Source organism: Myxocyprinus asiaticus, chromosome 34 (assembly GCF_019703515.2).
Source record: "Myxocyprinus asiaticus isolate MX2 ecotype Aquarium Trade chromosome 34, UBuf_Myxa_2, whole genome shotgun sequence".
Taxonomy (NCBI): domain Eukaryota; kingdom Metazoa; phylum Chordata; class Actinopteri; order Cypriniformes; family Catostomidae; genus Myxocyprinus; species Myxocyprinus asiaticus.
The window spans coordinates 31,131,998-31,203,092 of record NC_059377.1 but is presented as its reverse complement, the minus strand read 5'-3'; the positions used below and the strand labels follow the sequence as shown (position 1 = coordinate 31,203,092).

At 39.2% G+C, this 71,095-nt stretch overlaps 4 protein-coding genes across 12 annotated transcripts in view; 2 read left to right on the top strand and 2 right to left on the bottom strand.

The window, feature by feature from the left end:
- Positions 1–4,873, bottom strand: part of LOC127424912 (KAT8 regulatory NSL complex subunit 1-like) — a 23,330-nt gene extending 18,457 nt beyond the window's left edge. For 2 of the 3 annotated variants that reach the window (XM_051670455.1, XM_051670457.1), the window contains exons 1-5: positions 3,079–4,873; positions 1,086–1,227; positions 927–1,000; positions 678–843; positions 313–466 (exon numbers count right to left, since the gene is read on the bottom strand). In XM_051670455.1, coding sequence (XP_051526415.1) covers positions 313–466; positions 678–843; positions 927–1,000; positions 1,086–1,227; positions 3,079–4,721 — 2,179 coding nt within the window. In that variant the 5' untranslated portion in view covers positions 4,722–4,873. The remainder of the gene's footprint in view (positions 1–312; positions 467–677; positions 844–926; positions 1,001–1,085; positions 1,228–3,078) is intronic. The other variant, XM_051670456.1, reaches the window with a different exon arrangement.
- A 1,533-nt stretch (positions 4,874–6,406) lies between these two features.
- On the top strand, positions 6,407–22,339 carry LOC127424913 (SWI/SNF complex subunit SMARCC1-like). Of its 3 annotated transcripts, XM_051670460.1 has the most exons (29): positions 6,470–6,602; positions 7,108–7,158; positions 7,255–7,374; positions 7,611–7,696; positions 7,870–7,951; positions 8,055–8,147; positions 8,836–8,905; positions 9,072–9,141; positions 9,239–9,314; positions 9,499–9,621; positions 9,741–9,820; positions 10,007–10,128; positions 10,222–10,281; positions 10,387–10,421; positions 10,502–10,614; positions 11,657–11,728; positions 11,824–11,937; positions 12,451–12,604; positions 12,919–13,029; positions 15,321–15,380; positions 15,483–15,741; positions 15,845–15,997; positions 16,273–16,322; positions 17,215–17,308; positions 19,046–19,179; positions 19,678–19,812; positions 21,419–21,575; positions 21,802–21,873; positions 22,005–22,338. In XM_051670460.1, the coding sequence occupies exons 5-29, from the start codon at positions 7,919–7,921 to the stop codon at positions 22,049–22,051; spliced, it is 2,487 nt and encodes an 828-aa protein (XP_051526420.1). In that variant the 5' UTR covers positions 6,470–6,602; positions 7,108–7,158; positions 7,255–7,374; positions 7,611–7,696; positions 7,870–7,918; the 3' UTR covers positions 22,052–22,338. The 3 variants fall into 3 exon arrangements, with proteins under 3 accessions (XP_051526419.1, XP_051526418.1, XP_051526420.1); XM_051670459.1 differs by lacking the exon at positions 7,108–7,158 and having other exon boundaries at positions 6,407–6,602; positions 9,747–9,820; positions 22,005–22,339; XM_051670458.1 differs by lacking the exon at positions 7,108–7,158 and having other exon boundaries at positions 6,407–6,602; positions 22,005–22,339.
- A 2,050-nt stretch (positions 22,340–24,389) lies between these two features.
- LOC127425482 (chondroitin sulfate proteoglycan 5-like) lies at positions 24,390–55,256 on the top strand. Of its 4 annotated transcripts, XM_051671538.1 has the most exons (7): positions 24,390–24,943; positions 37,097–37,976; positions 40,813–41,001; positions 44,474–44,549; positions 45,633–45,689; positions 49,576–49,701; positions 54,127–55,256. In XM_051671538.1, exons 1-7 carry the CDS (start codon positions 24,832–24,834, stop codon positions 54,415–54,417), a joined length of 1,731 nt encoding a protein of 576 aa, XP_051527498.1. In that variant the 5' UTR covers positions 24,390–24,831; the 3' UTR covers positions 54,418–55,256. The 4 variants fall into 4 exon arrangements, with proteins under 4 accessions (XP_051527498.1, XP_051527497.1, XP_051527499.1 ...); XM_051671537.1 differs by lacking the exon at positions 45,633–45,689 and having other exon boundaries at positions 24,396–24,943; positions 44,474–44,627; XM_051671539.1 differs by lacking the exon at positions 45,633–45,689 and having other exon boundaries at positions 24,398–24,943.
- Positions 55,257–58,131: 2,875 nt separating this feature from the next.
- On the bottom strand, positions 58,132–70,869 carry LOC127425315 (tyrosine-protein phosphatase non-receptor type 23-like). Of its 2 annotated transcripts, XM_051671156.1 has the most exons (21): positions 70,849–70,865; positions 70,645–70,755; positions 69,896–69,970; positions 69,651–69,778; positions 69,479–69,555; positions 69,235–69,284; positions 68,965–69,096; positions 68,288–68,368; positions 68,058–68,183; positions 67,919–67,966; positions 67,317–67,373; positions 67,171–67,229; positions 66,818–66,897; positions 66,611–66,725; positions 66,164–66,229; positions 65,913–66,052; positions 61,983–62,288; positions 61,655–61,809; positions 61,059–61,210; positions 60,782–60,961; positions 58,132–60,434 (listed from the first exon to the last, which is right to left on the bottom strand). In XM_051671156.1, the coding sequence occupies exons 2-21, from the start codon at positions 70,726–70,728 to the stop codon at positions 58,628–58,630; spliced, it is 3,918 nt and encodes a 1,305-aa protein (XP_051527116.1). In that variant the 5' UTR covers positions 70,729–70,755; positions 70,849–70,865; the 3' UTR covers positions 58,132–58,627. The 2 variants fall into 2 exon arrangements, with proteins under 2 accessions (XP_051527116.1, XP_051527115.1); XM_051671155.1 differs by having other exon boundaries at positions 70,645–70,869.
- Positions 70,870–71,095: the final 226 nt, after the last annotated feature.

Sequence of the window (71,095 nt, the reverse complement as noted above, 5' to 3'; positions counted from 1 at the left end):
CACATACAAATAGTCTTATTGCTATACAACATGAATTTCTAGTACCAACCTGAATCAATATACTAAAATTCTGTGCAGCAGAAAGAGAAACAATTAATAAAGCTAGATTTGAAGTGCTTGCCCATGAAAACTCATGGCCACTATGTGGGCGGTTGCCAGGGCGTTCGTTTATTGCTATACAATTGCTAGGGTTTTCTGGGTGGTTGATATTCTGGTCCATAGATATGGCTTGGGTTTCCTCTTCAATCCAAGTCTATAGGATCTTTTCACCCATTTTATCATTCACCAGGTGAATAAATGTATAGAGCTCACCTGATGGCATAGAGAGGACAGGGTGAACAGACATATCGAGCCAGCCCTGACGTGTCCAGAGATCCTTCTCCTTGTCTGAGGTGGAGCGAGGAGGAGCACCACCACATAACACACACAAAGTTGGGGGTTCACACCAGCACTGTAATGAGACCGCCTGAGAGAAGGACACACAAAATGTGAGAGAAAGAGATTCAAGGTCAGCCTGTTCTCTTGAGTATTCAAGATGCAACTTTTATTTTATTTTCCATCCCCTCTTCAATGCACTATAACAAAGACTGACGCACGAGGGAGCAGCAATTTAATATCAGAGTTACTTAACATTACAGAAAAGGTAACATCAAAGCCAACTGCGAGATTCTATTCACCTTTGAGCCCAGCGCAGCACAATCCTCAAGGCGAATAAGTCTGTGACGCCGTTGCCAGAGTAACGGTCGAACCCGTGCAGCAGAAGACGGTGGACTGGGCACAGTTTGTGGTGTGGGGGTTTCTTCTGTCTGCCACTTCCTGTTTGGATCACCAACAGAGGACAACCTAGGAGTGAGCAATGGTACATTAAATGTCAAATGAGAACAAAAATGGAGTGTGTGTATGTGTGTGTTTAATCGGCTACTGACTTGCAGTTGTGTGATATGGGGGAGGGATTTGACGTTCTGAGGGGTGTGTCAAGCACAGAGTAAGCAGTCCGCACCTGCACATAAAATAAATACAAATCACTTATGAAAAAACACAAACATCATAGTTAACAAAACTAGACAAATGGAAACGTAGTCTACCTTTTCCTGTCTGAGGTGTGTGTAAAGTTCTGTCAGTGCTCGGATTCGGTACTCCAGTTCTGATACGTGAGTCTGCAGCCACACCCATCTGCTCCCAAGCCACGCCCTATTCTCCAACCACTGCCATTCTTTGCCAGTGACACTTAAAATAGAGAGAGAATGATTAGAAACAGAGCCTATGAGAGAGAGAGAGAGTGTGTGTGTGTGTGTGTGTGTGTGTGTGTGTGTGTGTATAGCCAGGTGACAATTTACGGTTTTTCAAACATTCTGGGACTGTTAGTTTAAAAAGAACATTCCTATAATGTTATGAATAACAGGTCCCATTTACTAACATTAGGTAAGAATGGAATGGTGTGAAAGTGTCAAGGATAGAGTAATTACCATTCAAACACTGGGGGCCCAAGATTATAATTCATTGAGATACTGTAGTAAATGAAGCATGTTCTGACCCAGTTTACTCCTGACAGCCCAGTGAGAAATGGTTTTGTATACTCTGAATGTGGTGGCCATGAATTAACTGCCAGTACAGGGATGTATTGTACATTGTATAGTACAGCAGTGATTCAAAAGGCAACACCAACATAAAATGACTCAGTTGTAGCCTTTGTACATGTGTAGGTGTTCATGCATGTTTATACAGGCAGGCTGAACTGAACATCTGGGCTTTTCACACTTGAAATCGTTCAACATAATCCTGGGTTATATTGTTCCATGTTTTACACTGTATACATGTGGCACTACTATTCAGGGTAAATCAGTTTCATAATGGTAAATGGTGGCCAGACCTTTGAAGGGTCAAAAAGGACATGAAGGCAGCATAAAAGTAATCCATACAACTCCAGTGGTTTAATCCAGATTTTCAGAAGCGATTTGATAGTTGTGGGTGAGAAACAGATCAATATTTAAAGGAATATTACAGGTTCAATACAAGTTAAGCTCAATCGAAATCATTTGTGGCATAATGTTGATTACCACAAAAATGTATTTCGACTCGTTCCTCCTTTTCTTTGAAGAAAAAGCAAAAATCGAGGTTCCAGTGAGGCACTTACAATGGAAGTGAATGGGGGCCAATCTGTAAACATTAAAATACTAATTTTTTCAAAAGTATAGCCACACGACACAAAGGATATGTGTGCAAACATGATTTTTGTGTGATAAAATCACTTTTAAACCTTTTCTGTGTAAAGTTATAGCCAATTTTACAACTTCATTACCATGATGATGTAATGTCAACAAACCCTAAAACGACTGTAAAAATCACCATTTAAACAATTTTACAGCTCAAATAATACACAAGTTAACAGAAGAATTAATGCACGTGCTTTTATAAAATTAAACGCTTCACATTTCTGTGTTTAAACCTACAAAAATTGGCCACGTTCACTTTCATTGTCCCCATTCACTTCCATTGTAAGCGTCTCACTGAAACTCAGATTTTTGCTTTTTTTTTTTCAAGAAAAGGAGGAACGAGTCAAAATGTATTTTTGTGGTAAACAACATTATGCCACAAATTCTGTCAATTTAGCTTAACTTGTATTGAACCCAGAACATTCCTTTAAGTCCTTTTTTTAACCATAAATTATCCTGCCCAGTAGGTGGCGATATGCACAAAGAATGCAAATCGCCAAAAACAAAAGAAAAAGAATGTGAAAGTGGAGATTTATAGTAAAAAAGGACTTAAATATTGATCTAATTCTCACCAACACATATCATATCACTTCTGAAGATATGGATTTAACCACTGAAATAATTTGGATTACTTTTTTCTGCCTTTATGTCATTTTTGGACCTTTAAAGTTCTGGTACCCATTCACTTGCATTGAGAGGACCTACAGAGCTGAGACATGTCTCTAAAAATATTCGTTTGTGTTCAGCAGAAGAAAGAAAGTCATACACATCTGGGATGGCATGAGGGTGAGTAAATGAGAGAATTTTCATTTTTGGGTGGACTATATCTTTAAGCTAGTGTGAAAAGCCAAACAGTGATGCTTACATATATTTTGTTGGGAGGGGTCGTAGGCGTCGACCTCCTTCCAATCCCTCATCTTCCTCACTGTCACTGTCACCTCCTGAGCTGCTGGCCGTGTGGTCTGAGTCCAGGGCAGTCTCTGCAGTCCGGAGAATCTCGCTGCAGCTGCGTGCCAACCTGCTCAGCTCTGCTGAGTTACGAGATAAGACACCGGGCCTCCTGGTGCAGCTCAAACCTGGGCTCCTGTATAGGCCACGAAGCTGCTGTGAAACATGTCTCTCCACTTGCTTCACCTGAACGGCCTGCAAGCGCCTCCAAAGGTAATCTGTGCGACCCTCCAACTCCACCTGCCGCAGTTCAGCTTCCCCCCTGACTGTGTCCATCTGCTCATTGCTGGGGCCCTCCAACTCTGAAGGGCCCTCACCTGTACTGTCACACCTGGCTGGGTTATTATTCTGTATAATTGGGCTTCCTTCACCGTGTTCTGTCCCATTAAGAGGCCCACTCCCTGACTGAGTGCTTTCAGTGTGAGAAGAGTTAATTGCAAGGGCGCACAGAGGCTTTTTTACGCGTCCATGTAGTCGTGACTGTTGCGGCGGCTGTTCTTGGTCACGCTCAGGGTCGGGGGCTTGGTCAGACAACGGGAGGGAGGGTTGCGACGAGGAGCTATTGTTAATACCTACGTGTGGGGCTCCGTTTCCGCTGACCCCGTTGTTATGGTTGGCAGAGCTGGCAAGAAATGAACGCACCCTGTACATTCGAACGCGCCCCTTCGCCGTTCTGCATGTGGGCAGCTCGGTATTTTCCATGCCGTTGCCACCCTCTGCGAAATTAATTTTTCGAACCTTGGTATTCTCGGATTGGACGCGCCTGTTTTTGGGGGTGTCCACCTGACGTCCGGATTTGAAAGTCTCCGTGCTGCCCACGGAGCCCTTCACTTGAGCTTCCCCGTTGGAACGGCCGCGGCCCACAGCATCCGATCTACCGCAGTATGTCACCGAGCTTATCCCGGAGAAACACACCTTCTTGGAGGCTCGCGTGAAACTGCATCCCCGCCGCTTGATGACTGCGGGCTCTGGATTCCCGTGACCACACCTTGCAGCGGCTGTGATCATCGAGCCCTCGGTCTCGGTGCGTGCCGTCTGCCCTCGTAGGGTTCTCCCGGTGCGCAGCGGCTGCAGTCTCGCGGTCGCTCTGCGCTCGTCCCTTCGCGTCAGAGCGCTCATAACACACCGACGATCACCCACTTCGAGATCAATTTTAATCCTGTTATCCTCACCCGCTCCTGTGCTTTGTCTACAAAAACGCCCGCGTCCGTATTTCCCCGAATCCGCACATTCGTCTCTGTCCCGTGTGATATCGACAGTACCGTTCGCAAAAAATCCCTCCTTGTTCATTTTCTGGGCCCGATACTCATCGATGGAGGTTTTGGTGTCATCGTCCCATTCGCAGAACGCCTGGGCCTCGGCTACGCTGGGGCTCTGCGCTGGGGCAGCGCTGGTGGCTGTAGCCGCAGCGGCCGAGCTTCCGTCGCCACTAACGGGCTCACCGCAGCCTCCTCCCCCGCAGCAGCGGCTAGCGCTATGCGGACACCCGGCCCCGCAACTCTCCACTCCGGGCCCGGCTGCACTGGCGCTCATTTTATTCCAATTGCAGTAATAATACATCGCTGTGTCGTTGGCATGGCCGTGTGTGAACCGAGGACATACAACGAAGCTCCGTTATCGTATTTTTGTATTTTCGAAAGCAAGACGGTTTCTCTTTCTACCCGTATTGCCGTTCCTTGCACTGTTGGCTGTCTCCAACACTCCCTATTCGCACTGAGCATGCGCCATTCACTGGCCCAACCTTCAGTAAAGAAATAGGGGCATTTCAAAAACCAGTTCACACACTCCATTTGTTACAAATGCATGTTTCATTCTCATTGCGTGAAAGTATGGAAAATGTATTGAAAAACAATAAACAATTTAATGTCTTTTTATTATACTTCTGTTAAATGTGCCATTTATTGTCTCACAAAAAAGGACAAAGCCTGCCTGTGTATATTGAGGGGCTGGGCTGACAAAGCAACGTTCAAGGGCAGCTGCATTTTGACATTAATATCAATGAGGCAGGCTAGATAGCATTTTATATGGTTTATAATGTTATGTTCAGAGCTTGACCAAACACAGACAGGCCCAAATCTAAATCTGTTTTATTTAATAAAATATCACAATATTTCACATGTGTTTGTGTTGTTATCTGCAATTTCTAGTGTTATATAACTATACAAGAATTAGATCATTTTAGATGGTCGAGTAGATGATTTTGGTCTTTTTTCAACCACTCAGAAATTGTATTAATTCTAATGATGACGCCCTTAAAGGGATAGTCCACCCAAAAATGAAAATCCTCTCATCATTTACTCACCCTCATGCCATCCCATATGTGTATGACTTTCTTTATTCTGCTGAACACAAACAAATATTTTTAGAAGAATATCACAGCTCTTTAGGTCCGTACAATACAAGTGAATGGTGGCCAGAACTTTGAAGGTCCAAAAAGCATATAAAGGCAGCATAAAAGTAATCCATATGACTCAAATGTGGTCAAATTCACATCTTCAGAAACAATATGATAGATGTGGGTGAGAAACAGATTGATGTTTAAGTCCTTTTTTACCATACATTTTCCTCCCTGCTCTGTAGGTGGCGATATGCACAAATAATGCAAATCACCAAAAACAACAGAAGAATGTAAAAGTGAAAGTGAAAGTTGATATTTAGAGTAAAAAAGGACTTCAATATTGATCTGTTTCTCACCCATGACTATCATATTTCTTCAGAAGACATGGATTAAACCACTGGAGTCTTATGGAATTATTTTGTGTTGCCTTTATATGCTTTTTGGAAGTTTTAGTCAGCATTCTCTTGCATTGTATGTACCTACTAAACTGAGATATTTTTCTAAAAATCTTTGTGTTCAGGAGAAGAAAGTGTGGACGCAGCTTACATTTAAATTATATATATATATATATATATATATATATATATATATATATATATATATATATATATATATATATATATATATATATATATATATATATATATATATATATATATATATATATATATATATATATATATATATATATATATATATAATATACTGTATATATATATACATATTAATAATATATTTTTGAACTGTGAATTAGTTTGGGCTGAAAAACTAGCTGTATACAAGATTTTAAACCATCTATAAAAACTAGAAGGCAGTGGGCAGTACGTCAGTACTCAAGTCGTTTGGCGCCTTCGTCAGTTTGGCCGCTAGAGGCGCTGTGGAGTCTTCAGTCATTCTGGGTAGCGGAGGCTAATTAGCATGTAACAATGGCCACACAACCTCTAGGATCTGCTTCTGCGGGACCTACTACAAGTCAAGCCGGTTGTAGCTCCTCATTCAGCCGAAGAATGGACGGTGGACCGTGCTGTAAACTCTGGGAGAGCTCAGAAATAATCTCTCAGATGGAGACGGTCCGCAGCTGGATCGGAAAGCATTATAAAAAGGTTAGCCAGCCGAATAGCGGGACAACCCATATGATGTGGTTACCTAAAGCTTTCTTTGATTTCTTCACATACAGTTCTGGTTGTCCTTTTGTTCTTTTATAGTTTTCTGATTCACATTAATGTTTAAAAATGCTCGGCTTTTTATTTGGATGTATCTTATCTTTTTGGGGTGAAATACAGAAGTCAACTGCTAGCTTGACAGAATACTGTCTAAACGTAGTATTTGACAGATCACAAATGACAGCCTTCACCGTGTGCTCATGTTTGCAGTAAAGTTTGGTGTAGTTCAGACTCCACAACAGCACCTTTTACTAAAGTGTAAAATGAAATGCTGATTTTTAGTTTCCACATGGCGTAATGTGAGTAAATGTTCATTTTAGCATGCTAGCACCTTTAAGTTTGCGGAAACAGACGCTTGTAGTAAAGAAAAGGTTTGTTTACATAACCTGAGTGACACACCCACTCTCAGTGCCCATACCATCACTGATCACCCTCCACTGTGTAGGTATTGTACTGATGTCTACAACTAAATCGGTATTACAGTGCTACAAGTACGGTGAGTGGAAACTATAAATCCAAAAGAAAGTTAAAACTTCAGGTCTCTCTTTCAATCTCACTAATCTGTAATCTGTTTTTTTTTTTTTATGTCAAGTATGTGCAGACTGATGCTCCCTCCAGCAAGTCTCTGTCTGGGCTGGTCACCCAGCTGCTGCAGTTTCATGAAGACTCTTTTGGCTGCCGAGCAAATAATCCAGGCTTTACAAAACTCCAGGTGAGTCACTGCTTTTTCCACACTTTTATGAGCATTCTCTTTCACTTATCTTAATGTACAGCCGACATGCAGCGCACTCCTTTTATTTTTACAGTTTAATGTAGTTCACTTTCAGTTTCTAACCTGATTGACTGATTCAAGGAAGTAGCCATCGTCACACCCAGATCATTCATGACATAGGACCTGGTTTTTCAGAGTTGTGAGCCATCAATGTGAATTTGTTTCTTTGTCCTCAGGCAAAGTGTTTTCTAGATCTGCGGCCCGCCGGTGCTCTCTGCCATATTCTGGGATCAGTGTACAAGTTTAAGACAGAACAGGGCTGGTTAGTATTAACAGCTAATGTAAGCTCTCTTGTATGTTGTTGCCAAATGTACGACGTGAGATGGATATCAAATCAGGTGATCTTGTCCCTTGGCTGATAATATTGTGTGCGATAAAAATGCTGTCAGACGTAACCCATCCAGTGTGAATTGTTTATTTATTTTTTCATCCAAGGAGACGCTTTGATCTGCAGAACCCATCTAGAGTGGATCGCAATATAGAAATGTTTGTCTGTGTGGAGAAAACACTGATACAGGTATTTGTGCTTGGATCTTAGCAAAGACATTATTTTTTTTTTAAGGTACAATATCTGACCTGTGTGTGTGTGTGTTTTTTTTTTTTTTTTTTTTATATACTAGAATAATCTGTTAAGCAGACCTGTAGTGTACCTGTCCCCTGACTTGGAACAGAAGCAGGCTCTCAAACTCAAAGACATAGTCATGCGACACCAGGTGAGAGAAAATGGCAAAAGAAACAGAGAAATGTAACCTGTACACCAGGGTTTCCGTTAGCTGGTAATTACCGTTGTTGACTGTTGTAATGTCCAACAAATTCAAACATTCTTGGACACAGTGTCCAGTGGACACCAGGCTTATGTGATTTTCAAGTTGGAATGAAAAACTGGGCACATTTGACTTCACTTTGGCAGCAAAACGCATTTGTGCTATGAAAAATTGGAGGAAAATAGTCATAAAAATAAAGAGTCAATGAAATTAAACAAGCTGAGGAATTAGATGAAATAACCTATTACGATTTGTTATTTTAATATTTATTTATAAACGAAAATATATGAGGCAAATTGCAGTTTAGCCCCCCCCATTGTTATATATATATATTTTTAATTAGACGCTAATTATTTTTTTATTTTATTTTATTTTATGAAAAAGCAGCTATAATGAACAAACATTTATTGGTGAATTTACTTAATTGTGTTATTATTAGCCTATATTGCATTATAATGCATATTCCATTGCGTTTACAGTGCAAAATAAACCCTGAAATGAGATGACCGGATTTTTTCCAATTTGTCCGGCAAACTTTATCATTCCCAAACACATTGGTCGGCACCAAAATTTCTTAGTTACTCTGCTGTACACACATATTTGTTCATGTTTAATACTCTCTTGCTCACTTTTTCAGGGCACAGTGACAGAAGAGAAGTCACAAGCTACCCACCAGATATACCCATCACCCTCCACAGAAGATGAAGGTGTGTTTAGGTTTGGATGCATCTGTCAGTTTGCATGTGCAGAATTAGTGTTTATTTAATGTGTAACATGTGAATGTGGTGGCCTGGTTTTATCTGACGAAATAGACATACGTATTTTTGTGTGTACTGTTTGTTATACACAGTTTTGGTTATTTATCTTTTTCAGAAGAGTGGCTAAGACCAGTCATGCGATTAGATCAGCAAGTAATGGTGCATTGGGGCATGTTCCCAGATAGGTAGAGAATACATCACACGCATATAATTAAAATACACAGATTAAAAATTGCTACATTTCGTACTGCATTTCCTTATTTATTTTTATTTTTTTTGTAGTTATGACTCTCTTATGTCAGCAAGTGATGTGGATGGAGAAGTGGAGGAACCCCCTAACCCAGACAGGTGCTGGAAGGTGAAGAAATCTATTTAGTTTTAATACCTTGAATTCCCATGATCCCTACTCTAGTCCTTACTCTCAAGATCACTTTGTGTATTGTTTTGTATTTGTTGTATGATTAAAATACTGAGTTGGGATTATTTGTAGTGATAGATAACATTTCAATGAGATTATCTTCTAAAACACCTGTTTTTCTCAGGTTCATGCCAAATGGGTCCTCGACACTGACACATTTAATGAGTGGATGAACGAGGAAGACTATGAGATAGATGAAAATGGGAATAGTGTGAGCTTCCGGCGGCGTATCTACCAAAGTGAAGGGGTATATTTTTCTTCAACTCTGTCATCTCATTTTTTGAGGTTGTTGTTGTTGTTAGTTTAGGATTGTTTCTGTTTGTCTTTTTTGATTGAGGCTTTTTCATTTCCTTTATCTTTCACAAGGAACAGAAATCTGTGAAGAAGCGGCGACGCTCACCTTCTCCATCATCCTCTGAGTCTAGGAAGAAGGGAGGAAAGAAAGGGTAGAGTTATATATATCTCTCTCTCTTTATGTTCCTCCATTTGCTTCACTGTTGTGTCACCGCTTTCTTTATTATACATTCCTTCCTCTGTAAGAATGTCAAGTGTGTACTGTAGTGTGATTATTAGTTGAAAAAAGAATATGTAGTTCTTATTTAAAGCTTATTCATTTTGGTATAACCCTATAGTTCATGGCCATATAAGAGGCGTGGACAACAAGAAGAGGAGGAGCCAGAGGAAGACCTCACTAAAGACATGGAGGATCCAACACCTGTCCCTAACATGGAAGAAGTTATACTGCCTAAAAATGGTAACTGTCTCTTTCTTTGGTGTTCAGTTCCTCGGTGGTCTGTTTGGTTTAAGTTGGGAGAGTAACACCATACCTTTTTCTTATTGGCTACAGTGAATCTAAAAAAAGACAGTGAAAACACCCCAGTCAAAGGAGGGATAATGGCTGACTTAGGTAAGTTTGTGTTCTTGTCTGCTTGGAATTCTCAGGTGTCTGACCATTCAGTAAATGATGTGGTTTGTTTGAGAGAATTCAATAGTATCTTTAATATCTCCTCAGATGACCAGGAAGAAGACCTTCTCTCTGGAGTTAGAGTAAGTCAGGTTTTTTGTTTTTCAATTGTCATAGTTGCATTATGAACTTGTGCTTTAAAGGTGATCTATTAATTGTGTAGGATGAAGAGGAACAGAGGGAGTTTGGCCGTGGGATGGAGGGAGAGGAGAGTGCTACAGAACAAACACATCACATCATTGTACCCACCTATGCATCCTGGTTTGACTACAACTGGTGAGAGTTTAATTGGACATCTGTTCAGATCTCTTACATGCAAAGTGCCTCTAGTTTGACAAAGGCTGGACATTTTACATTGTGAAATGTAAAATTTAAAATAAGGAACCTCAACCAAACATAGCCCAAAACAGAACAAAACCTAGAGCTAAAACTTAGTTACTGCATTCCTCAATTGGCCCCACTTTTACATATGTATCTGGGAATATCAATAAAAGTGACTTAATGCTTCAGGAAGTCTTTCATCTTATTGATATTACTATATCAAATGGGACTGTTTTAAATTATACATACACAGACATAAAACTTTTACAGTGCTCAGCTTTTTGTGACTGCTGAGGTGTCAACTGCAGGGAAAGTTTGAGTGTAATAGATGGTATTTAATTTAATGCATGCCTGCCATTCCTTACGACTTCATTTAAAAGAGCTTCCTTATTACTGAAGTGAAGTATATGAAGTGTTCTACAGTGCCAGAATGGAAGAAAATACACTTTGGGTCTTTGTACAAGAGATTTAACAGGCTCATAATGCAATTTTCCTTAATAATACATTTTACAGAGGCCTGGGCAGCCAAGCGAGTATTGACGCTGACTACCACCCCTGGAGTTGCGAGTTCGAATCCAGGGTGTGCTGAGTGACTCCAGCCAGGTCTCCTAAGCAACCAAATTGGCCCGGTTGCTAGGGAGGGTAGAGTCACATGGGGTAACCTCCTCATGGTCGCGATTAATAGTTCTCGCTCTCAATGGGGCGCGTGGTAAGTTGTGCATGGATTGCGGAGAGTAGCATTAGCCTCCACATGTGGAGTCTCTGCGGTGTCATGCACAACGAGCCACGTGATAAGATGCGCGGATTGGCAGTCTCAGAAGCGAAGGCAGCTGAGACTTGTCCTCCGCCACCCGGATTGAGGTGAGGAAGTGTGCCACCACGAGAACCAACTAAGTAATGGGATTTGGGCATTCCAAATTGGGAAAAAAATAAATACATTTTACAAAGAGCACTATTGGACTTGATTTCTCTTCTTTTTTTTCATACTGTCTGGTAGTATTCATCAGATAGAGAGACGAGCACTGCCTGAGTTCTTTAATGGCAAAAATAAGTCCAAAACACCAGAAATGTAAGTTAATACATGTATGCACACATGCACATACCCTCTGTATCAGAATCATCATATATCAGAAAAACCTGTAAATATTTCTTTGTCATTTGTAGATATCTGGCATACCGCAACTTCATGATTGACACATTTCGGCTAAACCCTCAAGAGTATTTGTCCTCAACCTCCTGCAGACGAAACCTGACAGGAGATGTTTGTGCACTTGTAAGGTGTGTGTGTAATCACGTTTTACTTCCATGTTGGGCTGCACGATTATGAGAACTGCACATTATGTTCTTTATAGGTTACCCATCTAAAAAAATGCTGAGAATTGTGTTCCTGAATTACTTTTTTACGTGGAAAAACAAACATGTTGTACAGAAAGTGAGCAATGCAGCAATACTAGAACACTAGGTTGTTGTTTCTGATATGCTAATAGACTCATTTAAATGCCTCTGATTTGCTATTGCATGCATGCACACAACGAACCAAAAAAATATGTTGTAAATAGAAAATGTTGACGCTTAGTTCACCTAAATTTAATGATGTAATTGACACTTCACGATTCTAGAACTGCAGCAGCTGTAATTGTAATCTCATTAATTTTTTCGATTAATTGTTCAGCCCTACTTCCAAAGAGCACTATCAAGAAGCATTTACCCACTTCTACTTGCATTGAGGAATTAACACCTGTGCAAACATAATTTGAAATTTATTTATAAACCAGAGTGCTTTCATTTTAGAGTTCATTCATTTTTGGAGCAGTGGGGTTTGATAAATTATCAGGTGGATGCAGAGAGTCGACCCCTCCCTATGGGCCCACCCCCAACACCACACTTTAACGTTCTTACAGACACTCCTTCAGGACTTGTCCCGCTACAGCACAGACCCTTACAGGTAATACTCTAACACTCTTGCCTCAAGCATCAGTAATTACATAGATCAAATGTGTAAGGAATAATGTACTGGTCTTTATCACAAAATAAATGTGGACCGATTATTGTACGTTATCCCACTTACTAAATGGCTACTTAGCAAATAAATAAAAATGGACATGAAACATTGATTTGAGTTCAAGTAGAATCAAGCATTCCAGAGCCATATATTTGACTTTTAATGTCATTAGCCTGATGTGATGAATAGATTAGATATCTTGTTACTGTTGGTATATAAATTTGATTCTCATGTGTCTTCTTATTTTGTGTTTTAAGGTTTCAGCCTCTCAGCATATGTTGCATTTCCCAGAAAAGTCCAGAGAAAAGCCATCTGACCTACAGAACTTTGGTCTGCGGATAGACATTTATGCCAAGAAACATCCTAAGGTAAAATATGCATACACGCTGTTTTTGCCTCCTCTATAGTTTCAGTTTGCAGTTAGGGCAGGGTATTGATACAGTTTTCCTGATTGGATTCTAATTCAGAACCCGATTGGATTATTAAAAAGGCTACAAGATGGCGCCGCGGATGGCTGCTTCGTTGTTGAGCTCTAGTGTTTTTGTTACTTTTGTTTGTTTGTCATGTTTTTTGTCACTCTTTCCCAATCAGTTTCACCAGGGTTGAACTGCTGAATATTCGGCAGAGCATACCTGATAATTTTTTACCAGTGTTTGATTATTCTGATGTTTTGTTAGACATCTTTTTGGAGGTGCCGAGTATTCATCTGGCAAATGCCCGCTCACTCACCAACAAAACTGACAAACTGGTTGTGTTCACTCAAACAAATAAGGACTTTTCTAACTCCACTGCTCTGTGTTTCACGGAAACCTGGCTGAATGAAGTCATCCCGGACAGCACGTTACATCTGCCGGGCTTCCAGCTGTTCAGAGCGGATCACAATGCGGAATCATCTGGGAAAACGAGAGGTGGTGGGACATGCTTTTACATCAACGAAAGTTGGTGTATGTAACAGCATTAATGAAGATGTGCTGTCCTAATTTAGAAGCGCTCTTCATCAACTGTAAGCTTTTCTACTCGCTGCGGGAATTTTCCTCGTTTATTCTGGTGAGTGCTTACATCCTACCACAAGCATGCATGAACGCAGCGCTGCAACAGCTGCCTGATCACATCACAGACAAGGAGCAAAAACACCCGGACACTCTTATCATTATTCTGGGAGGTTTTAATAAAGCTAACCTCCCCGTGAACTGTCAAAATGCAAACAACATATCACATGCCCCACCAGAGACCGAAATATACTGGACCACTGCTACACTACTGTAAAGGATGCATATCGCTCTGTCGCATGTGCAGCTTTAGAACTCTCTAATCACTGTCTGGTTCATCTTCTCCTGACCTTCAAGCAGAACCTAAAATCAGCTAAGCCTGTAGTATGGACTGTATAGTGATGGACCAATGAAGCAGAGCTGGAACTACAAGCCTGCTTTAAATGCACTGATTGGAGTGTTTTTGAAGCTGCAGCCACAGACCTGGACGAGCTCACAGATACTGTGACATCATATATCAGTTTCTGTGAGGATATGTGCATCCCTACTAACACATTTTTTATCATTCAATAATGATAAACCATGGTTTACAACAAAACTCAGGCAGCTTTGTCAGGCCAAAGAGGATTCTTTCAGAAGTGGGGATAAAATCTTGTACAACCAGGCCAGAAACACTGACTAAGGAGATAAAAGAAGCAACTCTGAAAAGCTAAAAAAACAGTTTTCAGCCAGCGAGCCTGCATCTGTGTGGAGAGGCCTGAAGGACATCACCAAATACAAGACACCACCCCCTCACTCTGTAGAGAACCAACAATTGGCTGATGACCTGAATGTGTTTTACAGCAGGTTTGAAAAGCCCAGTCTCACACCCCCTCCCCCGCTCTGATCTTCACACACCCACTTACACCTCCTGCATCCGGGACCCTCACTATTAGCACTGGTGCATCTCAGGGATGCGTTCTCTCTCCACTGTACACTTCTCCCTTTACACGAATGACTGCACTGCAAAGGATCCCTCTGTCAAGCTCCTGAAGTTTGCAGACGACACCACGGTCTGTAGACCACTGACATAGAGCATCTGTAGATGAGCACATGTTAATGAGAGAGGACTTGAATGGCTTTATCTCATCTGTGCCATGCATGATTAGAATTAAATGTTTTTTGTTTTGTTTTTGATCAACAATTGACTGTAAAGAACAGAAAGGTTTTTAAAAGATACATTATTCAATGACAATTGGGTTGCGTGGATCTAGCCTTTGGACACTCGGAACAACTTTTAATTTTAAAATGCAGTAAAAGGATCTCACTGCTGAATACTTCACCAATATACTGCACAATTACTGGTGAGTGAAATGGAAACATTTACCAGCCAGTTGCCAAATATATACATTTTAGTTACATAGCACAAAATTAGGTTGAAATGCATGATTTCCTCTTATTGTAGCGCAAGGTTGCGCATAGAGTAAAAGATCGTTCTTGGGATTTAAGAATCGATATCGAGATACTTATGAAAATATATATTTTCACCCACATCTATTTGCAGTGTTTATCCAGAACTTTCCAGAATCTATTTTTTACAGTGTATTTGTCCCCTGAACTGTCCATGGTTCTGAGCAACTGACACGTCTTTGCTCTTTTTCTTTTTCCTCCTTTCTCTTGTTCATCTTTAGAGTAAAGGTGCAAGTGCAGGGAGAGAATGGACAGAACAAGAAACACTGTTGCTTTTGGAGGTGAACAAGCCAATCAATTAAGTCAAGAAGATTGTGAATGCTCAAATATTTTCTACTCTGTTGTCTTTGTTATTCATTTCTATTATTTTCTCCTTTTCTAAGGCTTTACAGATGTATAAAGATGACTGGAACAAGGTGTCGGAACACGTGGGCAGCCGTACGCAGGATGACTGTATTCTTCACTTCTTGCGGTTGCCTATAGAGGACCCGTATCTAGAGAACTCTGAAGCCTCTATGGGCCCACTAGCCTATCAGCCTGTTCCCTTCAGCCAGTCAGGGAACCCTGTAATGAGCACTGTTGCTTTCCTTGCGTCTGTGGTCGACCCTCGAGTGGCCTCTGCAGCCGCCAAGGCAGCGTTGGGTAATTGTTTGTTTGTGCGTGTGTGTGTGTGTGCTGATATTTGTGCTTTTGAAGATATTTGTGGTAAAGAAGAATATGTATTCGATGCTTGTCTCTTTTTCAGAGGAGTTCTCGAGAGCAAGAGAGGAGGCCCCGCCAGAATTCTTCAACGCCAGCTTTCACAAATCACAGAGAGTTGGGCATAATTTAGATCCTGCCTTTACCCTACAACCAAGCGGTATTGCAGAACTTGAGCCAGACCAATTAGAAAAGACTGGTAATCGTCTCACAATCTATCTTTCTGTCTCTCACACATACCCACAAGCACACACACATAAAGTTGTTAGAGTAATTAAAGAATGATTGGAATAGTCGTATTACTTAGAACATCCAGGGGAGGGCAGTAAGTGAAAGAAGAAAACTTTCATGATGTTAAATGTTGTTTAAACAAGCACCTTCTATCCACTCTATATACACACATGTGCATACTGCAGTTTATCATATTATATGTTATGCGGATATGACACACTCTTGATGTTTGTCTCTATTTAGATGGGACTGGTATAGAAAAGATGATTGCCGAATCTGAGCAGCATATAAAGGTACAAGAAGCTGATTTGGAGACAAATTATCGTCCATTCTGCTATTTGTTTCTATTTCACAAATCCTAATGAGAAGAGAATACTCTCTATTACAGTGTTTCCTACAGAATTCTCTCTTGGCAAGCCCTCATAATGGTTTGAACTACATACTAAACAAAGTGATATTATTCTTTATCAAAATAGTGTATATAACAAAAAAGCCATTTTTAACAAAAAATTTTTATTTTTGCCTACTTAGTCATATAAAAGCCCAGTCATTAAGTGAATCAGATGTTAATTCAGTAACCATTCTGATGGAGTAAGTTGTTAGACTGATTTGATAACTCTTGAATTTGTGTGTCTCGAACTATTCATTAAAAGATTTGTCTCATAAGAGTCATTCATGTGTCAGATTAGACTGGTCGCACTGTATTTTTGTTTTGCATAAAGAATGTAATGTTGTCTATTGCCTACCAAGTCTTTTATCTCACCACATTCAGTTCAGACTGCAAACTCACAAAAACATAATCTGAAGCGTAATTACTTTTGCCGTGGCACAGGAAACACTGCTATATACAGTATTACATGATTACAGTTACTGTTTTCCTGTAAATGAGCTCATACGAATATCTGTAAAAGCTTCTTTTTTTTTTTTTTTTTTTTACTTCACTGAGTTCACTCAAAGATCAGTAAAATGTATCTATTAATTGATGTCTTGTGAGAGACTGATTGTTAGAGATAGTCTCACTAGCTGCTGCCTATCTGTCAGAAACGTTGGTGATTGACCGACAGATTGGGGTGGGCACGGACAACTGGGTCAGATTGGTTGAGAGAAGATCAGGTTTGATGGTATTGAAGGCTGAACTGAAGTCCACAAATAGAGGCTCAACTGATTCAGTAATATCTCTTTTAGCCTGAGGTTGATGGTGTCTTGGGAAAGGGACAGCGTGTGAAAAATGAGGAGAAAGAAGAAAGTGAAGGAGAGAGAGGAGAGGAGAGCACTGCAGGTCAGTACAGCACAGACCCAATTTACACCTTACATTAACATGCGTTTTCGGTGATCGGATCGCTGTTGGATAGCAATTGACCACATTAAATGCCAGGTGTAAATGCGCCCAAGACGCATTGTGATCAGATCATGATTCGGAGGTGGTCAGGGAGGGATTCTGACCACATTCAAAGAAGTTGTAAATGCGTATTTGGTATCGAGATACAACTACATAAGTAATTAATTATGTGATGAGGTTACGCTACTGTTATCCATTGTTAAAGTGCTGTGTTTTGGGTTCTTGTCTTTTTCTGTTTATTCTGCCATTGCAATGTGAAGAACACAACAGACACTACATCTTGAAATCTTGTCATCTTAACAATGAACGATATCCCGTGAATTATTTCATTGGAATACACTTGGTATATATCGTCTCTCTCCTCAAATCCCCACTCACTCGTGTCTCTCTCCTGTTTTCTAATCACTTTTTAAAACCAGTCTTCCCTTGCGCGTTTCGGATGAGAAGCATATTTAGCACTTACATAGTGTCGAATGCGAGATAAACATCATTACATTTGCTTGGCGAACTGATATTTAGCTTTGGCGGCTGCCAAAATTTGTACAATGAAGGAAAAACCCTGACTGTTAAAGTGATCGGAAGCATTTTAATTATCCATCCCAATGTTTTAAAATTCATTATATAATGTAGAATTTTCAGTTACCACAGCCTCTGATGTAATATGTTAGTACTGCTTTCCATTTTGAGTGGGTAGCTTTGATCGGATATCTATCCGATCACAGTGGAGACGCATTTGACTGCAAGGTGTAAATGGAATCCAGCTGAAGAATATCCATATACTGTCTGGATATGAAACGCATGTTAATGTTAACGGGGCCACAGGTGCTCTTATGACAGATACAGTGTTACCTGCATGTTGAGACTCTTTCACACTCTTGCACTTTGAAATATTATTTAAGATTTGATGTTGATAATGCTAAATGCAGTTAGGGTGAAAACCCAGTTACGCTAAAGCTGTAGTGTACTAACAGTACTACCCATAATACATTTGAAAGGAATTCAGTATGCATAGGATGCTAATTTTTGTATGCATGTAATACCCACATGACTTTGTAATACCCAAAGTATACTTCGGTTAGACGTGAACGGTGAGCGTCCGCAAACAGGAAATTTAATCATCAACAGAGTTCTTGTGCACTGAACGCGCACAGCACGATTTAGAATGCACAAGCGCCTGGAATTATTTGCATTAATTAATGGGTCCACAAGGTGGCAACACTCACACATGAACCGTCGCTGTCACAAAGAAGCACTAGAAGATATAATCACCACTAAACTACAGGAGACGATTGTGAAAACAACAGCAGTGGATGTACACATCAAGAGCATGTCTGTGTGAAAGTATGAAGGAATATAAATATTTATGTGTCTAAACTCATGAGGAGAAATAGTCCAGTATCTCATAGCAGTCGTATGCGCATGTGCCAACCACTTGTGAATGCACGCACAGTCATATGGAGTATACTTTGACAGGCTTGCGTTCGAATGTACGCAGACGCTGGCATTCACGTCATAACAGAAATATATTTTTGCCTTTAATTTACAGTGTTCAATGTCTACAATGCAATGCATATCCTGTAATCTAGTGATTGTTTCATGCAACCTTCATTGCTGCATATTGTGTACTGCTTAGTAGGTATGTAATTGTATATGAAATCTCCTCCAATGTTGATCCAGAGGAGAGTTTTGAGTTGGGCCATGGCCAAGGGGAGGGGGAGGACATGGGGAGATGTGCAGAGCTTGAGCTGGTGGAGGGAAACATCGCCACAGCCGCTGCTGCAGCACTAGCCTCGGCTGCTACCAAAGCAAAGGTGAATGTCAAATTTCCTGAGTAATTACAGGCACCCACTAAAGGATCTTGAACATTAAAGGGTTAGTTCTCCCAAAAATAGAAATTCTGTCATTTACTCACCCTCTTGATCCAAATGTGTATGTCTTTCTTTCTTGGAACACAAATGCAGATGTTAGGCAGAATGTTAACCCCAGTCACCATTCACTTTCATCATATGGAAAAAAGATGCAATTAAAGTTAATGGTGACTGAGGCTATCAGTCTCTCACAGTCTGCTTAACATCCCCTTTTGTGTTCCATGTAAGAAAGAAAGTCATAGGGGTTTGGAACAACACAAGGGTGAATAAATGAAAGCATAATGTTTATTTTTGTGTGAACTATCCCTTTAATAGTGACAAAACAAAACTATACGGACAGTACATTATAGTTTGAATGCTTGGACTGATGACTTGCAATATAAAAAAATCAATTCCTCTGAACTCACTTCTACTTTCTCTTTATTTTTCCTGTTACTGTAGCATTTGGCTGCAGTGGAAGAGAGAAAGATTAAGTCTCTGGTGGCTCTCCTGGTTGAAACTCAGATGAAAAAGTTGGAGATCAAACTGAGACACTTTGAAGAGCTGGAGACCATTATGGATCGAGAAAAAGAGGCGGTGAGTTAATGTGACTCTTTCAGTGAGATTTATTAAAGCAGACCTGGCATCTGGTCAGGGTTAAAAGATTAATTCATTTGTGAAAATTGGGAGACTTTGAGAGGACCCTAAATAGTTTCATAATGCGTTTCTTAACGCGTTGTTCTACAAAGATCTTTGTAAGGTATTGATCTATTTTTGGCAGTTATCTGTCCTGAATAATGCATTCATAATATGTTGCAAACGAGAAGGGTATTTAACCTCCTGAGGACTGAGCATGGCTGCTGTGTGCGTTTTCCATTTCCCTTTTTGATTTGTAACTAATAGGACCTAATAAACAAGCAAAAAAAATATATATATATATATATATTTCTAGAGCAAATAGTTTTACTAGAAAGTAATATACACAAATGTGGACAGTGTAACTAAGTTGTGAAATTTAAAAAAAAAATTTTTTTATCAAATTGTTTATGATTCCAGGAGTGTTGGTTATTCATGTTTTTGAGATGTTACAGACATTACAGCTGATTTTCTGTAAAGCTGAATAAATAATTCTGATTCAAAGTAATGGCCAGCATTGTCCAATCACTGTCAACCATGTTAAAATAAAATGTAGCATTATAAAATTCTGAATCTATGGACTGAATACCATTTGTCCTTTGTCTGCCAAACATGTTTAGTGGTTTCTGCCTGAAACTGAATTTTTGGATTGAATGTACTTCGCTGCATATAAAGCTATAGGATGCTTCCATGCTCCCTATTTAGTGAATGACTTAACCTCCAGTGTTCTGTCTGTCTTCACTGGTCTCAGAACAGTTTGAAATTCACCTTATTTCATCCTAACTCCATATAAAGCATCTGAAAGCAAAATTTTTCAGCTTTTGGATGAACCCATTTATTCTCAATGTGAAAATGCACAGTAAATATATAGGAATGTATTAACAAATGTTAATGAATAGAATCGTATTGCACAGTGATAGAAAAATTAAACATAACAAAATGTATATTAAAAGGAAGCTGAATGACCCACAGATGTGTTAGAGTTGAAAGTTATTAAAAATAACTAACATGTTTTTTTCTACTTTCTGAGGAAATGCGGTGCCAGTTTCCACATATGTGGACATCATGTTTATCAGCGCACTGACGCACGAAAAATGAACGGATTTTTTTAAAGCAGCATATCAAACGAAACTAGAGATTCTGCTCTTTACAACCAACCATGTTTAACTTATATTGGCGCTGCATCCGTAGGAGCGCTTCAAGGAAATCGACGCCATGCTGTTGTGTCACTTGACTGTGCGTCAGAAGTTTAACCCTTAAATTACTAAATTGTTGTGAACAGTATTCAGACCTTTTAAATTAATTTAAATTATGCTTGTAGCGAGGCCAAAATACAATGTACACACATGTGAATGTGGGGTCACACGAGGTTAAATGGAGAAAAATCAAGTATTTTTTTTTTAAAGGAAAATTCTATCATGTACCCACCCTAATGTCACAAAATATGCTAAATATCATATAGTATGTGTTGTACAGAAGAAAGAAAGTCATATGGCTTTCAAACAACTTTTTTTTTTTTTTTTTTTTACTATTTTAAAGCATGCGTCTTTGTCTCTCTCTGTTATAGTTGGAGCAGCAGAGACAGCAGTTATTGTCTGAAAGGCAGAACTTCCACCTGGAGCAGGTGAAATATGCTGAGGTGAAAGCACGACAGCACATGGAACAGCAGCAGCAAGCAGGAGCTTCACAGAGCAGCAGCACAGCATATAACCCTCTTCACCATGGTACACACACAAACACACAATTATAGTCCACACTGATCTGATGATTATTGTGCATACTGTAGATTAATTGTACACATATACACACAAAAACAACAATCTTGTCCACTACATCTGCTATATCTTCTCCACATTCACTCCCTCTGTCTTTTGCTATTACTCGCTTTTGACTTTTTATCTCATACTCGCATGCATACATATCAAATTTTGGTTTTCGCACCCCTCTCAGGTCGTTCGGTGGGCAGTGCTGGTACTGGACAGGTGATGGGTGCACGGCACCCCGGAGCTCCAAATGGCATGTGTGAGTAACACATGCCTCAACCCAAATGCTCACTAAACATTTACTGATCAACACTGGCACAACCAGTATCCTGTGAAAGGAGAGCTGTTGTACTGTATAGTTTTCAATCTGACTACTTTTTTCCTACATAGACCAAACTCCACCTTCCTCACAGGCTGATGGGGCCGCATCCATGTGAAGATCACTAATGGAGTTAAGTCTACACTGCCTTAAATCCCAAACTCCTTCAACAACATCAGATAAAAGACACTGTCACATCTTGTACAAGTTACCCATATTCACCTCTTCAATAGTGCTTGTTTTGTGTATATTTAATTTTTTTTTAAGCATTTATGCTGCCGTTTAAGAGTCAAATTTGAGGCTTTTTTATTGCCGTATCTGTCTGTACTTAATGTTTGTAGATCTGTTTTGTATCGCCACCAAGCTCTAAAAAATGTGTGACTGAATAAATCTTTTATATAAATGTATTACCCTGCTTGAGTGAGTTTTTGCTTATTTGCAGATCCACAGTGATTTCTGATATTAATGCACTAGAAGAGCATCACTTACAATCCTTTTGAAGTCCTCTTTGTTAATTTTAAGAGTTAAATTTACAAGGCATATTCTGAAATTTTGCATGCAATTTGTAGCTTATTTGATACATTTTTAAGCAAGATTTGTTTTACCTGAAAAGTTTTCTATTGTGTTTTATATATATATATATATATATATATACCTGTAAAGTCTCTCTAGCATTGCTCAGGATTATAAAGCTTTCTTGACTTTTTCTTTTAATACACAGTTGGAACATTAAGATTTTTATTCACAGTTTATGTGAACGAGATCGTCACAATATCCAGGCAATGTTTGATCAGTATAATGATACTGAATTATTACAATGTGTGAACTCAAAATATATTCTTTTGTTTTATGAATGTTACCTCACATTCATGACAGTATTATTGATGATCCTACAGTATGTTTTGAAATTCTGATATCTTTACATATCCACAATTTTACAGTAGTGAACTGTTTTTAACTATGTACACATTAATTTTAAATGTGACGGGCTATAAAGCTCATGAAAGATTAAAGAGTTAAAGCAGAGTGGAAGATTTTCAGCAAATAATGGTTTAAATGTTGGTCTGTTCCTCACACATCTATGATATGGCTTCAGAAGGGCGCAAAGTTCTGAGCGTACAAGTCTTATGGACAATAGTTATTGTATTATTATTGTTTTTTTGGAGATGGGCAGTACGGAGCCCCTTAGAGGACAGGGTGTATTTTTTATTTTTTTTTATTTCTTTTTTTTTTTTTTTTTTTTTTTTTTGGGTGTGTGTGTTCCCTTGCAATAAGTTTTGCATGCACTCGCAATAATTTGTATTCCCTCGCAATAAATTAACCACGGTTTCACTATAGTAACCATATTTTAAGTAAAACCATAGTTATAATACAGGAAAATGAAAACTATAATTTTGTGGTTATTGTGGTTTTACTACAAAGTAACCACAATAATTACCATGGTTAATCTATAGTAAAACCATAGTTACTATCTGGAGACAGTATACTGTATTAAAACCATGGTTTCCACCAAACTTTTCATGGTAACTACAATATTACTATAGTAAAACCATGGTTTCTGCCTCAAAACAAAACATGGTTAGCCCACAACAATCATGGTTACTACAATATTACTATAGAAAAATGATTTCTATTACCATAGTTTTCGTTTTCCTGTATCACTGTGGTTTCACTATGAATATCTTGGTTAAAATATGGTTACTGTAGTAAAACCATGGTCAGTTTATTGCGAGGGAATGTTAACTATTTTGAGGGAACGCAAACTATTGCGAGGGAACACAAAACTATTTTAGAAAAAAAATCCTAACCTGTCCTCTTAAGGGGCTCCGTAGGCAGCCCCCAGTTCACAAACACTTTCATTATATGGAAAAGGGCGGCCATGACATTTTGGAAAATACCCTCTGCTTTGTTCCACAGAAGAAAGTAAGTTATCCAGGTTTGGAACTAGCCCTCAGGGAAAGTAAAAAATAATGAATTTTCATATTTGAGTGAACTATTCTTACTATTTGAGGTTTCCGAGAAATTAACTAACTTAACTGCGATGTGTTGCCTCTCATCTCATGGAAAACACCGAATGCTCTGATTTAATAATCTAAAAGTTAGTTACGTTAAGGAGTGTCTCTCCCACACACAAACAATAGCGCTTAAGTGTGGATGCTGCTCTGTTTAGAGCCGATAATTGGCGTCTGTTTGTGACCTAATTTCAGGCGCTTTGTTTGGGTGAACCGCCTGCTCTGCTCCCCACTTTTGTTTCGGGCTTTGGAAACAGACGCATGGGCGCAGCATCAACATGTGATACAAAACTATCATGAAAATACGAAACTGGGTATTTTATTTGCATTCTATCATAATATTAGAGGCCACCTTCAAGTACACTATGAAAAGGTTGAAAACTTCTTGTAAGCAAAGTTGAGCAACTTTTTCAACGATTCAGTCGCAGATAACAAATGCTGTCAATAATCAGGCGCATGCGCAGATAACTTCACATCAACCGTGAATTCGACTGGCACATAAAACTTGCTGCGGGCTCTACGCGCAGATAAGTGTGTGTGCACGTTTACCGAACTTTAGTGGGCTTCTAATATCGGCTGTCCATACGCTCTTGCACCCAAGCCAGATGGACACATTTATCTGTCTTGCATATTTCTGGAGTTGGATAAGAGATGACGGGTCCATAGCGGACGCATAAGGTGGCCTAAATCACAATCAAAGAGGAATAACAACTGGGGCGACAACTGAAGACAACCTCCGAAGTTGGCATGAAGCCGCGCTCATTGTAACTCAATCAATCGAAAGGTTTATGTCCAGTATTTTTGCTTAAATACTCTACAATATTTCTGCATGAATATATTTTAAAAAGACGATCTCATCTGGCTTGGTTAATATTATTTTGAAATTATGATTCGTGTCACGATGAACTCCAGACGCACGCCGTTTTGTCTGGCTGGTTGGGAGTCAATGGTGCTGTCCAGCGTCCTTCTTTTTCACGTCATTCCTTTGTATGCTAATGGTAAGTAGATGATTGAGTTATCATTAAACTTTCTTTCTTGTCGCAAATTGCCATTTAACAGTGGTAACAGCTGTGACTTGTTGGAATTGGGGATAGAATGCGATTGCGCGCTTTACAGCCTTTAAAATAGCATTATGATATTACCAGACGTTAAAGTGTGTCAAACAAATTTGGTTGTTTCGAAAACTACTGCTTTAAATGTATCATACACACACACACACACACACACACACACACACACACACACACACACACACTGACTGTCTGTATGCCATTTAGAAAGTGACACACGTATATCCATGTAATCAAACACAACATTTGTTTCTTTCAAGAAACTCTTGATAAATCATGGCTCTTTGGCTTTTGCCAAGCAAAGCGAAGAGGTCAATTGGATTTGCTGCTCGGGTACCCGATCCATCTCTTGACCGAACCTCTGACCACTTGGCCGACTATGTTTTTGTCCCAGGCATCTTTCAAACAACAACACGAGGAGTAGGTTTACCTGTCACATTCTGATGATGAACTAACTTCTTCTAAACTTTTGTCTGGTCTTCAGCATACCCTTATAACAACATTTGTATAATAACCTTTTAGTTCGTATACATTTAAGATGATTATGATCAACCCGTTTAACAGAAATCAAATGCTCTTGTGTTTACTTTGCTTTCATAGCTTCCGCAGGTTCTCCTGTTTAGTTGATACTTTCATAGAGTTCGATTTAGCCATGCATATCTCCTGTCCCACTATGATTAAAATTCTTGCATGTTAGCAGTGAACAGTGAGTGGGGTGTTGGGGTGGGAACATGCGAGTCCTATAATTGCCTAGACATGTTGCCTGGAATTATTGATTAACACACTTCCTAGTAAATGATGATTGACATTATTGATCAGCTGCACACTGCATACCCTGAGAGCACAAGTACATCACCTAGACGTCTGTTTGATGTGTGTTTACATCTGGAAGATGTATTTTTTAGGTTGTTTGCTCATCTGCAATACATCTAAAAGACGTTTTCTCTCGGATGTCAATAAGACATTCAGTAGATGTCTTTGAGACGTTTATGATTTAGAATGTTTGTAAATCGGATCTTTTTAAGATGTTTTACAGATGTTATTTAGAATGTGATGCTTTCCAGATGAAAAGATCTAAAACAGACATCTTAGAGATGAATGTGTGCTATCTGGGTAGGGTTGGATTTAAAGTTAAATGTAAAGACCTTATTTACTGACTTTATACAGTATATGCTCCTGGTCTTATGGTTAACGTATACAGTACACGTTCCTGGACTTATTGTTAACCATTCATTTGCACACAAACACAAACATTTGCCTTGGTAATCTTTCATCAAAATGTAATTACTTGCTCCTCCTCTAAAACAACTTAATTTTTCAGCTGATGTTGCCAAGCCCTTTTACTTTTCAGCCTTTCCCCCCAACCACCTGTAGTATAGAGACAACTTTTCATGAAGCAATCAATTCCAAATGGATTCTAAGCATGCCTAATTCAACCTAATTTGTCATACAAAATTCAACATTATCTGCAGTATCGCACTTCCAAATTCTCAGAGTAGATGGAGTAGTGTAGAAGCTAGCACAGAAGAAAGAGACAGGCAGTTGTTGTTGTAATTATTAAATAGTAAGTGCAATTATTTTAAATTGGTAAATTGCTCACGGAATAGATGGTTTTCAGCTGGTTCATGAATTTTCAGATGGTTTCAGCAGATCGTGTGGAGGTTGGAACCTCATTCCACCACAGAGGAACAGAGAAAGTGAATTATCATGAAATGGACTTTGTGCCTGTTTGCAATGGGACCACCAGCACTGTTTGTTCAATGACCACGAGAGAAGAATGGGGACAAAGAGCTGGAGGAGTGAATTATAGTAAGAGCATGCTGTTCCACAGGCTGTTCTGAAGGCCAGAGTCAAAGCCTAGAATTTTATGTGTCTGCAACTACAGTGGAGTGAAATCAAGAGGGTGGTGACATGAGCCCTCTTTGGCTGATTAAAGATCAGAAGTGCTGCTGCATTCTGGACCATCTGGACCAACAGTGTGTTACAGTAGTTCAGTCTTGAATTGGCCAGATCTTGGACCAGCAGCTGCACAGCACATTCAGACAAGAAAGGTCTGATTTTCCTGATGTTGTAAAGTGCAAACCTGCAAGACCGGGCGGTTGATGATGTGTGGGTGGTGAAGTAAGCTGGTCATCAATTACCACTCCCAGGTTCTGGACTGTCTTGGCTGGCTTTAGTGTAGTTGAACAAAGATGAATAGAGAGGTTGTGGTCAACAGACGGGTTGGCTGGAATCATGAGGATTTCTGTTTTGGCAAGGTTGAGCTGAAGGTGACGTTCCTTCATCCAGGCTGAGATCTCAGAGAGGCAAGCAGAGATACGAGCTGAGACGGTAGGGTCGTCAGGCTGGAATGAGAGGTAAAGCTGGGTATCATCTGTGAAGCAATTGTAGGAAAAGGCATGTGCCTTAAGGATCGGTCAGAGTAATGTAGTGTAGATCAAGAAGAGGAGGGGTCCAAGCACTGATCCCTGAGGAACATCAGTGTTTAGCTGGTGTGACTTGGACAACTGTCCTCTTCAGGAGATCTTGAAGGATCTGCCTTTGAGGTATGACTCAAACCATCCAAGCACAGTTCCTGTGATACCCAGGTTGGAGAGAATGGACAAGAGGATCTGGTGGTTTACTGTGTAAAAATCAGCAGGCAGGTAAAGGAGGATACGGACAGATGATGTGGAGTTAGCTCTCACCAGTTGCAGGGTTTAAGTTACTGACAAGAGGGCAGTCTCTGCTGAGTGTCCTTTTTTGAAGCCAGACTGATATCTGTCGAGTAGGTTGTTCTATGAAAGAAAAGCAGACAACTGGTTGAATACAACCCTCTCAAGAGTTTTAGACAGGAAGAGTAGGAGAGAGACCAGTCTGTAGTTGTTGACTACTGTGGGGTTATGTGTTGGTTTTTTGAGCAGTAGGGTTACTCAAGCCTGCTTGTATGTGTTGGGAAAGTATCCAGTTGTAAGAGATGTGTTGATGATGTGTGCGAGTGCGGGCAGAACTGATGGAGAGGCAGCTTGCAGAAGATGTGAGGGGATAGGGTCAAGGGACAGGTGGTAGGATGTATAAAAAGAAGCACTTTGGAGACCTCAGTCTCAGAGAGAGGACAGAGGATAGGATGTGGGAAGAGAGCCATTGTAGGTGTGTGGTATAGAGAACTGGCTGCTGATGCCCACTAATTTGTCAGTAAAAAACATGACAAAGTCGTCAGCAGTCAGAGAAGTAGTGGGAGGAGGCGTGGCCTGGCGAGATAGGGTGTGGGGTGTGGCCTGGCCAGACAGGGCGTGGAGCATGAGACCAGGGCGGAGTCAGTGGAAGGTGGAGCCATGAGAGACTCGAGGGGCGGAGCCATGGAAGGTGGAGCCGTAAGAGGCTCGAGGGGCAAAACTGGAGAACTGGGAACCCGGATAGTAGCTGAAGGCTCGAAGGGCCAGGGTGGAGCCGGAGGCCAAGGCAGGGCCACTTGACGTGGCAGATGTGGTAACATGGCATGACTAGGTAGGAATGGCAACATGGCATAACGTGGCAGCTGAGGCTTGCAACGCTGGTTCTGGGATGGACGCGGCATGCAACGCTGGCTCGTTGGCCATGGCAGGCGTGGGTGCTGGCTCGTTGGCCATGGCAGGCGTGGGCGTTGGCCGTGGCAGTCATGGGTGCTGGCTCATTGGCCGTGGCAGGCGTGGGCGCTGGCTCGTTGGTCGTGGCAGGCGTGGGCGCTGGCTCGTTGGCCGTGGCAGGCGTGGGTGCTGGCTCGTTGGCCGTGCAGGCATGGGCGCTGGCTTGTGGAACGTGGCAGGCGTGGGCCTGGACCGTGGAGCAGGGGCAGGCCTGGACCGTGGAGCAGAGGCAGGCCTGTGACATGGCATGGAGCAGACTCAGATGTAGCTGTGACATGGCATGGAGCAGACTCAGGCGTGACTGTGACATGGCACGGAGCAGACTCAGGCGTGGCTGTGACATGTCATGGAGTAGACTCAGGATCCGGGGCAGAAGATGGCGCAAGCTCGACAACCATGACTTGGGACCCTGGCTCGGCGACCATGACGTGGGACCCTGGCTCGGTGGCCATGATGGGGAACCCTGGCTCGGCGACCATGACATGGGACCCTGGCTCGGTGGCCATGATGGGGAACCCTGGCTCGGTGGCCATGATGGGGAACCCTGGCTCGGCGACCATGACTTGGGACCCTGGCTCGGCGACCAGTCATGGCTCGGTGGCCATGACGGGGAACCCTGGCTCGGTGGCCATGACGTGGGACCCTGGCTCGGCGGCCATGACGTGGGACCCTGGCTCGGCGGCCATGGCGTGGGACCCTGACTCAGCGACCGTGACTTGGGACCCTGGCTCGGTGACCATGGCGTGGGACTCTGGCTCGTTGATCATGACGTGGGACTCTGGCTCATCGATCACTGTATGAGTGCATAGTTCCTCATCAGCCTCTCCTAGAGTGAAAGTTGCGCCAGACTGAAGGTACTCCAACCGCCAGGCATCAGAGAGAACACCGGCTCATTCAAGCCTGCCCGGAAGAAGTGTTTGAGGGCGCCAAACACTTAAACCCAACCTGGTTGGCCAAAGCGCAGAAGTCTTCTACGTATTACTCCAGGGGACGATTCCCCTGACGTAGGCGCATGAGCTGAACTGCTGGGTCCATAGTGTGAGTCTGGTATTCTGTAAAGTGTGCTGGCAATGACAGGCAGACGAAGATGATGATGATGTAAAGAACCCAAGTGCAGTTTATTCATAAACGTGAACAAGAACAAAACAAACATGAACTTGACTTGACTTGACTTAACATCAGGAAATCACATGACATGAAACACATGACTATAGAATGGGAACTAGACTTCCAAAATAAAAGACATGAACACAAAACATGAACAAAAACACATTAAACGTTACATCGTTGACATCCAGTGAAGAGAAGTGATCAGTGGAGGGTAGGGATGCAGAAACCATAAAAGAAAAGCGAGTGGGGGAGAGAAAGCGGAGGTTACGGCGGAAGGAGACCATCGGTGAATTGATAGGAAATTAAGCCAAAATTCTCCCACGCATCCACGCACAACACACCACGCGCCTCACCGAGAGCGAGAACTACATTATAGTGACCATGAGGAGGTTACCCCATGTGACTCTACCCTCCCTAGCAACTGGGCCAATTTGGTTGTTTAGGAGACCTGGCTGGAGTTGGCCTGATCCCATTTCTTATAGAAAATTACAAAATGCATAGTTAACTGAGTCAATTGTACCAATTGGATTTCTGAGTGAGAGTGAGATTTGTGTAAGGAATTGAAAAAGACCAGTGACAAATTATTTTGGTAGTTTGTTTTTTTGTTAAAATTTTCTTAGTGTGCCTTGGAAAGAGTTTAGTCAATAAAACAAAACAAAAACTTACAAAAAACAAAAGAGTCTTTAGCCTAATGAATAACTAAGTTTATTTGGTTGCTAGTGTTCAGTAGGTGGCTATTGTACCTTCTTCTGTTTGTTTTTTCTGTTTTTAATATGGTAAACTAGGAACAATCATTAATTTAGTTGAAACACATTGCTAGTGCCTAGCTGAGATTGCATTAGTGGACATGCTGTGACAAAATACTGTTACTCTTCTTTGTTGTTTTTGCCAAGACCTGGCTGCATTCCTGTAGTAATAGAGTACACTCACATCCTCAACCTTAGGAGAGAGAAAGAGAGATAAAGATATGCAGGATGCATTTACATACTGCATATCTTTACATATTACATAAAAATAAAAAATAAATAAATCACATAAATTCAGTCCTTTAGGCATTTTTTAAGGCATTTTTTGAGACTAGTCTGTCGTAATGTTTATTTTAAAATATTTAAATTGAACTTCAAATCATTCCTTTTGGCACTAGCTAAAGTTGCTATGATCCTTTCCATGCACAGCACAAGAAAGCCATCTGCCACCGAGGTCTCCTAACAGCAGAGACTGTCAGTGAGCATTAGTGTCAACGCGCTAGTGTTAGCACCCAGCTAGCCAGCCCGTATGGAGCTCCCTGTGAGGGCTAGCGGTATTTATCCTGCCGGACGCTGACACTAGAGCTGCCTACACTGCTGGAAACTTGTTATGGAACTACACAACCTGTTGGACTCTTGCTGGTCTGCAACGTCAGTGCGGTCAAACAAAGCACACCTTCAGAATACTTGCAGCAGAATCTATACAATTTGACACCCGTTAAACTCAATGACAGAACAGTTGTAGCCACACTGTGTTGTGCATAAGGAGACCAGTCTCTTCCAAACACTTTATACCTTGCGCATAAATTGAGTGCATTTACATGCACAAGCATATTCTTATATTAATCGGTATTTGGTCATTCTGATTATTGATGCGCCATGTAAGCATGTTAACCCAATTGCTACATCCTAATTAAGCCAAAATTCAGGTTCCTAAAAATATGAATAAGACAGCTAGCATATTATGTCTGCATTAATATGACTTTTGTACCATTTTAAATCCTTATTTGGAATATCCACTGTAACAGAATATTCATTCATATGTGTGCATATCCAAACAAAAGCAGTGGTGAAAAGTCCAGTAATTGAAGAAACACATTTTTTGGAACGAGGAGGAGTCAAGCCTCAAAAGATAAACATTTAACAATTAATACAAGAAATGAACTTTAATGAGGCATCATAATCATGGCTATGACATGCTTAGAATTCATTGTTTTTTTACATTTTGAAACTATTTTAACAGCTCAGGCCCCAGTCCCACTCCTGGATAAAATGGATATCTGATATACATATATATATATATATATATATATATATATATATATATATATATATATATATATATATACCTTACCTTATAAAATATACATCCCTCTGACTAAAATAGATTTACTTCACTTGTATATTGGGGACGTTAGTCATTTTTAAAAAGGCTCTGTACTTCTCTGGACATCTAATGACCTATGTATGAGATTTAAGACTTTCTTCATATCTCTTTTAAAGATGTTGCATTTATATGTCAGAATCTCAAATCTATGAATTTCATAAGTAAATAAATACCAGTAAATCCCCTTAAGTCTTGAAGTCACACTGTTTTTATGGATAAGAAAACAAACATTTGGCTTTCACAAGGGTAGATTGAACTGGAATATACCTTTGTTGTAATGCAGTAAGACAACCTAAAACAGTCTGCTTTTTGTACTTGTCTAATATGCTCTATTAATTTCATTACCAGCTCATGTGTGTACACAAACCAAAATTCAATCCATGTGATACATCTTCTTTTCACATGTATTGCATTGTTTCCAAAAAATAAACAAGATATTAATTTTAAAATAATTGGCACAATTATTGTGTCATACTTTATAAAAGAGATCATTGTTTTGGTGGAAACAATAGCGCATGTTTCACAGAGTTGGCACTGTTAAATCAGAAGGTCTGGCATCTCTATATGTCTGCTTGGCTTTGCACTGCCCCTGCTGTGTACCTGATGCCAAGCACAACCATGCCAGCTCCCCCCGCGAAGCAGCATCAGTGTACTATTTATAACAATCCAAAGAGTTTGGACTTCATTAAGCAGAGTAGTATCATCAGTAGTTTAGTAGTGTCATCAGATTTAAAAGTAAGATTATGTGGGTTAAATGTTGGGTTGTCTGTTATTTTTACATACGGATAGAATTGGCTGCAAAGTAGAATAAACTGGCAGACCCACATAGAACCTGCGATTGCAGAAACCTACAGAATTGGGACACCTGCCATTCATAAAGTTAAACACATCCTCTGCCCCTTGCAAATTCCATATATTTTCCCTCAAAATCAGTGCAGAAAATGCAAGTCTGCAGATGCTGTTTCAAATTTCCAATTGGTAAATTGAATTCATTTAAATTGTGTGAAAAGCCTTAGTATAAATATATAAAAGAATATTATGATATTTGGCTTCAAGTTGATGTTTAGTTTTCGATAAAGTGAGAAACACAGTTGGTCTTTCTTTAGCATTGTGGAAGGTTCTACTGCAGTTAAGGGTTGAAATGAGGCTGTGACCTCAGCTCTTAGACAACATCAAGGGCTCAGGGTTTGGCTAGTTAGCAAGGACGAGTTACCAGTTAGGGGACTGCTGGTAGATGCCGTAACTACACACTATTCTGTGGGCAAAAAGCACCTTTTCCATTGACGGCCATTCAGAAGTAGCTGAGTATTATGTATAAATTTAAGGGGAATGCTAACTGATTTCTCTTAGGTATTACAGACCTCCTTGGACAACACATACTGAAAAGTCATCACCTTAGATACTCCTCCAGATTACAGGTCTGCTTAGGTCATCAGATTGTGGAAGAGATGACAGAGAAGAAAGAATGAGAGAGACATTGACATTTGATATTTTACCATGTTTTGTAAGAGAGTTTTTCCCTCAAGAGTGTTACATAAGGAAGTATGTCAGCTAGAGACTAAGAGGATGATTGCATGCTCTGCTTTTAAATGAATAGGGAAAGGAAATGTTGAGATGGAGTGCATTCAACACTACAGGGTCGCATTTCTATATGAGATTTTTATATATACAGCATTTACTGTATATGTTTTATTAGTAGAGCTTGCAAAGGCAAGCATCACTGTTAATGTGCCTTATACTTTGCATGCACCCAAAACACCCTAGCAACTACATAGCAATGCCCTGGCAACCATCCACAACACCCTCATATCATGGATGTGACTTGGATGAGCAAACACTGCTCATCTTAAGAAAAATGTAGTTTTATTATTTTTGATTTATTTATTTTGCATGATATTGGTTCTGAGGTATGAGCGTGGTGAGAGAACAAAGACAACAACATACTTAAACACATTCAAATTTAAATGTCTCACTGGAGAGCTCATGAGAAAATAGTTGGAAAGCAGCTCTCGCCCTGATTGCTTTCTTATTCTTGCTTTTCTTACACCCTTTTTTCTCACTATCCTTCTCTCTCTCTCTTGCTGTCTTGACATGCTTACTAAACAGGGAACAGAAATCCCTCTCAAAGGCTTTGGTGCTGCTCTTTAAATAGGCGGAAAGAAAAACACACACACTTTCACATTTTCCTCATCTTTGCTCTATTTGAGGACAGCGTAAATGTGTTTTTTGTGTGCTATTTTTCTTTCAGTATCTCTCTTTTCCCCTCACCAATCTTTTCTGTCATTTGACCCCTTTCTAAAGAGTTATGCAAATTAAAACTACTGTTTTCCTCTTGTACCCTCTCTCTCCTGCTCTCCTGCTTTGAGAGGAAGCAGTGTTTTGTTCAGTTTTATCGTTGTCAGTCCATTGGCTCATTATGGATAATTTTATTGCATTTCTGTTGAACTATGTTGGTGAGAACCTAAGATGAAAACTTTGAATATCATGTGCGGGTACGTGAGAAATGGTTCATGCATACGCAACGATCTCCGTTACCTTCTCAGGGGGGATTTTGTGAATAAATGAATTGGAGAAAGAGAGGAAATGATTTGAGTGGGGAGAACAGAGGGGTCTCTGTTCTACATGGCTTTTGAGATGTTCCAAAATGGCAGCCCCTTTACATTGCTTCTTGGCAAGTGTGTTTGTTAGTGTCTGTTAGGGGTAGATGTGTGACTCACATTTGATTTACAAAGAAGAAGAATTAAACCAAGAATGCCCATAGTAACTGGATTTCACACTTGTCAATCAAATATTGAGAGTTAAAGAAGATAGCCAAAAAAAAACAGTGAGAAAAAATCTGATGAAATTAGAATATAATTATTTCTCACTGTATTCTTTTCCTCTTTGTTACTCTAGTTTTCCCTTGCTTTGATAGTGAATTGTTTAAACAAGATATGTGAAAAATCTCTGTTTTGTTTTCCGCCCTTTGCACACCAAATAATTGGTTTAACTCATTGTTTCCAAACAATTTTTCATTGTTTGCTGCTGATTCTACATGCATAAACATCCATTTTAATTATGTTCTAACTGTCCACCTTGTTAACATATCTGTAAATAATTTGATTTTTGACTATCCCTATTTAGAGCAACTTGAGATAATATTACACAATATTGTGAAATAATTCTAGAGATCCTATCAGAGATTGAAATGAGGACAAATGGACTGTATTTCCATGTGTGTTCATATATTCTATATATGTATAAAAGGGGACTATATTAGACTCTTTACTCCTGTTGGCCAACTCCAAAGAACAATCAATTAGGTCAGTGAGATTTTGCAGTTCTAAAGAGGAATTCCCCATTGTGTGTCAGAGGTTTTCGTTGCCCATCTCTCTGTCTCTCCAGATTGACCACTGCAAGTCTCAAACCTTACCAAACCTACAAACCTTAATCCTAATCTCAATCCCAATTCTGGCCCAGGCTCAGAGGGGTGCATTAGTAAATCAGAGCTCCTAATCCATCTACCACAAGCCGCTTTGGAAAGAAATCTGGGGCCTCGGCTTGCATACAGCACCGTATAATTAAGCAGATTTGTGCAAGTGTGTGTGATACAGAGTTTATTCTGTGTCTTTTGTTCTCTCTTTGAAAGACTGTAGAGTTACTAAATTTGCAGTATGGTTATAAGATTTGTGGAGATACTTGTATCCTGCCTGGATTTATGTCTATATTACAAAACCTTCTCAATTGCACATGCCTAGGGATTAGAGTTCACCTTCATTATGTGAATTTGAACATAGTATGTAATTAATAACTGAATCATTACCTATAGGAAAACAGAAAACAGTAAGGAGAGAAATAGTGGACTATGAATTCTCAGCATTGGTTGGCAGCCAGCATTTTGAGCACTAAATCTTCTCCATTTATAGACAGTTTGTTTAACTGTGTACAGATGAATATCTGAGCTCTCGAGATAACTTTCTAACCCTTTCCAGCTTTATGCAAAGCAAAAATTCTTGATTGTAGGTCTTCTTTTTTTTAAGGCATGGACCACATCAGCAGATACTTCTTGTGAGTAGCGCTCTACACTTCTTGTAGAGTCAAAGTAGCTCTAACCCACACCTCCAATCTCATTTAATTAATTGGAGGCCAGGTTTGCCAACTCCTGACTTTAATTAGCTCTTATTGATGTCTTAAGCCTAGGGGTTCACTTACTTTTTCCACAGTACTGTGAATGTTAATGGGATGTGTTCAATGAAGACATGTAAGATTATAATTGATTGTGTGTTGTTAGCTTAAGCACATTGTGTTTGTCTATACTTAGTTGTGATTTTAATGAAGATGAGATCACATTGTAGGACCAATTAATGCAGAAAACCCACTAATTTCAAAGGGTTCACATACATTTTCTTGCCACTGTACATCTGTTGGAGGCATGGAACTCCAATATGCAGATAGGGTGGAACTAATGTTAATGCTGTTTTAAGATCCAATGAAGCATTGATTCTGATTGGACAATTGCAGCATTCTGAGTTCAAATACAGTATTTGGTATAATGATCACTTAACTGTACAATGGACCATTGTCCCAGGCAACTGATTTACGTATAGCTGTGATTAATTTCATGTCTTTGTATTACTCCGTATTTCTTCTCACATAGTAAAATATTTTCAAATAAAAATAATTTTTTCAGTTTAATTTATTTATGTTTATGTAGTTTGTTAAAAGGGTTAAACATTGCATGTTCTACCCAAAGTAAAGATGACCTAACAGGAAAGGACTTTTTCCCCATTGTGCAGTTAAGACACTTAACTCCAACTCACTCCAGGGTGGCTTTTACAGCAATTAGTGTACTGTAAAGGTGCCAATATACTTCCAGCAAAATCAAAGAAAGTGTGTTATTTCATTTCGAACAAAATCTGGCCAAACAGGTGTTTTTGAGTTTGTTGCGGTGGTTCGAAACTTTCAGGAAAAAATTGTGCTTTGTACTGCCATTGGTCCACATGATAGGTGGATGTGACCCAGTGCTCCACCTACTTTGATGCCAACATCTTTTTCCAGTTAATTTCTTCACTCATTGGAGATCAGTCAACATGAACTCACTGGAGTCACCACCCTTTTATACACCCATCTTTGCAGTAGTATGATTTACATTCTTTAAAAAAACAACAACTATACAAAACTTTTTTAATGATCTTAAATTATCAGGGACAACAGCGTGCATCTCATATTTCTCTTTTTGTTTATGATTTTTCAGGCAGTTTATTCATCTCCAGTTCTACTCACACTAACGCTTCACACTCAAAGAGGGTGGGGCTTAAGCCTGCACTTCCTGGTGTGGCCACACCCATCACCCTGGCTCAAACTCACTATTGGAAACCACAAGCTGGGGAGGATTCTGGCAGCAGTGGAGAAAGTGGGACCTCAACCAGTGCAACCATTAACATCAGTGCTGGTTCTGCTGAGCGAGAACACCTGATTGATCTGATACTAGGTGGCATGGCTGCCAGACTGCCCACTCTGGCTGAACCCCAGACACGTGGCCAGCCCCAGCTAAACTTCAATAAGGAGGTCATTGATGACAGCGCCCCACGTTGGAAGAGCGAGAGACTACAAGCAGATGGGACATTGTTAGAACTTGACCCAATGCATCCAAACACACATTCTCCTCGTTATGATTCAGCCCATCCCCAACCAGAGGATATTATCACAGTGAATTTTTACAATCCTCCTCCCCATCATATCATCCCCGATCCTCCTGCTCAGGCTCACAAGCTCCAAGGAGGAGATCCAACATCCTGGACACTCTCTGACTTTTATGATTATCTGTCACCTGACTATTCCACCACCGAAGTTTACCCTGATGAGAGCCAACCAACACCTCCTGATATGGAAGATGAAAATGTCCGTCTTGTTGCCGGTGCTGTGCCCTCTAACATGAAACCTTTTGCCTCTGGTGATGGTGTGTCTGTAGGTTATGACTCTGCAGGAGCATTGGATCTGGCAGACAACTCAGGTTGTCTTCTTGGATTTGTACGTAGCAATGGCACATGTGTCTCGCCATGTGAGATCTACACCAGTTACTGCTTCAATGGAGGACAGTGTTATGTGGTTGACGGTATTGGTGCTTTCTGCAGGTAAGATGCACTTGTGCAAAAACTGACTGAATGAAGCTTGCAATAGAGAATCACTGTTTGACTGTTGTTTGGAGACCCAGCCAAAAACTTAATTGGCTTGGCTAGACTAGCATCAAAGAAGCATAAACCATCCTGGACCAGCAAGGAAATTCATGCTAGTGTAAATGGTGCTTGACAAGACTGGTTACTTGTGCATAACCATACATGTATAACATTAAATATAAAATGAAATGATACAGCAAACTCTTATCTTTCAAAAAGAAAATTCACCCTACAAATGTTCTGAGAGCATCAAAATTCTGAAGTCTGAAGATCAGTCCTTTGGTCATGTTCATACATGTCCACTGTGCATCTGTTCATGGTGTGGGATTATGTTTGTTTTACATTTTCAAGAGAAGCTTAGTGCTAGTCTCTAAAATGTCCTAAAATCAAATATTAGGGGATTGAAGATGGATTGAGCCTCAGCTGAAGGCTCTCCTTGGGAACAGTAGTAAACTGCCTACCATCAGCTATCTTGAAACTGGGCCAAGCTCATGCTAACATGTGTAATGGGCTAACCGGGTCAGGCAAGCATTTTTACACTGTAGGTCAATTGTCAGAGGTTTTATAGGAAAACTTTTAGGCTGTCCACTAAATACTGACTTATACAAGGCAATAATCTAAACCTACAATCACCCTGACACTGTTTTATAAATATTATATAGATTTTATGTACTGTATGATAAAAGAATAGGTCATACAAGCCACAGAATTGATGTTGGTTAAGTTGTCCAACACTTGTCATAAAGTTGCTGCTGGTTGCATGAAGGCTAGCTTCTCAGGCCGTTGCTATAGATTTGTGGAATATTTGGTGACATAACTATGCTTAAGTGAACCAACAGTGTACTTATTAATTTCTGTTGGAAACATCAAAGATCATTGGCTGTTGCCTTTAACATGCTTGACCCAGTATGTGTAATGCAGATGTAGAGGAGATGGAATAGAACAGAGCAATTCCCCAAGCTTTTTATTTGGTCACAGGTCACTAATATCTTCCTGATGAAGCCCAGGGCATTTCTCGAAAAGATTAGGGGTGTAACCCTTGTGTCTTGGCCAGATTTTCCCATTAGCCTCTATCCATCATGGCTTCCTAATAATCCTCTATAGTTATGAATTGGCTACATCACTGTACTCTGCTGTACTCCATCAATAGCTGTTGTGTGGTGAGCATTCTGTTGCATGGCTGCCGTCAAATCCTCCAGGTGGATGCTGCACACTGGTGGTGGTTGAGTAGATTCCCCCGCTACTATGTAAAGTGCTTTGAGTGCCTGGAAAAGGAATAAATCAATTAATATAAATTATGAAACCAACACACAAACCAAATTTTGCTCGGCATTAGCACCTTTCAATCAGGCGCTGGACGTTCATGTCTGGCACATGCCGTGGGGCTAACTTGTCAATCGCAGAGAGAGAGAGAAAAGAGGGTGACAGAGGTATGCTCTAATCGGTCTACATAAATAGGGTCAGTGCTGTTACAAAGTCAAGGTTTCCATCTGTAGAGGATCTATGACCTATTAGATGGAAAAAAAGACTGTACATGTTTGCTAAAGGTCTAAATGTCCCCACAAAGATAGTAAAACCTGAAATCACCTATATTAGGAACCAGCCAATGGTCGCCACAAGAAAAATGGCCTAATAAACATGCTAAATATTGGAAAATCTAAAAATGCCAAAAGGTTTATGTGAGGTTTAGGGGTAGGGGATAGAAAATGTAATTATCTCAGAATATCAACAATATAAATGTGTGTGTATGTGTGTGTATGCTGCCCAGCCCAATAACTTACACCAAATGGATGTGTAGTAGTAAACAATAAAATTGAGTTTCCGGTTGACCTCTTTTTTAGGCTAGAGAGTAAGTATGGCCTACATACAGTATTGATCAGCCTTTAACACACTGTATGCTCTCAGAAGCCTCTGGGTAAATTTAGTGTGTAAGTGTACTGTATGTGTATACAGTATTTATGACTTGTGCTTAACCAATATTACACCACATGCCTTTAGTCTGATGAACAAAGTGTCACTAATAGTTAGTGATGCTTGCTAAGGTATTTTTTTATATGAACAACTGGCCAATCTCTTTGGCCTGTAGCGCATTTTTAGAAGCTGTGTACTTCATTCTGACCATAACTTAGGCGGTTTATTCTCACTGGAACAGGCACAAATACAGAAACACAAATGCACATCCTTGACAAGGCCATCTGTCCAGTGGTGCAGCTGTAAGCTGTATGAGAGGCTAACCTTGCAGTCGAATTCTTGTAATGATAAATAAGTCAGCAGGCCACACTCATAAACTCATAGTGAAAAAAAATACTATCATCCCACCATCTATAGCATTTATCACTCACTCTCTTTCATCTCTGCACAGATGTGTGTGTCATGGCCAATTTGTTTGGATCCCAGTGAAAATATCACAAACAGCGTTAGGCAACATCTTGAATCCAATTGTCTCTTGTATGACCAAAAACATGCACACATAATCCCCTTTGCATTCTCTCTTTCCACAGCCAAATATTCTTTTTCTTTAAATATTTCCCCTTTGGAAAAATCACACAAAAAAAAAATTTTTTATTGTTTCTCCTAGATACCAATGAGATTAAAGGGATATTTCACCCCATAAAAGGGTTAGGGTTATGTAATGAAAGTAAATGTGGACAGAGGTTCTAGTGATGCAGACCCCTCCCAAGTTATATAATAACATATAACATCTCTTTGCATAGTGAAATTAGGACAGTTAATAAACGTGTGTCTTCTCCAACACCTCTCTCTCTCTCTCTCTCTCTCTTTTGCCCATCTGTAGGTGTAATGTGCAGGAGTATATCTGGAACAAGGGATCCAGGTGTGAATCTGTCATTTCAGACTTCCAGGTGATGTGTATGGCAGTGGGTGGGGTCACCATCATGTTGCTCCTCCTCTTTATGGTTATCGTCTTTTTCTCCAAGAGGCTGCACCTGCTTAAGACCGAAAACAGACGACTTCGCAAGCGCAGGTGAGACTGTTGCTATAATAGCAGTGATGGCTACTCGGATTTGATGGTCTACAGTCCTAGTTTCAGATTTGACAATTTAAATATAAATATTAACTGGTTGTGCTGAATACATTTTATCGCAGGCACTGTAGTACAATAAAATGTACAGTGTAAACATGGGATTTCACCACAATGATATGACCCTTCTTTCCTGAAAGTAGGCCAATCTGACAGTGCAGCACAAGTGTGTGTATGTGTGTGAGGGTGACCTATATACTGTGCAGCCAAAGGCATTTAAACACCAGTACAAGAGCGGGGTGAGATGGCAGGCAGACAAGTTAAAGGGATAGTTCACACAAAAATGACAATTCTGTCATCATTTACTCACTCTCATATTGTTCTTAATATGTATGTTTTAGTAAATGATGACTGAATTTTTTTTTTGGGTGAACTGTTCCTTTAAGAGAAGGGAGCAAAAGAAGGAGAGGAGAGATAAATAGAAAACAGAAAAGAGAAGTGTCCAAGGGGTTTGAGTAGTTGAATAGACAACTACGTAGAAGGAGGTGGCAAAGGCAAGAGTAAATGCATGACAAATGTGTATATTCTGAACTCTGTGCACTCGGTACAGTTTACATCAGCACCATCTGCTGCAGGTAACAGCTGTGTGTTTGGTGCACACACGTACAGTATAGCAGAAACGAGATGATAGTTTAATCCAGTACATTCAATACACCAAAAATGTCTATTCAAGCTACTTTCTATTTCTACTTGGCACTTAAACACATCAACCTAAATATAACATATAGGGAATGTTCTGAGTTCAATATAAGTTGAGCTGTATTGACCACATCTGTGACATTCTGTCTATTGCCACAGAAAATTATTTCAACTGAGAGAGTTTGTAAAAACATGCAAAAATAGGGTTTACAGAAATTAATTTACAATGGAAGTCTATGTGCCAAGGCATTGCACCGGGATAAACATGAAAGTATAGCAACACGACTTAAAACATTTTAAATGTGTACATGAGTGTAATGTGATGAAATCACTTGCTAATAGATTTAGCATTTGTGCCTAAATCCAATCTAATCAAAAATCCAGTATTTCAACTCTGGTAAACCATGATATGTGCAAGGATGCCATAAAGGGACTGTTTACGACTTTTATTCCCAAAGAGACCAACCAATCAACAAAAAGAATTTCAAATCAGTACAATACAGGCATCACATTTTAGCTAGCCTCCTATCCCACCATTAATTTGAACCCTAGAACGCATATTTCGGTCAAAAAATTGCACAGCCGTCAATCATTTTTACATGAAGTGGTACTGCCACTCCAAGTATTCCTCAATAAATTTATTTGACCATGTGAATTGACTTTTTTAACATTTAATTGAATATGTATTTTTTTACATTTTAAGAGAATTTGCATCACTATCCCTAGAATGTATATGTGGGTCCTGTTTGACCCATAAGTGTTTATAATGATGTTTAATGCATTTAACACTGGTATTTCTCTTGTAATACATTGATTGTTTTAAGTTTCCATTTGTCATGTAATTACATGTTAAATACCATGTTCATGTTCATGTTCATTTTTATGTGTCGTTTGCAAGTATAGCAAGTTGTCATTTAGTCTATGCTTTTATCCAAAGTGTATGGCATTATGGCCATTACAGGGACAGTCCTCATAGAGCAACCTGAGATAAGATACCTAGTTTACAGCAAGTTCACAATGGTTATAGCTCCTGGGCCACATCTTTGTGTGTTATAACCTGCAACTTTTTTTTTTTCAGTACACCTCACCACTCCCAATAACAATAGAGCTGTTCAGCCGTGACGTCAATTTGAGGCGAACCTGAAGTTTTTGAACTTATGTGTAAAATAAGGTCTGTGGTAAACATTACTTGATGATACACAGACTTTTTGTTCTACAACATAAATTACACACAGTCATACCTCAAATGTGAATTTTGAAGCCACCGTGTGTTTTTTCAAAAAAGTGTATAATTCAATGAGACTTTAAAATTCACTTTGAGGTATGACTGTGTGTAATTTGTGTTGTAGAACAAAATGTCCACATATCGTCAAGTAATGTTTACCACAGACCTTATTTTTCTTATAAGTTCAAAAACCCCATTATAAAAACTCATAGGAAAACCCCGAGGGAACCCATAGCGAATTAGACTTCCGGGTTTTTGGACTACAAGCTGAACAGCTCTATTATAGCTATATAGAGAAATATAGTGTCACATAGCAATATAGAGTACATAAGTTTATCTTTTTGTAAGTTTATAACTAAATGTTTTGGGGGGGGGGGGGAATTATCCTAGTCCATTGTACTTATATGTATGTGTTTGTGAGGGCAGAGATGTTATTCAGCCTTTTTTTTTACATTACCCAAAAGACAGAATTCATTTTCAATGTGTGTTGAACTTTTCAGGATTGAGTAAAAGATATATCAACCTTTTAAAAATGTAAATTGTAAATGAAATTATAATTACAGTTAATTTGTCTTGAAAAAATATGTGGTTTTGTAAAGAATATGCATCTAAATTTCACGTGGGTCTTTTTAGATGTACTGTATGTCAGTAACCTTTAGTACGTTTCCCTTGTCAGTGCTGGGTAGATTACTTCTGAATTGTAATCTGGTACTGATTACAAATTACATGCCTAAAATTGTATTCAGGAATGGAATCTCTTGGATTATATTTTTTAAAGTAATCTAATCTGATTGCTTTTGGATTGCTTCTGACCTAATTGTTGTTTATATGATGTCACAAGCATTTGACTAGGATAAGCTTGTACCATTTGGACATTAAGTTTAATGGGTCAAAATATGGGAATTGATCTGATTTTGTTTGTGTACGTTTTTTTTTTTCTTACTCCTGCAATTTTTGCATTACAAACAGCATCACTTCTGTTAACATGATAACAGATCAGGCCAGTTATATTTGTGAATCAACGTCACAAAAAAGCCGCAAAAGCGCATTCATGTACATTTTTGAAGCCGAGTACAAAAGCAATTAACTAAACTAAACTCAACTTTACAGCACTAATCCAATCGGTTATGAATTTATGTGTGGATTACTGCTCCATCTTCAGTGTAATTATGGCTAGCGGCTTGTATCAGGTCTGAATGTACAATTCCATTTTATATACATACATTTTTTATGTATATCAGCTGTAGGCTAATTTAGAATTTAAAATAAAAAAATATTTAATATTTAACATTAAAGAAGAATTAGAGGGATATATAAATTATGAACAATTTCCTGCCTTTGCTTGATTAATATTTAATCATGTAATCCACAAAAAAGTGACTGTAATCTGATTATTTTAAAATGTAATTTAATCTAATTACAAGTACTTGATTTTTGTAATCTGATTACATCATCCAGATTACATTTAATCCTACTCAGCACTGTCCCTCATCTCATTCCAAACCCTGATGTTTTCCATTTATACGTTTTTCTTTCTCTGTGTCTCTGCAGCAAGTACCGGCCACAGTCGGGGCAGCTTGTCGATAACTTCTCGCTGTCTACCGTTGCAGAGGGCTCTCAGGCAAATGTAAGGAAACTGTGTGACACCCTGACTAATCTCCCTCATGCCCGCGCTTTGGCTTACTATGATAACATTATTTGTCAGGTAACTTTCCTCTCCTCTCTTCCCCTCTATTCTCCACTGCGCATGAGTACGACTGGAAGTATAAACTCTGTCTCTCTCTTTCTGTATGTCTCTCGACACAGGTGGTATAATTTCTTTCTGTCTTTTCTTTTGTTTTCTTGCCATGTGTATGAGATCTCTAATTTTCTCTGTCCCCCATCTTCATCATAAATATGGAAAGAGTTCAGACTGATCACACAGTGAATTTTTTAACAGTAGGCCGAAAGCTTTGCTGCTGAAATTCAAATCACTTCCCCCCAGTGGCCAAAGCTGGAATTGTTGTTAAACGTATGGGCATGTGTGAAATGTCCACAGAGTGGTGCCAAAAGCATATAGTATTTTAAGTTGAAAAAAGATTTAATAAGTCAACAGGAATGCAAATTGTATTTACTCTCCCCCCTAACCCCATACCCCAACCCTAAACCTAACCGTCAGTGGGGTAAAATGCCATTTTTGAGTGGAAATGCAACCTCCAAATTGCGCTAACAATTTTTTTATGTGAGCATGATTCCTTCGTGGTTCCTACAGGACCAGAACCCATGTCTTGGAGGTTGCTAGTGGTAAATGTGTTTATGCTTGTACTGATACAAAAATGTCTGATGGGGGATGGTGTTGTCAGTAATTCGGCTGAATGGGGTTGATTTAAGGGTACATGAACTATAAGGAAACAACATATCAATTTCCAGTGTGATTATGTTTGAAAATTAGAGATACATTGAGAGATTCTGGCATTTTCCTTGCATTTTCCTTTCAGACTGTTTACCTTGACTCACATGCCACCCCCAACAACCCCCCCCCCCAACCCCCACTTTGAGGTAGGCAAATGGTAGAAAGAAAAATTAAACTAGATAATCCGACGCTCCTGATAACACAGTGAAAATTGTAGAATAACAGCTTAGTCAGTCGATTATTACACTCATTTTTAGGAGGGTAAGGCAACATACTAGTGGTAGTAGAGTAATCCTCTCTTGCCACCCCACTCCTTAGAAAACCATGAGCAGATACACGTGGGAATATAAACCCAAAGAGGATCCCTGCAGTGAGGTAAGATGACACACAAACTGACCAAAAACTGACATCCTCCAATCACTCTTCACTTTTGGCTCTTTGGTGCCCTGCTTATTCAGAAAAACGCTTTAGAATCCTGCAGCTTCCTTATTGCTCGCCTTGACAGGTTAACCATCGTAGTTCAAACTTCTCCTCTTCTCGAGCTTCTATCCTTTGAGCACTCATGACATACCAAACTATTATCAATCAATAATAGATTTAATAGTGTAACTCAGTGGCATAAAATAGTGAAGCTCCTTAGCAGCCTTTTTTTTAACCTTAATTTTTCTGCTCTCTTCATAGAAAACTTGATAGCTCAAGTTCATCTTAACATCTAGCATAACACTTAGCTAACCAATGAAATGTAGTTAACTTCACCAGTTCCTAATCCCCTCACATTATCCAAAACACTAAGGGGCCATTCAGACCGAATGCATTCTTGTGCTAAAAAAAAGCTAGACTCAAGGCAACGAATAGAACAGAACGTAGGCATTTTTATTTTTTTTTTACCCGACACAGTGTCTAAGGCCAGAAACATACACAGATGTGAGCACTTAGCCAATGCGCGGCTGAACATGCTTAATGTACATTCTTGCGTGACTGTGATGGAGACAAACCTCAGTACTCAAGGGGGCGATAGAGTAAGTCTTGATGTGTTATTATTCAGGTAAATTGCTTTAAATATATTGACTTTAATTTACTTGCCCAGCAAAGATTTTTCAAACTGTTACGCCACCATGACAGTAGTTGGCTTGAAAGAGAAAACTCACCATATAAATGGACAGTTCACATTAATGTCCGTTATAGCGCCACTTGTGGCAACGTTGGTGTTATTGCGGTCTGACAAATTTTGGAACGCAACAACACATTAAATTGTGCTTGCGTAGCTAGAAGCATCTGCGTACAAGTATGTTTTGGCCTTAAAAAACAGCACTCCTGCAAGACGCTACAAAATCAGCAAGATGCCACGTAAAGGTCAGAGACATTCGTCTAGTGCATGTTTACATAGAAAGACTTTTTGACTGACACAAAAACACATTTGGTGTGAATGGCCCCTAACACATCAAGGAGTCAGTTTTGAAATTTGTCTTGATTGCTGTGTAGCATATTCCATGATTTCATAATCTTGTAGAACGGTGAAATTTACAAAAACAACTACCTTTCGGTACTCATGACTGTCAATTATTGTGTTACTTGTATAATGGGTTTAGACGCATTTAATGGAACAGCATTCATTAGTTAATGTTCACATAAACAAACACATAATCAGTTGGAGTCAATTCAGTGGGCCACACAGGCTGAGCTCTTTACAGTGAACAAAGATGTTAAAGGAATATTCCATGTGCAATACAAGTTAAGATCAATCGACAGCATTTATGGCATAATATTGATTACTACAAAAATTATTTTTGACTTGCCCCTCTGTTTCTTTAAAAAAAGCAAAGATCTGGGTTCCAGTGAGGCGCTTACAATGGAAGTGAGTGGGGCCAATCTGTAAACGTTAAAATACTCACTGTTTCATGTCAACAAACCCTTAAACCCTAAAATGACTGTAAAAACTACGATTTTAACTACTTTAAAACTCAAATAATACGTAAGTTTTAACAGAAGAATTAATTTAAGAGCTTTTATAAAATTATAAGCTTGACATTTCTGCCTTTTAACCCTCCAAAAATTGGCCCCTTTCACTTCTATTGTAAGTGCCTCACTGTAACCTCCATATTTGGTTTTTTTCAAGAAAAGGAGGGATGAGTCAAAATATTATTTTGTGGTAATCAACATTATGCCACAAATGCTGTCGACTGAGCTGAACTTTTGAATCAGGAATATTCATTTAAGACCTGCATTGCTTCATGAGTTTCGTCACATTCGGTGCATTCTCTTTGCTGCCTTCTTGAGGTCACCTTTCAGAGCAGATTACCATGACTAAATGTTCCACAGACTCATAGCCATTGCTCCTGTCGAACCTGTAACATTTGATCTTTAAAGGAGGACTAAACTGCTGTCTTAACCACCCAGCGTCATGTTACCCTGCTGCCCTGAACGTTATACCATGGCGAACGTTGAACTTAAACATCAGACCCTGTTCTTCAGCGCTTTTGATTTAAAGGAATAGTTCACCCAAAAATGAAAATTCTCTCATTATTCACTTACCCTGATGCCATGCCAGATGTCTATGACTGTCTTTCTTCAGCAGATTTCAAATAAAGATTTTTAGAAGATAGAGCTCTGTCAGGTCCTTATAATGGAAGTACATGGGTGCCAGCATTTTGACAGTCCAAAAGTCACATTTAGGCAGCATAAAAGTAACCCATACGACTCCAGTCGATCAATGAATGTCTTCTGAAGCAAATCAATTTGTGTAAAAAATTAATCGATAATTAAAACTTTATTAACTTTTAAAAAGCACTTCCTGCCAACAGCGGATGTGAAGCCTGAGTTCATGCGAGAATTCGGAAGCAGTACTTATTTACAACAGAACAGAAGAACAAATGTCACGCGAGAGTTCGACCATTTCAAACTGCATCAGAGCCCTGGATGGAAGCGCTGATTTAAAGTTAAAAACGTTTTAATTATCGACTTGTTTCTTACATAAACCTATCGATTCGCTTCAGAAGACATTCATTGATTGACTGGAGTCGCATGGATTACTTTTTATGCTATAGTTCATTACCCCAGTATTTCAATAGAGGAATTGGCAATTTAGGATTAAAGATAGATTGACAGCTTCACTGTGCAAAGGAAGGGGAAACAAGGCAAGAAAAGGAGGGATAATTGAGGACTGGCAGTAGAGTAATGAGAATATCTCTAGGTGTTTAATTGTCAGACTAATTCTCCCCCTAGGAAACAGCATTTTCATATTCTCACTTTTGAGAATATGATAATTTTTACATGTCTGATTTTTAGCAGTATGATTAAAGCTGTCTTCACCCCCACCACCCCCCTCCCCGTGCCCCCCATGTACAATCACTGACTTTGTGTTACACAGAGGGATATCACAGGTAGCAAGGCTTGTGTTTCTATGCCTAGCATTAGTAAAATAGGCTGTCACAGCAGTACACTTTGTATCGTATAGAACACCATAATTAATGAGCATTGCTTAACAGTGCCAGATAATTAGACAAGGTTTACTGGTAGTGGAATATTATGCTTATAGTGTGCTGAAGATATATGGTCCTTTATTTCTTGCTACATAGCATTAGTACAGTCCAGATTTCCCTTTAAATTTCTAGTTGTGGATTAGTTTATACTCTGAAAATCAGCATTTCCTCTGTTGAGCTGCATAGAGCAAAAACTGAATCGAGATACATACGCTCATCTCATGCACTCTAGACAACTGACATCCTCTGTTTTGTTTGTTCATTTTATAGTCCTCTAAAACCCTGTTTACAACTTGTGTTAACATCTGGTGGTATGATCACCGGACATAGCTTTGGACAGAGCTAAATACAGGTTTAAACATGGTGCAATGCATATTAGAAACACATTTTGATCCAATAACTTCGCAGTTGTAGTATACTTAATGCTATAGACAATACCAAAGAGCCACCAACTCATGTAACACTTAATCAGTGTGCCAAAACAAAGGTTTTATACCAGCTTGATGCCACTTTAAAGGAACAGTTCACCCCAAAAAATTATAATTTTGTTATTTACTCACCCTCATGCCATTCTAAACCTTTAAAACGAGAATTGCTATTGCACATACAACACTGCATGTACATAGTCATGAAGGTTTGTATGTAGTCAAAAAGTGGTAACTGGAGACGCATTCGAGGCAGTGTTAATTCCAAGTGTAAGATGGTTGGGGTGAAAGGAAAAGGTTTTGGCATTGTTGTTTGCTCATAGTAATCTCAGATTGTGTTTGTATGTTGATCCACAGGATGACAATGCCAAGGAGGAGCCAGTCAAAATTTCCCCTAAAGAGGACGAGTCTCTGAACATCCAGAACTCACTCACGGCAAAACCTGAAAAGAACAAGGCTGCCAGTGAAGACAATGCAGAGGAGGTAAACTCACTGCAGAACAACATGAACGTGTAGTACCACCCATTTGCCACAGGCTGGCGCTGTGACTGTAACAAGGCTCACTCACCAGACGTTCCCCCATGATTATTAAAATTCCATAATGGTCACAAATTAAAGATCCCATGAAATCGCTTGACGAGTGCAGTTTTCTGTGCTTTGTTGATGTATTTTCTATTGACGCAGGAAGTTTGGGCGGGACATATCGAAGCCAGAATTGCCAATAGACTTTAGCTTTGTCACAGTCATTAACCATGATTTGCTACTAGCTGTTCAGTTGCAGGGGAGAGCATTTGATTGGAAACAAATCTGTGTAGAGCAACAGTGCCTGCCCACTTTAGGAAGTACTATCCCCATTATTTTTTCATAGGGATTTCAGAAAATCTTTCATAAAAGAGTTCAAAACATGAACCAAACCAACTAGCTCCAAGGTGAATCACATGATTACAAACTTTGATCTAACATGGTGATCTACCTTGCACCCACCTTTAGATGGTGAAAATTTAGGCTTCAAAACACACAACCGAATCACGGAACTAGCATGCTAACCCATGACGGTGCTCTGTCACTCTTGTAGCGATAAGAGTACCCTACCAGCACATTGGTGTTACCACTTTTACCTCGTCTTTGCTTGCTGTCACTGCTGATGTCATGCTGCATCATGTTTATGTCAAGCTTTGTTATGCTATGTTCCGCTAAGTCACACTAAGCTATGAGACGCTTCACCCAAACCCAAAGGTTTAGCCTTAGGTTTACAACCTTTGATCTTGTACCTTCAATGTGACCAACACCTTCACCTTCTAAACTCCTCCTTGTCCTGCCTTACTCCAAGTCAGCATGCATTGGTATTCTTTCATAAACAAGAAAATGTTTTATGGGAAATAACATAGCTAATTAGACAGTGTTAAAAAAAAATTCCTGAAATTTGTAGATGTTTGTTGACTTATTCAGTGAATATGTCTAAGTATACATTCAAATACTGCTTGGATTGATATTTATATGCAGTATCATACTGCTTTAAACTCATGTGTCTTGAAATTAATTGATTTAGAATTATTTTGATGTATTAAGATTTTTGTTTTTGTACATTTTTGGAGATAAAGCAAATGAGAATAAAGTCAGTTTGTTTGGAATAAAACAGTTGATCAGTACACAAATGAGTGCTAGTGTATTCCTGAACTGCACCACTCCTGTTCTTACTCCTTCACTTTTACTGCTCCTCTTACACTTTTGCTTTGCTCCTGTGCATGGCTTTAGCATTCCTGTGGTACTGCAAACCTTACTGGACATTTCACTTTCATAACAATGCTTTAAATATGAAAATAGACTGAATTTACATAGTGGGTATGTATAATTTGGAAAAAACATAAATACTTTCCATCACATTTTTATTTGCAACTGCAACCAGTCCATTCTGGCTGTGATTTGGTGAATTGGCTGATTTCACAAAATAGCAACAAATTCATGTAATTGGCAACAGATTACAATAAGTTTGAATTTGTTAACATTAATAAATGCATTAGTTATCAAAAACTAACAATGAACAATATTTTTTACAGCATTTTTCAATCTTGGTAAATGTTTATTTATGAAAATAATATTGTTCATTGTAAGTTGATTTTAGTTTAATATTTATGTATAAAACTTTTTAACATTTTAAAGAATTATTAGTATATGCTCAAATTAACATCAACCAAGATTAATTAGTGCTGTAAAAGTATTGTTCATTGTTAGTTCATATTAATTAATGTTGTTAACTAATGTTAAATGAACAGCCATCCCGGATGTGAATGACTTTCTTTCTTTAGCAGAACACAAATGATGTTTTTTAGAAGAATATCTCAGCTCTGTAGGTCCATACAATGCAAGTGAATGGGTGCCAAAATTTTGAAGCTCTAAAATTCACATAGGTCAGCATAAAAGTTATCCATATGGCTCCAGTGGATAAACCAACGCCTTCAGAAGCAATCTGATAGGTGTAGGTGAGAAACACATCAATATTTTAGTACATTTTTACTATAAATTCTCCTCCCTGCTCAGTCAGTCTCCACTTTAACTTCTACGTTCACATTCTTCTTCTTGTGTTTTTGGTGATTCCAAAATGCATATGCCCCCTACTGGGCAGGGAGAATAATTTCTAGCAAAAATGGACTTAAATATCGTTTCTCACCCACACCTATCATATCACTTCTGAAGATATGGATTTAATAACTGGAGTCTTGTGGATTACTTTTCTGCTGCCTTTATGTGCTTTTTGGCACCCATTCACTTACATTGTATGGACTTACAGAGCAAAATATTCTTCTAAAAATCTTCATTTGTGTTCTGCAGAAGGAAGAAAGTCATATACATCTGGGATGGCAAGAGGGTGAGTAAATGATGGGAGAATTGTAATTTTTGGGCAAACTATCTCTTTAACAAATACAACCTTATTGTAAAATGTTACCATATAATAGCATGGTTAAAAAACATAACGGAGTGTCTATTTACACTAAGTGCAAATAGCCCCTCTTGTTGGCAGAGGCTATTTACACTAACTCCGCCCACCACTGCGCTAACCAAACTCAAGACAGCCATGACTGATTTATTTGGGGTCAACTGCTGATCAAATGAAGGCGGGCATATTTAAATTTTTCGCGATGGGGCAGAGTCATTAAACTGGTTAATGGGTTAGACATTTAGTGGATTAAGAGATTGGATAACTAAGTGACTGTTTGCACTCCAATAGTCTGGTGGAAACACAGGATTTTACAACAAACTGCACCACCAGGTGCAGCTGTAGTAGCTCTGGGTGTAATGACGATATGCGTATGTGTTGTCATGCTGGAGATCTGGGTTCAAATCCCACCCCTTGACATGCTTTTTCCCATGTCTCTACTCTTAATATTTCCAATAATACTACTTATAGTAATAAATAAAAGAGATTTCTCGCAGTGATTTGGTCACAGTGAAGATCAGGGAGTTGAGATAAGTATTTGATCCAGATAAAATTAACCATGGTTTTACTGTAGTAATATTGTAGTAACCATGTGTTCTGATGTACTGACCATGGTGTTGCTAAAGTAACATGTTGTTAATAGTAGTTAACAGTAACCATGTTTAATTTTGTGGTTACTATGATTTTATAAGAAAAATACCATGGTGATACTATGGTTACTGTAGTAAAACCATGGTTAATTTTTTTAAGGTAGTGTTAGGGGTAGGGGTTGGTGTAGGGTGTCTGTGGGACTCCAAATAAACAATAAAATGATGCAATGATGCCACTATACTGTATGTTAGAATTTAAACAGGGGTGTTAGAGTATCTGCCACTATTTGCACTAGAGTGCAAATAGCATCTAAGGCTATTTGCACTTAGTGCAAAGAAGATGCTTTTTGTTGCTTTTTACACTTAGTGCAAACAACATCTATCGCTATTCGCATTTAGTGCAAATAGCATGTGCCAAAATATAAATACACTATATATGTCAAACTTTACTTTTTCTAAAATATGGTTTATATTTTAATATATAAATTGATATGTTTAGGCCTATGTTCTAGTGCTAAGTGTATTTGACAAACATACTACAAATACAATAATGTCCAACCTCATCTTTGTTGATAACAACTAGCTTTCTGTTTAAAAACACTGGTGGAAAATGTATTATTTGGTTACTAGCCTTATTAGTTTTGATGTGCGTAGTTGCAAATCTGGCATATTAGCAATAGAATTTGTGGATATAATTGGGTGTTTTTTTTTTTTTTTTTACTACTAATGAACCAAAATGTTTGCCACCTATTATGTAAAAGTGGCAAGGTTTGAAAAGCTGCCGGAGTTTATCTATTGAATTAATTATTAAAACAAAATTGAAACATTTACATTTTAATTTGTGACTAATGCCAGATGTCTGCAAAGCAATTATAAACAGACAAGATTGAAGCTAGCAATGCTTGACAAGCACTAAGTAAATTTGACTGCTGGTAATACTGAAAGTACAGCCCTCTGTTTACCAGAGCTTACACAGACCTGATAAGATCCTGAAGGCTCTTACTTTCTCTTGAGCCATAATCATCTTATTCACAGCATGTGCTGGTGTGACACAGACCCTATTTACAATTATGGTCAATTGCTCTCAAAACATTGACTTGCTACTTTCCAATTTTTACTCTGAATTTAAATAATTTTATAGTGCCAGCTAATGAGAGAGTCTATTTTAGTCATAACTGACACACCTTACCCATATTTAAAAACTTTTTTTCAATTGTTTATATTTTCTTGCTTTTTCTTTGTGTTTGTGTTGTATCTATGTGTAATTGAGTCTTATGTGTGCCCTTGTCAAATATTTCAATATCTATACCTATATTTGTGTTATTATGCTTGTGTGTTCTTGTCCCTTTGCCTTTGTGTGTGTGTGTTTGTGTACATGCCCAGGGTGGCGTGACCATCGACTTAGAGTTGCTCCTTCCCAAAGAGGCGAAAATGCACCCTGAGACAAGCCCCCCACTGCACTACAATGTCTTCCTCTACAAGCTCCCCAAGTCCCCCAAAAAATCCCCCGTGCTGCGCCGGCTTCCAGGCAGATCTGGACAGGGACGGCCTCTGTCCCAGCTCTGCCCCAGACGCAGCTCCGAGTCCGGCTACAGCCCCATTAGCACACGCTCCCTACCAGATGTGCTCTCTGGGTCATCCAGCCCTCGCATGGGCATGGCTTACACACCTTAATATTGTGGAAGCCTTCAACAATGACTGAGATGAAACTGATGAACCTGAAATGACATGACAAATTACACATTCACATATGTGTCTTGATCATTACAATTTAAAGAGAAATCACTTGCTAATGAAACATGAATTGAGGGTTAATGAGAACACACACCAATAATCCATGGCAAGCATATACTGACATGAATTGGGACACATTTTACAAGCATTGGCCTTGACTCATGTATGACCGAAACAAAATAGCACAGCAGCATGATAAAGAAGGTTAAAGCTGATGTGTGTAATGTTTTCGATGTTAAAATTATTTCTCCTATCCCTGCTAAATAAAGTCAACTATAAGTAAGCCATTTGTAGGTTGATTTCACCTAAAAGTGTAACTGTGGCTCTGTGACGCTATTAAAACTTTCTTCTTTTTGAGCAGCCTGCTGTCGATAGCAACATGGTGTGAGTTTTGAGCTGGACTATCTGTACAACCAATAAAAAACATATGGTTTGAAATTCTGTATGGTAACGTTAGTGGCACAAAAATTACACACTTCAGCTTTAAAGTAGATCATGAATTAAAAGATGAAGTAGCAGTATTATGCAGCATGAATCTTAAAAATATAAAAGGAAAAGTGAAAAGTGGAAAAACTAGTATTAAACATTACAGACATAAATGTGGATCTCAGATATGTGTAATGCCAATGCCATGTTTTATGTTTTGTCAAACAGCACACAAACCTGTACACATTCAGGGAAAAGAATCAACTTGATAACTATTATAATTAACAATGTGCGTTTATGTTTTATGTTAGATAATTACTTTCACTAAGAATAAAGAGTTTTAGAATTGTTGACATTGCTGCCATTATTGCTGATTCTTTGGACACAAAAAGCTACTTAAGCATTGCGTTGTTGTCTTCACCCTCTGTAAAGACAAACAGGCAAGACATTTTTTTTTTAAAGCAGAGGTTGCTATTTATTACAATTCCATACACTGTGTATCAAAATACAACAACACAAAGTCAGACCAGTGAAGGCTGAATTTGCTAAAACTTACTACACGTTTTTCTACACAGTTCTTGAACATGCAATGTGCTTGTGCTATTATAAGTGATTATACACTGCCTGGCCAAAACATTTTTTGGATTTAAATAAGCAGATACTTAAGAGCCTATGATTGGATAATTATTGCAGTGATTTATATGTTTCAGCTGGCAACAATTCTTTTAAACCTAACTGATGCAATGTGTAGCATCATTTCTTAAACAACCATGTCAGAAGACGTATCCCGTGGTCGTGGAAAAGATATTACTGTGTTTCAGAAGGGGCAAATTATTGGCCTGCTTCAAGCAAAAAAAACACAACTAAAGAGATTGCTGAAATCACTGGATTGGGTTAAGAACTGTCCAACGCATTATTAAAACCTGGAAGGATAGTGGTGAACCATCAGCTTCGCAGAAGAAATGTGGTCAAAAAAAATCTTGAATGATTGTGATCGGAGATCACTAAAACGCTTGTTGTCACATTGTATAAAAAAATCAATAGTAGGCTATGTTTAATAGTGAAAGTAAGAGCATTTCCACACACACAATGCGATGAGAACTTACAGTACTAAACAGCTGTGTGGCCACAAGAAAGCTGCTTGTTAGTGAAGCTAATCGGAAAAAAACAACTTCAATTTGCTAGGGAGCATAAAGATTGGACGGTGCAGCAATGGAAAAAGGTCATGTGGTTTAGTGAGTCCAGATTTACCATATTGCAGTGGTTCCCAACCCTGTACCCAGAGGCCCCCCAACACTACACATTTTGGATATCTCCCTAATCAAACACACCTGATTCAACTCATCAGCTCATTAGTGGAGACTCCAAGACCTGAACTGGGTGTGTCAGAAAAGGGAGATATACCAAATGTGCAGTGTTGGGGGTCCTCCAGGAACAGGGTTGGGAACCACTGCCCTATTGCTAAGCAATGGGCATGTCAGGGTAAGAAGGGAAGTGCATGAAGCGATGCACCCATCATGCATAGTGCCCACTGTACAAGCCTCTGGATGCAGTGTTATGATTTGGAGTTGCTTCAATTGGTCAGGTCTAGGTTCAGCAATGTTATGCAGCAATAAAATCAAGTCAGCTGACTACCTGAATGTACTGAATGACCAGGTTATCCCATCAATGGATTTTTTATTTCCTGATGGCACAGGCATATTCCATGACAACAATGCCAAGATTCATCAGGCCCAGATTGTGAAAGAGTGGTTCAGGGAGCATGAGGAATCATTTTCACACATGAATCGGCCACTACAGAGTCCTGACCTTAACCCCATTGAAAGTCTTTTGGATGTGCTGGAGAAGACTTTACAGAGTGGTTTGACTCTCCCGTCATCAATACAAGATCTCTAAAAATTCATGCAACTCTGGACAGAAATAAATGTGATATTGCATAATGTTGTCGAAACAATGCCACGACGAATGCGCACCATAATCAAAGCTAAAGGCAGTCCAACTAAATATTAGAGTATGCAACTTTTTTTTTGGCCAGGCAGTCTGGTATGCTAGTACTATAATCTGAACTAACAACACCATGTTCTCTAAGCAACTTCTCATCAACAAAATACTTGAGTACTATGAGTGTGCTGTTCTGCTCAAGCCAAAACCATCTTACAAAGAAAAACTGGGTCAGTTACTCTCCCAAAGCTCACTCCATCAAAGCAAGTCAAAAGAAGGGACGGCGTGCACAGACAGCTGAAATGAAAGACTGGCTGTCTTAGAAGAGTGAAGGGCCCTTGAACTCGCAACTAAAATATAACGATTTTTAACTAGCAACACACAGCATCTACAGTATGCACATATGCACTGGAGTATGCATGTATTGTGTTTGTCATTTTCATGTTTACTTGCACACATCAATACTGCATTCAATATTATATTCCAGTCAGCACCCATTACACATTGAGTGAATTTAGTTACCTCTTAACCTAATCCTCCTTCCTCTGACCTCTTTATGAATAGAGTTTAAGATAATTCCAAATCTGTTGTGTATGGAAAAAAAGTTTTGTTTACTTGAATCATGTCTGTATCTCTCTCACTTACTTTGACCCATCAAACTTACTACAGCATGCTTGTTTTATTTTTGGAGAGGATGGATATGTGTGTAAAAGTTCTGTAGTTCTTTGTATATGGATCAAATTAAGCATATTGATTTAATCCAGAAGGCTCCAGTAACACATTTAGAGGGACACATCCAAAAACTCAGTGCCCACTTGATCAGGGTATAAGAGTTTCCTCACAGATAAATAGAACTAAATCAATCAAGAGTGAAATCCTTTTGACAGCCTGTCTAGAGTTTGCCAAACAGCTCTTAAAGGACTTTTAACCCAGCTAGCTACTACTGTGTCTTTTAACTTGATCATCCCTCTAATACCATACCCATTGTGGCAGCATCGTGCTGTGGGGTTTCAATTCATTGGCAGTAACTGGGAAACAGGTAAGTATAGAGAATTTTTGTTTAACAAAGCTAATAGAGATGCTGTTAAGTATGAACAGCCTTCAACATGACAAGGACCCTAAAACAAAATTGGTGTGGCCTCAGGTGATGTCCTAGAGTGGCTCAACCAAAACTTGGGTTTGAATTCCATAGCATAATCTTGGAATGAGACCGAAACATACATATATGTATTATATACGTATACACACACACACACAAAAAAACAACAACAACAACATTTAAGTGTTTCCAGCAACTGATTTATTATTGAATTTTAAACACAAGCAACATATCCACAGAAGAGATTTGTTTTTTAAGTCTCACCCACTTTTGTAAACAGCAAAAATATTATGGTGTATACAGAGCTATAAGAAAGCGGTGTTTACACTGTATTACAAAAGTAAATGTAAAAGCTAGAAGAGTATATTTGTATCAAAGTTTTAGTTTATGAAACAATGGAAAATCAACGAAGTAGTAACATACACTATCAGCCTCCTCTTCAACAACATCGTCATCATTCAATCGATAGAGTTTAGATTAAAGTGCTATTTAAGACTAGAAATACAGCATGATACTGGACACAAGAATAGAATATATTGCATAGAATTACTGTGCAAAAGATATTTTATATTTGCTTTAGTATAGTCAATTTAATATATCATAGTATGTAAAGGTTCAAAGGGTATAGTGCAATTATGTGTTAGTACATGTAGTGAAGCTTGTATGTAGAAGTGTGTTCAGGCATCATATTTTGTTTAGTGACCACAAAGGATCCAAATCACCAAACTGATCTTTTTTCGGCACCCCCGGTACAGTGTCATCGTTTCTGATTGTGCTCTGCATGGTATCCTGACTACCTTTGATGGCATCTGCACAACTGTTGCTTAATTCTGATTTGACATTTTTGCCTTTATCCACTCCACAACCAGATGCTTTACTCTGGGATTCAATGCTGAGATGATCCACCTTGTTCTGGAGAGAATCCAGAATTGAAGTGGAGTCAGACACAACCTCCAGAGGGAGGGCAGCACTTGGTGTGGTTTGTGGCTCCAAATTTTGGTTTTCCAAAGAAGAGGAGGGTATATCTGGCTTAGTAGTGGAGATCTGGCTTTGGGGTGAGATGTGAGCAGGTGATGGAGTAGGTACAAGAGTGCTAGCAAGTGAGGGAGGAACTGGATTATCCATCACTGGTACAACTGCTTGTCCTGACAAAGGGCGAGCCACATTTTGAGTGCCAAATATTTGGCTTTGACTGGGAGTGTACATGGGTTGTCCTCCTGTACCATTAAACATGGAGTTAAATTGGGGAGGAATGGTCTGTTGGCCCATGTGTGGTGGTGCAAATGAATACATGTTGCCTTGAGGTGGTACAGCTCCTGGTGGCATTGGGGGCTGAGTGGATGGACGAGGACCAAATGTAATTTGAGAATTCTGGCTGAACGGTACATGTGGAAATATTTGAGACCCTGGCTGCACTTGCTGTGGATTTTGGATGGGTGCAGAGAGTTGATGAGTTTGCGAGGATGAAAAAGATGTGGGAGCATAGCCCATATAAGGCTGAGTCCTGTTTTGTGTAAGTTGTCCAGGATGGAACTGATTAGAAGGACCAGACTGAGGTTGGGTTTGAGCTCCCTGAGGTCGGGATACTGTTATTTGGCCTGGTAGACCATGCTGGGGTTGAGTATGTGGAACTAATACTGGTCTGTAGCTGGTTGGGAAGTCAGACTGTTGCTGTGCTTGGACTGGCCTGGGAGGCTGGTACTGTCCAGGTTGGAAGGGTGGCAGGATTTGCCCAGTATATGCATTTCTTGGTGTGGTTGAGGGAATAATTTGTCCCGGCTGGGGGCTAAAGCTTTGGTACAGGGTTCCCTGCATGACTGGTTGGGCAGAGGAAGACTGAGGAATACCAGTCTGCATCTGCTGCCCAAGGGATACTTGTGGACCTGGTAGACCAGACCTAATGGAATTTTGAGGCATCTGCCCCATCTGTGGAGGCACAGTGTACCCCCCTGAAACAACAATGGGTCCACTATGGGCTTGCTGCCATAGAGCTGGATTGTAGCCCTGAGTAGGCAACTGTGAAGCAGTCGATTGGTTAACCTGAGGATAGACAGGTGTGATGCCTCCAGCTGACCTTGCATGGAACTGCTGTGGCAGCCCAGGGATCTGAAGGGGTGCTGAGGGCTGTGGAGGCCCTGAGGATTGGCCATAAGGTGCAAGATTTGGTGGAAGATGATGTGCCAACTGTTGTCTGAGCTTTAGATCTGTATTGGGAAATTGTGGGTTTGGAAACTGACTAGGTGGAAATGGGCTTGTCCCTTGCGGCCGGGTAGGAGGGGTTCCAGGATTTGGAAGTACTGTACCTCGGGCAAAATTCATGTTTGGAGGGAGGCTTCGCAGTTCTTGTGGAAGATCTTCTCCAGCCCCAAAAGGGGCGAGAGAAGGACCTACAGCCTCAAGACTGGAGGGGCCAGATCTAGAACCAAGGACTTTCTGCCCAACCACAGGCTTTTGGCCAGTAGATCTGGGAGGTGGTGTTTTTCCAATCTCCCTATAGAAAGCCACAGTAAGACAATCATGCAGTCAGATGAGTAGTTGAAAAATGGAAATAGAAGCTTGGTAGCTTCAAATGGAATACTTTAAATATTGGGTGGCGGTAACCTTCTGTTTATTGACCTGAGCTGCTGATAAAAAGGTTACAGATTCAGTACCAGCTAGAGGCAACCCACCATCTGAAGAGATACAGAAATCCCACTCCTGCCGACTCATCACCATTGTGCAAACCACTTAACCGAACACTACAAAACTATCTCCCCACATAGTGTACTGCAGGTCACTGTAACTTCATTTGCATAATATACCCCCAAGTATCACGACCATCAGCCCAAGTTGACTTACCTTTCTAGCAAGGAAACTCGCTCCCCCTCTCTGGTTTGACAATAGGACTTGGTTTTGTCCAACAGGCATGAAGTCTTCTTGTCCAGATCCTGGTAGAAGTTTCTACCCTCTTCAGCCTTCTTCATCAGTTCTTCATAAGCGTCAAATGAGGAAATCAGAGAATGAACTGTGCTGTTCCACCTGCAGGACAGGACAAGATAATTATATACATAATGGCTTGGAAGCAGTAACTACACAAATCATCACTTTAAACAAAATATACAGAGACAAAACGTACTGTTGTTCTGTGAGTGTTAGCGTCTTGCGTACAGGAGCATACTTCACATTAGCCTCTGTTAGGGCTTTCAGGATGTTATCCTGGGCTACCAAGTTCTGTTCTATATACCCCTTCAGTTGATCATATTTCTTCAACTGTTCAGCAAACAATGTCTGTAAGAGAGGATAGAAGCAAACAAAAAAAGAGATTTGGACAAGAGACTGTCTAATAGTCATTTGTGCAATGTAAACTGACAGCAGATGAGTACAGATAGATAAAGAAAAAGCGGTAACAGTTTACAATAAGGTTCCACTTTTTAACATTAGTTTACTACATTGGTTACCATGAACTCACAATGAACATTACTTTCACAGCATTTATTAATCTTGGTTAATGTTAATTTCAACATACAAATACATTTTTAAGAGTTGTATATGTTAACAGTTGTTAATGCATTATGAATTAACAATGAACAATTGTATTTTTATAAACTAATTTTAAAACATTTTGTTCATTATACATAATGCATTAACCAATGTTAACAAATGGAACCTAATTGTAAAGTGTTACCGAAAAAGCAATACAATAGTATTGTTGTACAATAGTAGGTTATTTACCTTGATCTCAGCACGATCTGCGGTTACCAGGACTCCAGTTATGTCATCTTTATGAATAAGGTCACGAAGCTGGCTCTCCAATAAGATCCTCTGCTTCCGCATTTCATCAACTTTGTCGAGAATTGTCTTCATTTTTTGCAAAGAAGCCATATCGTCTTAGAAGAAAAGAGAATCTTCAACAACTTTCTAGGGGTTATACAGATGAACGAACTTTGGTGTCCTTAGAAAAGTCTATTTTACTTTCATTACAATAGATTGGTAGCTAAGTAGCTTCTCTTAACTTTCATTCTATTACTTAAAAAAAGCACAGAGATACATTCATTCTTACCTTGGCTGAGCTGTGGCTGAGGCAGGCTATTTCTGAGTTCCTCAACAGACCCCTGCAACAGACGTAGGTTTGGTATGTGTTGGTTCATAGCTCTGTGGAGCTCAGTGTTAGTGTGACTAGCTGCCTGATGGGCAGCCTCATATTTCTTCATATCTTTCTGAATCTCCTGCAGGGCTGGAGGCCTCGCCGGCAGTCCCTTCTGTCCTACCACTTCCATCAAACTCTTCTCCCCGGCCTCATCTTCCTCCAGGGCACTATGTATCTCCTCCAGAGATGAGCCCACGTCAGTGTACACATTTGATAGTGCTACAACACAAATGATTTGATGTCATCAAATCCATCAAACTGAAATTCAAACAAAATAGGACATTTGAAAATCTGCTAAACCACCGACCCAGTAAGATTAACAAAATGCTAATTGTATTGTTTGCATATTACAAAAGTATTGCTATTATTAATGGTTTATCATGGCATTCCTGCATTCTCAGATAACAAAAAATCCACTAAGAAAATTAATTTATGGAAACAAACTCAGACACATGCCATTTACAATTTCTACAATGGACTAATTCTTCCAAAACATTTTGCAAATGAATGAGACATATTTTCTAAAAATGAATGATGCCTCCTATTAAGGGCCAACAAGCAGATTTTCATAGAATTGTTTACTTCAAACTAAAACTTTTCATTTTCTTTAAAAGTTTTTTTAAATACCAACATTAATTTTACAAAACACCCCCTAATGATAAGATATTAAAGGTGCAATATGTACAATTTTTCATGTAATATTCACATTTTTTTTTTGCCAATGTGTAAACGGCTTGTAACACAACTTTAAAAATGAGCCCTTCCCAGACTTCCTAGGTTGTCTATTAAAGCCTGTAGACTAATTTTCACGCGAAGGGTGCGGGTCGCTTTTGCTGGGAAAATCCAAAGGATGTGACGTTTATGCACGCTGCCGAGAGCCTTGCCTCAGACAGTAGCTTCTCTTCCGCTGTTCAACAGCGTCAACAGACAGTCTGCAACACTAGGTAATGTTATCTTAGTGATGGAATCCAGCAAACGTCCGGCTCCCAGCACAACACTGACTCCTACACAAACTCAGAGTAAACCACAAAAAAAAACATTTAACTACTGAAACCCGTCTGGCTAAGCGGGAACGTGATCGTGGTCGAGCGAAAACTAGAGTGAACATCGGCAGGGTATTTGATTCCTGGAGGGACCTTCGTTCGGTTTTGGGGATCAAAACCGACCCCGAATTGCCGTTCATCTTATTGGACAGGTAAGCTTACATAACCTGCAAAGCATGTGAAATATAGTGCCATAAGGATTAGTGCCCGACCGATATATCGGTCGGCCGATATTAGCCTTTCACCGATATATCGGTATCTGTGTATATTTTACCGATATGAAAACTTTTTTTCAGAACATATAATGCAGAAAACAATGCTTTAGAATTGGTGTCATAGCGTAGTTTTTCCAGCAGAGTGTGCTGCGACTCCACTGTTTACAGAGCTGACTCTGAGCTGATGGTGGCTCTGCAGACAGGGCGGAGTTAAACGGTGTAAATTTGAGCGATCTCTTCTCCTTAAATTGCTAACTAGTTTTTGAAATACATACTGGAAAGTTAATAAAAAATGACCCCATCATTTTATATAACTAATATAACGTTAACCCTGTCCCTGATAACCATGTCACTCATGTTTATTACATCTGTTTGCTGTTAGCCAGCTACAGATTGTCAGTGCAGTCAGTAATGCAGCAGATTGAAAGTTAAACATCAGAGCATCTTTTTGCAGCTCAGCAGATAATGGTGCAGTGGTGGACTGTGTGTGGAAATTGTGATTTCATGCTTCGCTGTTGCCTAGTTGGCGAGACACAACGCTGGAAAGTAAATAAAGTCCATCTTTTACTCTCCGTGACAATGAGCTTATAGCTAACATAGCTACTTTCATTGCTTCTCAGCTGAGTGGAAGCTAATGTGTAAACATGTATTCACCAAAATGTTTTGTTCAGGATTCACAGTACTCCTGGTCAGAGGCTTCTGTAAATATTTAGTTCATACGTAGGGTGATGTCCTACCAAAGTTTAATGATGCAACGCTCAATTATTTATTAGAGCGTAAATTGTGACTTAGTGCCCATTTACGCCAAGTTGTAACGTACGTATAGCTGGTGCAACCGGCCCCTGATGTTTATTTAGCTATTTATTTTATTTTTATTTATTCTTTATTTAAATGGTCAGCATTTGACTGATACTAAACAGTAATACTGATGTTTATTTAGCTATTTATTTGTATTTATTCTTTATTTTAATGGTCAGCCATTGACTGATACTAAACAGTACTCATGTTAATTAAGCTATTTTATTTGTATTTATTTATTTTAATGGTCAGCAATTGACATACTAAACATACAGTACTGATTTTTATTTTATTTATTCTTTATTTTAATGGTCAGCAATTGACTTACACTAACAGTACTGATGTTTATTAAGCTATTTATTGTATTTTTATTTATTCTTTATTTTCTCAGTGCTCATTTCTAGAATTTGCTGATAATGTATGATAATAATGTCAAATGTTCTTTGATAAAAATATTTGTTTAAGAAAGCAGCCTTCTGAGTACCTTTGCATAGTCATATCGGTTCAAAATCAGTTCACAATCAACATAGAAAAGGTCCGTTTTCATTCATAAATTAGCTATATCGGTCACCATATCAGTAATTGGTGAATTTTCCCTCTCTAAAATCGGTATCGGTCTCAAAAATCCCATATTGGTCGGGCTCTAGTAAGGATTGATCTGTGTAATTTTAGCTATCTTGATCTTGCCTGCTAACGCTGACAAGCTACCTTGCTTCGTAACTTTCAAATAATTTCAACGATCTTCTCTTTATACTAAAAGTCAGGATAATGTCAATGTTAATCTGTAATTATTCAGCCAGGTAAACTACAATAATACATTAAATGAATGCTAGATAATGTTCAAGATAATACAAAAAGCTCCATTCATTAGTGTAACGTAACTTGGTTATACAGAAAATATATACAATCTATTATTATAAAACAATAGTGCATCGATATATCAAAATGACTGTTGTGATGGAATCGCATCAATACTGAATTGTGTCAACATATTTATAATGTACAGTCTATTTTATAAAAAGCTACTGTCATCATCCACTAAATTTAGCTAACAGCTATTGATAAAGCTGGCTAGCTAGCTAATGCCAACATAGGCTATCATATAAATGCAGTCAATGTATCATGCATAGAAAAGTGATTACTTCAAACTACAGTCTCGCATAGTCAGACCTACATCCACACTTTTAGCCCTATTCCAGCACTGGAGAATAAAATATAATATGCAGTCTCAAAGTTTGTAGTAAAACAATCATAACTGTGAAATTTTAATTATGCTACCTCATCTGTCAGCATAATGTCGGTGAATCACATTCAGCCTCTTTGTACGTTACGTCATTGTTTTGGTCGATGCTCGCTCGTGTCCCTATGGAGTGTGTGCGCAAGCATGAGCAACAGGTAGCTGGCTGCAGTTTACTTAATGGCCACAGGTGTCATTAATAACAAGGGTTTCTGAATCTTACATACTGCACCTTTAAGGGAAAGTTCACCCAAATATGAAAATTCTGTCATTAAATCTCACGTTATTTAAAACATGTTTGACTTTCTTCTGTGGAACAACCAAAAGAGATGTTATGGTGACTGAGGCTGTCATTCTGCCTAACATCTTATGTTGTCTTTCAATGAAGACAGAAATTCATATAGGTTTGTAATGACATTAGGGTGAGTAAATAATGACAGAATTTTCATTTTTGGGTGATCTACTCCTTTAGCTTTAATCTTTAACATACTGTTAAAGATTAAAGATATTACATTTCAGAAAAATCCTGTTTGCGTGTGAATACTCTCACCTTGCATGGCCTGAACAAGGTTCCTGACAGTGTCTGGTCGCACACTGAGAAATGCACATTTTTCCAACAAAGTGTCAGGAAGTGATTTAAACATGTCAACTTTAAACACAGAGTCACTGCTTAGAGACTCCATAAATCTCCTATAGAGGAAAAAAAAAAAAAATGGAAAAAGAGCATATTTCAGCCACAGAGTAGCTACACAATATGTAAACATTTTTATCAAATCACCTCTGTATAATTGTGTAACTTACTCAAGGATTTGGTTTTTGTCCTCTATCTTGGCCACAATGTCCCTAAGTAACTGTGCCTTCTCTTCACTAAGAGAGAGAGAGAGAGAGAAAAGAAAGTCATAATGGTTTCCAAAGAGAATTTTTCTACATGCACTTTTAGACACAGTGAATTAACCTGTTGATGCTCATTGACCCCACTTATGGATTTGACTTTACTTTGCTTAAATGAGTTCACATTTACTATATAGTGTGCTGTTCAAAATTGTTCATAATGTTGACAAATTATACATCTTTATAATTAGTCAACATTATTAACTCTTTTTTGACTAGACTAAATAGTAAATGTGAACTAATTTAAGCAAAGTGACATCTGGGGGGGGGGGGGCATGCACATCAACAGGTTAAATGTAAAGAAGGTAGTGATGAATAACAATATTCTGAAAGCTAGTTAGTGAGACAACAGCTGACCTGTAAAGGGAAGAGGCCTCATGAGTTGCCATGGGAACAAGTTTAGAAAAGAGGTCAGGACCAGTGACACTCTGATCAGTTGGGGTCACAGGAAGGGGTTTCACCAAGGATGCACCTGCACAGCAGATGTCATAGGAGAAACAAAGTCAAATGTGAACAAGATCATGATACTGAATATATTAATATAATCTTAAAATAAAGACTTACCTTTTACTGCTGCAAGTGTGTCTATACCGGGCACAGACTCATGGTAAATGAAATCATTGTCTTTCTTAGCTGAATTAAACCTGACACAGCGTAAAGAGGGGAAAAATTACATGAGTTAACGCAAAATAAAAATAAAAATGTACATGCATAATAAACAACATTTTATAAAAAAATAAAAATAGTATCCTGACAGATTTTGATGCATTACAACTCCTTTTTTGCTAGATGTACCAATGTTTTAAAGACACTTGTTGATGAGAGTCTAAACACACCTTACAATGAGCTCAAGATTTAAATGTGATTTGAGTATAACATTCTGCAAATGAAAACAAATAAAAATTCAAAGGTCTTACTTCCCACCAATCACATCCATTGTGAACCTCAGAGCTTCCTGCACAGATTCCGATTGGCCCTGAAGAGGTCAATATGTACAGGTAGAAGGTTAGAATGTCAATGAGTTTAATAAAAAGGTGTGTTGTGTGTGTGTGTGAATCTTTACCTTGCTCTGCTTAATTGCCTCATTAAGTTTGTCCAGGGAGGACTGAAAGTAAGCAACCTGTGGAGAAACAGTAGGTGATCTCACCCTGTCACCAAATTGTTACATTCAACTGCTCATATTCTACAGAGACACTTCATGACATTGGGCTTACAATGGTGGAAGTTAAAGGTATAGTTCACCCAAAAATGAAAATTCTCTCAATGTTTACTCACCCTCATCACAGATATGTATGACTATCTTACTTTGTGTAAAAATATCTCAGCTCTGTTGGTCCTTATAATGCAAGTGAATGGTGACCAGAACTTTAAACCTCCAAAAATCACAAAGGCAGCATAAAAGTAATCCATAATACTCCAGATTTTTGGAGCTTCAATTGTCTAAAAATCTTCATTTGTGTTTTGCAGAAGAAAGAAAGTCATACACAAATGGGACGGCATGAGGGTGAGTAAACGATGAGAGAATTTTCATTTCTGGGTGAACTATTACTTTAAAGACCTCTTTAAAGTTACATAAAGATTGGTTTTGAACTTAAAATGTTTCACCCCAAAATAAATAAATAGCACTTTTGACATTTTTATTTACAAACAAACGCATACACTTACTGCCTCTCCAAATTTCTGCTGCTCCTCTGACTGCTTTCCCACATGCAACTAGTGAAAGTAAAATGAAGGACATGCATAAAGTATATGTTACATAATGAATGTGTAGTGTTTTGCTGCATGGTGAGTGTGGTGATCTCACATGTGTGATGCCACTGAAGTAGCTGATCTTCAGGCAGATGAGTTTCCTCCACTCCTTCTGAATCCTTCCTGGCACACATTCAGAATTATCCAAAACCCTCAGACAGTCCTTATAATAGTTACACACCTGCAATCAGACTTGGAAATAAGTGTGGCAGTACCAAGTACACTGTTTAATCAATGGCATGCTGTAATATATTGGTGATAAGCATGTACAGAGCTTCCTCCTACCTGGGCACAAATTCTTGCTACCAAATGACTCTTCCTGTTGTCTAGTAGAGTTTTCTCCAGGAGACACTCTTGAGCCTGTGCCTTAAGAGAGAAAGACAGGCAGTGATAGATTTATATAAAAAAAAAAAAGAAAAAAGAAGAATGACATTTAGAGAAATAGAGAAAGGAGAGCTTAGAATGCACCTCAAAGTGTAAAAAGAAAGTAGTTATTATGCTGCCTTTAGATATTCCCTTCTACTTGATATCTCCAACTTCCAACCCAATAGCTTTCTGTTATCTGATGCTCAGAAGATGATGTATAAAGAATCAAAATGGAAATGCTAGCATTTGTTTCGCAGATGTACAATTATCAAAAGAGAAGAAAACATACAGTGTTTTACACATCTGTATCTGTGAATGTTTGCTAAACAGGTTTTATTATCATCATGTAATATAGGAGCTCATTAATGCATTTTATTTATGTGAAATTTTATCATTAACTGTGTCCATGTTCCTGGCTGCTGCCATTCTCGCATGATATCATACAGCCGCACCTTGGCAGAGCCAGGGTTGGAAATTTCCACCCAAGTTACCAAGTTTGATTTTCCAACTTCAAGTAGTGTTCTCTTGCACAATTTGGATATTCAGACATCACTAGATGAATGGAGCTCAGTATTACACATAGACATTTTGTTTACCAGCATGAGGCTGATGTTGATTGACAGGGCCTGACTGCTCATGTCAGAACTGTAGCTGTGATTGTAGTGGTCTCTGAGGTAGGCGAAAGCCCCGGCAGAACACTGGAAATGTGTACAGGACACTTTCATTCCCTTAACACACCCACACAAACAAACACACAAAAAGAGTGAGGAGTAAAAAGTTAGAGGCACTGTGAAAAAGTCACAAATAAAACCTTAACATTTCCTAATTACAGATTTATCTGGAGTTGCAATGGAGTGTATGTTCACCTCCTCAGATAGGCGGTTATCCACAGCTCCCAGAACAGAGTGCAAGGCACCTAAAATATGACAGAGGAATAGTTACACACTCCAACTGATAAACAAATGTGTAAGTGTCACTTGGTTTGATATTCTGTTATCTAAAAAAAAAGTGACATTAATACATTTTTATGAATGGATTAAGTGTCCAAAACTCCAAATACTTTTTGGGGTTACGTAATGTATGTTGATGCTTTAATTGCTTTTAACTCACCAAGGTTATAAAGGACACAGGCCTGCTCATAGTTAATATCATCATGCGTGACATTTCTCCCTGAAAAAAGATCCGTCCTGCAAGCAAAAAGAACGAATAATAGCTTCAAAATTACTGGCTGTAACAGATGTAACCTCATAAAAACATTTTATCACTGACAGCAACATTTTACCATGTCGTGGGCACTGCTGCTTCCTGGCCAGCTGCCATGGGAACACGACTCTGCAGAAAATGCAGCTGACCAAAGTACTTCCTAAGAGTGCTGCAGCCCTCAAAATCCCTCTGTATATTTACCACAGTCTAATAAAGAGAGAGAGAGATTTAAACACAATCTTTATAATCAACATCCTCTTTGAAATTCTCAAGAACTTCAGCCAATTGCAGGATATTTAATGCAGATGTTGACGTTAAACCCACCTGCCTAAGTTGCTCCAGCCTCTTCAGTGCCTCACTGTAGTTCTCTGGATTTTCACCATAGTTTAACTGAATATACTGGGGGACAAAAGAAGGAAAAGGCCTCATGGTTGAGCATGAAACATCAGTCACTGACATGTAGACAGGATTACATTTTTGACAGCATGCATTGCAACAGCATTTTCCTATCATACATTAATGTTAACTACTATAAGACAACAACCTCTTCTTTCTCCCCTATCTTAATCATGCCTCCCTCCCTAACCTGTTGTGATCACATCCACAGATAAGGACAGTATAGAGTAATGTGATATGACGTTATCACACATTACAGATTACACACATTATATACTATATAACAATAATTCAGTACAGTTGACACCAACATTACTGTCATACACAAAATAACACCTCATGGTCAACAAGGATGCCATTGCTGACTAAATGCAAATTTGAGGGGGAAAAAGACTGACAAGTTTGGAGTGTGAAGAGACTATTTGTTTTTCAAATGACTAGATTGCAAAGGCCAACTGTAGGCTTATTTGGACCAACAGGCACGAAATCAACGAGAAAATATCTATTTCACAACTCATACATGCTGTTAACAGTTTTTAGAAGTAATACAGCACCGAAAGCGTTTTTTTTTATTATAATTATTTTTTATTTTTCAGAGATCCTTAAAAAGTTATAAACACACTGTATGTTGAGCTGTCTACCGTTCGTTTGGACTGAAGTACCGCGGAAAGTCTCACCTGTCTGACGGGAGGACTGAACTGAAACTCCCCCGCTTCCTTCAGCTCCAGCCAAATCATCGGCATCCGCGGAACAGCCTCCATTTCGCCTCCACAAAGTACTATTTCAAACTAATAAAGCGTTTAATGCCGATTCACACCAAATTTGTTTATATTTACCCAAAAACGGAGCTAATTATGGCTTGTTTAGATCGGGAAACTCACTTCACGTCCGATCCGCCTGACGCTCCCACCTCTGACTCTTCAAAATAAATACGTCACCGGAAATACGTCATCACAAATGCGATTTTTTTTTTCATGTCTCTCTCTCTCTCTCTCTCTCTCTCTCTCTCTCTCTCTCTCTCTCTCTATATATATATATATATATTAAGTTTATTAATGTATTATTGTGTTTATTAGGATTGTTGTACCCTGTGTTTAATTATTTGTGCGCTACGTTTGTATTTGTATT

Bases quoted from the DNA above. Each gene is read 5' to 3' on its own strand.
- LOC127424913 (XM_051670458.1), top strand. From the start codon at position 6,426: ATGGCCACACAACCTCTAGGATCTGCTTCTGCGGGACCTACTACAAGT. The intron at 10,422-10,501 runs GTAAGTCAGGTT...TTAATTGTGTAG, and splicing joins ACCTTCTCTCTGGAGTTAGA to GATGAAGAGGAACAGAGGGA. The intron at 17,309-19,045 runs GTCAGTACAGCA...ATGTTGATCCAG, and splicing joins AGGAGAGGAGAGCACTGCAG to AGGAGAGTTTTGAGTTGGGC.
- LOC127425482 (XM_051671537.1), top strand. From the start codon at position 24,832: ATGATTCGTGTCACGATGAACTCCAGACGCACGCCGTTTTGTCTGGCT. The intron at 37,977-40,812 runs GTAAGATGCACT...GCCCATCTGTAG, and splicing joins GGTATTGGTGCTTTCTGCAG to GTGTAATGTGCAGGAGTATA. The intron at 41,002-44,473 runs GTGAGACTGTTG...GTGTCTCTGCAG, and splicing joins AGACGACTTCGCAAGCGCAG to CAAGTACCGGCCACAGTCGG.
- LOC127425315 (XM_051671155.1), bottom strand. From the start codon at position 70,728: ATGGAGGCTGTTCCGCGGATGCCGATGATTTGGCTGGAGCTGAAGGAA. The intron at 69,779-69,895 runs GTGGGTTTAACG...TCTCTTTATTAG, and splicing joins GGCTGGAGCAACTTAGGCAG to ACTGTGGTAAATATACAGAG. The intron at 69,285-69,478 runs GTGAGTTAAAAG...GTCATATTTTAG, and splicing joins CTGTGTCCTTTATAACCTTG to GTGCCTTGCACTCTGTTCTG.